Source organism: Vitis riparia, chromosome 4, assembly GCF_004353265.1.
Source record: "Vitis riparia cultivar Riparia Gloire de Montpellier isolate 1030 chromosome 4, EGFV_Vit.rip_1.0, whole genome shotgun sequence".
NCBI lineage: Eukaryota > Viridiplantae > Streptophyta > Magnoliopsida > Vitales > Vitaceae > Vitis > Vitis riparia.
The window spans coordinates 20377239-20430712 of record NC_048434.1 but is presented as its reverse complement, the minus strand read 5'-3'; the positions used below and the strand labels follow the sequence as shown (position 1 = coordinate 20430712).

The following is a 53474-nucleotide window of genomic DNA, read 5'->3' as shown; positions in this document are numbered from 1 at the left end:
GAAATAAAAAAAAATATTGGTAAACTTCTTTTACCATTTTATTTAATTTAAAATCATAAAATGCCAATATATATAGAGATATATTAAACTATTAGATTACATCAGTTAATGGACTACAAATAAATTCAAGATCATAACTAAAAATTTTATCTCATATTCTTAATTAAAAACTCTTTTCAAACTCTTAAACCCTCGAGAATTTTTTTTTAATTTAAAAAATATTTTAAAATACATATTTTTATACAAATTTCTATAGTTTATAAAAGAATTTTATTTAAAAAATAGGAAAATAATATATAAAAAATACACAGGAGGGTATTTGTTTTTTTTTTTTTAACTTTTTGCTTAAAGTAATTTGTTTTCAATTTTTAAGATGTCGATTTTTCTACTTTTTTATAACTTATTATAAACTTTTTACTGAATAAAAAAAATTAAAATATTTGAATTTTTTTATATGAAAAAAATAACATATTAATTTTTCTTTACTTTTTAATATTTAATAAAAATAAAATACTATAAAAACAAACAACTCAATACTTAACATTATTAAACATTAAAGTTCTATTTAAAATTAAGTAAAAAAACAAACACTACTTAATCTTATATTTGGTTACGAAAATATTAAAAAAGAGAAAAAATATTAAAAAAATAATTTTTTGTATTATGAAAAATATTAAAGAAAATAAGATATAATTAAAATTAATTAAAAATTTATATATTTTAAATTTATTTAATCTTTATATCAATGTGTTGGAATAAGTAAAATAAATTCAAAATAATAAATAAAAATAATTTATTAATTTTAAATTTATTTTTTATTTTTCTTTAACTTTTTTTCTCGTTCATTTTCCTTCCCATACATTTTCTCTCAATTTTTTTTTTTGAACCGAACATGGCCTAAAATAATCTAAAATATACTTAAACCCTGGGGTTTGGGAAAAAGGAATAGATGGAATGGAAGACGTTAATACAATTCGGAAGTTAGCAAGGCTTTGCCGCCTTTATGCAAAGCTGTAGAATTCGAAGGCTTCACAACGACAAATCAAATGGCTGGTATGTGGATGGATTTCCATTTCTTTTCTCCAATCTGCACCCGCAGATTTGTTCTATAAATTTTTAAAATTTTTGAAATTTACATTTCGTGTATAATTTACAGGAGGGCAGGGCCAATCAGAAAGAGAAGACAAGGTTGCTCTAGAGCTCACTGAAGAAATCTTTCAGAGCATGGAAGTTGGCATGGCTTTTCGTGATTATGTAATTTTACTACTCTAATTTGTTCTTTGTTCTCTCTTTCTCTCGTATTTGGGTTTTTATTCCATGTTTGGCTGCTCAGAATTGGAAACGCCTTCCATTCCCTCAGCCACCGAATATTCTAGGGCTTTTGTAATACATTCTTGTGGGGGAAATCACAAGTAATTGTTTCTTTGAGGATTTGTATTTTGCTTTAGGGCTCGTATTGACTGTGTAATCGGTTGCTTGGGGAGATTATGCTACAGAGCACGCTTTACTAAGGCTATATTTTGTTTCTGGGAAAATTTGGGGGAGAATGGGATGGGAAGAAAATATAAAAGAAACGAAAAAGCAAAGCAAAGAAAATAATTTGGTTATAATTGGAAATGGATCAGTTTCTAATTAATTTCAGTAATATTTGATTTTTTTTTTCCTCATATTTTTCTTGACAAAACTGAACATGAGACGAAAATATTTCTTTTGACATTTCTTTTTTCATTCCTTAGTAACCTTGGAACCAAATATAGCTTTAAGTGTACTTTTAAATGCCTCTTTTACTCTCTCATTGCCATTTGCAGAGTGGTAGGATCAGTTCAATGGATTTTCATAGGACATCAAGTTATCTAGTGACTGCTAGTGACGATGAATCCATTCGCCTGTATGATGTCGCCACTGGAACGTATGCCTCTCAATTTTAGCTTATTATTTATGTATAATTTTCATTTTTCTTTATCAATTTAAGTCTCTTTGACCACACATTTTAGTATCAATTAAATCATAAGTTTCTATCATGGACAATGAGCTCACAGTGTGCTTGCATTGTATGCTGACTTGTCAAGAAGATGCAACGTTGATCATACCATGCATCTCCTTGGCACTGGGGCTTGGTTCCCTGTAAATGTGAAACTGGAAATTTTTGCCGGTGTTTCACAATTTTCTAGAGCAATGACAAGCACAGGACAGTATTTCAGTTTCTGGAAATTTAAGTTGAAACAAATGTGTTTACCGGCATTAGTGGAGGTATTGGCTCACATGTTTGTTATAGAAAGGTGAAAAGGATTGGAAAGGTTATGGGTTGTATTTTTGTATCTTTCTTTAGGATTTCTTTGCCTCACTTGATATTCTATTTGTGCTCCATTTAACTTATTTTAGACTCAAATTTCAAGTTGGCTAGCTATTTCTTTCTATACCAGCATGAATTGTAAAGACACCTTCCTTTCATTGCCAGATGTTTGAAGACAATTAATAGCAAAAAGTATGGGGTTGATCTGGTCTGTTTCACTTCTGATCCTACAACAGTTATATACTCCTCAAAAAATGGTTGGGATGGTATGCTTATCAATTATTTATGTATTTATAGTTTAGTTAAAAGTCATTTTTTACATGCCTAAGTATTAATTGGTTCAGAATCTTTGCGGCTTCTTTCATTGCATGACAACAAGTATTTGCGTTACTTTAAAGGTCACCATGACAGGTATGGTCACTGATGCAATTGACACATTTCTCTCAATTGGTTCAATTTGCTTATGCTGAACTTATCTTTGTGACGACAGTATCATTTCTCTGGTTGTTTTTAAGGGTTGTCTCTCTTAGCTTGTGCTCTCGAAAAGAATGTTTTATCTCTGGTTCACTTGATCGAACTGTTTTACTTTGGGATCAACGAGCTGAGAAGTGTCAGGTGGAGTCCATGGCATTTTGTTGGTGCTCAAATGCTGAAATTAATTTCATCATAAAGTGAATTTGTATTGTGTTTTCTGTACTCTAGGGTCTTTTACGTGTGCAAGGAAGGCCTGCTACAGCTTATGATGATCAAGGGTTAGTCTTTGCAATTGCATTTGGAGGATACGTAAGACTGTTTGATGCTCGCAAGTATGATAAGGTAGGTGATCAAATGATTGTGAGGGTTTAACATGGTTTAATCAATAAATGATGGTTTAAGTGCACACTAATTTGGGTGAAATTTGAATCCTTAAAGGGTCCTTTTGAAATCTTCTCTGTTGGGGGAGATATATCTGATGCAAATGTTGTCAAGTTCAGTAATGATGGGAGGCTTATGCTTTTAACTACTATGGATGGACATATTCATGTACTTGATTCATTCCGTGGCACGCTTGTAAGCTATTTTCCTCCAACACTCAAGAAATAGCTTTTGTATTTAGTTTCCTTGAATTTAGCTGATGAAAATATTGAATTGGTAGCCTTTCGTCCTGTGAATTGTTCTTTCTAATGTGTCTTTCACTGCTTGTTTAGCTATCCACATACAATGTCAAGCCAGTTTCAAGCACTTCCACTTTAGAAGCATCTTTCAGTCCTGAGGGAATGTTCGTTATATCAGGTAATGCAATTGGCTTAACCAGTTCTAGGAGGAAAGCATCCAGAACTATTTCATTGGTCCCTTTTCCACTTTGTGTTGGTTGTTTTTTATTAATTTGTGTAGTGCATTTATGTTGTCTTGAGATCTCAAATAAGTTTTTTTTATATCAATCAGTATGAGTCTTTCAGTTTTAAGATGAGGCTTTGGAAACTACCTTCTTGGGGCAGTAAATGACATGTGACCTGTGGTTCTCCTTAACCTCCACTAAAGGACTTAGGGGCTGATGGATTAAAAATCTGTCATATAGCATATTTTGAGAAACCTTTGAGGTTGTTTTGCCTGGCATAAAAATTTATGCTTCATTGTCTAATATAAAGAAGTTCGTCTTGAGTTCAAGTGATTGTCAGAAACAAATTATTTCATTTGCAATCTTGTTCAAGCTATGTCCAGTTTCTTGCCATTCTAGCATTTTTTTAAAAATCTTCTTCTTCTTCTTCTTCTTCTATTTCTTTATCTATATATAGATATGTATCACCATAGTCTGTTTCTGTTCACAGCAAAAACCGATGATGTCTTTTTGCTTAGATATGTTGTCTAGCATTTGGATCCAATTAAATAGAGACTTGGGGCTCCCTAAATTGTATTGCACTACACTGAAGAAAAAAAAATCAGCTTCATCGGGAAAATTCTTGCCAGTGTAACTTTCTTTGTTTCTGCTTGTTGGCAGGCTCAGGTGATGGGAGTGTCTATGCATGGAGTGTACGGAGTGGCAAAGAAGTATGTTAAATAAATCACATTCCTTTATGCTCTTGTATCTTCGAACTTAACCCCATTCCCTATTTCCCTTTGATTCTTTGTATTAAAGACTCATGATTAGCCTTTGGTTGAGCTGTGGAGCTCGTCCATAGGTCCAGTTAAGCTATGGTTTTGACATTTCCTTGTGATATCCTGTTTTTTTTTCCTCCTCATAGGATATACAGATATCCTATGTAAATAGAATATATGGCTGTAGTATGTTTCATATCCAAGAAAGAGGAGCATGATATTGTTTTTGGAATACACATCTATTCCACATTTCATCTCACCTTCCATTTCTTTTCCTGTCAACCAAGTATTGCAGAATGCATAATACTTAATCTAGGGAGAGATGTGTGAAATTATAACTAGAAATGCTTTATATATGTGTGTGTGTGTCGATTTATACATGCATCTGTACATGTGTACATTCATATTTATGTCCCTGTCAGTGTTTATATATATGTTATATCTGCCATGTTATTTTGCTCCCATTGGAAGTTGACACTTAAACGCTTGCTTTTACTTTCTGTCCAGGTTGCAAGCTGGATGAGCACTGAAACTGAACCTCCTGTCATAAAATGGGCTCCTGGAAGTCTGATGTTTGTGACTGGCTCTTCTGAATTATCATTTTGGATTCCAGACTTATCTAAATTGGGAGCTTATGCTGGAAGAAAGTAGAGTTTCCATGTACAACCACCTTGTAATCCTAAGCGTGAGATAGTCAAAAGGTTCACCATTTTTGCTCATCCATTATTGATGAAAGTTTTGGTGGGAATTTCCATGTGCACCATTTGTTATCATAATACCAGTTGGCTTTGCAGGGGCAACATAAAGAACTGACTACAGAGGACTGTGCCCAGTACCATAAATTTATATGTTATTACACTAATGAGGGAGCCACTTCTTGAAATATTAGATGCTCCAGTGGCTTACCATCCTTGATAATAGCATACATTTATCAGAAACCCTGTTCTGGAGGCAACATCATGTACTTGAGGTACTAAAATGTGAATCCCGGCTTTAGATCTTCTACCTGAATCTGAGGTACTAATATCAACATTTAGCCTTTTGCTTGTATGGTTTTACCTAAATCTGAAGGTTTGCATCATCAAGATCTCACTTCTTACATAAACAACACTCTATTGTATTTCTTTTATTAAATTACAATACAACTGTAAATCATCTATTAAATGCTCTTTTGATTCTATTAGCTAATTCCGGTGTAGGCATGTTGATCTTGAATCTCCCATCTATTAAGCATATTAAACCTTATATCCTGCATCAATAAGCAGTTTACCTTAATTGAAAAGTAAATGAATGTGTGTCTATATATATATATACATATATAACTTGAAACACAGCAGAGAGGTCGCCAAAATGGCAAGCAAACGAAGCAACTGGTTATGGGCCTTGAAGAACTTACACCAGGGACATAAAAGAGTGATGATGCATATGATGCCTCACCTTACTAGTAAGGGAATTACGTACTTGGAGCCTCAAAAAGCTTTAAAGATCTCCTTGGATCTACCACTAAATCTCAATATATTTGTCTTCTAAGAAATGAAGCATAGTCCATATAATTTCCTCGCTGAGGCCTCTCTTTAGAGCTCCAATACCCTGAACGACATGAGGGTCTTCTCTTGCTATAGAGTGTGAAAATTTGTCAAACCAAATAAAGGAAGCCATCCATCCAAAATCTTCTTGATGGGGACCTTTTCAATTACTACTCTGTTCATGCGGTGGCCGCGCACAGGGGAAAAAAAGTAGCTGCCAAGTAAATACAGAAACGGCTGATTTTTGTAAGAGAAATATGCTGGTCATTGAACATCCATGTGCGTAACTCCAAACAGTCCGGTGACAAAAGCTGCATTACTGCAGGACCCTCAAGATTGAAAAATGATCTCTTCTTCTGAAAGAGTAATGCTAAGTTATTTTCATTGATTCACCAGAGCGAACCTGTTAAATTCTCATTATTTCGGGTAAATTTTTTTTTCTTTTTTCTTTTTATAATTTAATTTAATTTTTTTTTTTAACCATAAAAATTAATACAGTAAAATGAGTGAAGAAGAAGAAGAATGGAGCGGGCAGAATGGCAAAAAACCCATTGGCGGGGGGAGGGAATTGGGGCATGAGCTGATGAGGGGACAGGCAAATAATTTGCGACATTCACGATGTGGGGGGTTCAAACTCCAAAATATGTACGCTCCTTTTATCTGTAACGGCTGGAGTTGGGGTTTGGGTATTATTCAATTCACATACTTTTTCATCTCATCATCATTTTTTCAACACAGCCTTGTTATATTATATTCATGATTTATTTTTGGGGTTGGATATCATTGTAGTATCTTTTTCCCAAGTACTGTGCTGTATGATTACGATACCGATGAAAGCCCCTCACTGTAGCGTAGGACGCACTTACCTCACACCTCGGGGGGACCCATTTCAGTCTCTTATATTTAGGAATTCGCCCATATGTTTTTTCTTTTCGAAATTTGTATCCTTAATTATAATAGGCAATTGGCAGGCCTTTTTTTTTTTTTTTTTTTTTTCTTGTGAATATTTTTATAGTTTAAATTAGTCTGTTTTATGTCATTTTTTTAAAAAAAAAGAAAAAAGAAAAAAGAAAAAAGAAAAAAGAAAAAATTAAAATCATGGAATATATGTTTAAAAGAAGGTGATGAGACGTGTCAAATGCCCAGCAGGTTTAGAGTGAAGAAGTGTAGACTGTCGAGAGACATTCCAACGCCACCAACCCATGAGCATATACAAGCCACAATTACTGTCTCTAAGTACAATTACTAAATAAAGTAATGAGCCCCAAAATATATGGCTAAAATCTGCTGAGCATGGAGGAATATTCAGGGGGAATCCGGGGACCTGCCGGCGTAGGAGTTGAGGCTAAGCTCAAGAGATGTGCGGGAACTGGTCTTGGCGTCGGCGGGCCTGTACCAGCCGGAGTAGTAGGCGTTGGATTCGGGCTTAATGTTGCAAAAGCCAGTGATATCCTCAGCGTGCATGGGAAAGAGTGGGAGCGTTTCAATCTCCGGAGTTGCTTCTTCTTCTTGCTCTTCTTCGAAGCTTTCACCCATTGTTTTTCTCTTGTCAAAGAGAGCATAAGATGAAGAATATGGGTCCATGCCAACCCATTCGAAGCTCTGGTTTATAGATCCACCAACCCCACCACGACCACCACCTGCTGATATTGAACAGTCCTGGTCCCAAAGGAAGAATCATTAGAGAGTACAATAATGAAAGCTAGCTTCAAATCTCTCTCTCTGCGTTTCGGCTTAAAGAGAAAATGGGTTTTTTTTTTTCATGAGCTTTTCCCTATATGTCTGGCTTGTTTACAAGAACACCAAAAGGATTCTTCCTTTGTATGGATGTTTTAAAAGGTGGAAAGTAAAAGTGTGTATGTTGTCTCTCCTTTTTATTGTTAGAGAAGAAGAGATCATTTGAGTTGGTGTGTTATTATATTTAGAACATAAACCCTACACTATTCCACACATGGGGATTAAACTTGGTGTCTCTTTCTTGCCATATATTCCAATTTAAGAGTGCAATCAAAGATATATATAATTAGAAATACAGTGACACTTATTATTGTGGTTACCAACTTCACCATAGTTTATTACTTACTGTAAAACTCCTCTCCACAGATCCATATCCAAAGCTTCCCATCTGCCCAACAGCAAGCACACTGGGTGAAGAAGAAGAAGATGGGGAAGATATCCCTGCACATCACACACACACTGTCACTAAGAAAACAAGTAATAGGGAATACCCAGAAAAGAAAATGAAACTTTTAACAAGAAGAGAGGAAATTGAAGAAGAGGAGAAGGGAAAGGATAGAGAAAAGTAAGGAGTAAAATGGAGGATTTTTGGAGAGACTAGGTTCACCAGGAGTGGGGATGGTATGAAATTTGTTGTGAATGGGATCATCAGGTCTCCAACCGGCATTTCCAAGGGATCTTTGCATGGGCATATCAGTAGTGAATCGCTTCTTCTGCCTTTCACGAGCTTTATGGTTCTGAAACCAATAAAATACGTTCTTGCCTTCGATCTTGCCGTACTGCCTCAGCCTAGCTGAGATCCTCTGAATCTGTTCAGCACTTGGGGACCTAACTCCATTGTTGTAGTAAAGGTCCTTCAATATTCTTATCTGGTCAGTTGTAGGAGTCCAGCGTGTACTGCTTTGCCTGCACAGAAAACTGCCTTTGCTGCTGCCGCTATCTTCGTTTGGCTGTTGTTGGTTTTGTTGCTGCTGCTGCTGGAGCTGTTGTTGAGGTTCCATGATAGAATGAAACAAGAAGAAAACAAAGGGAAGAAAACAAAATTCCAAGAGAGAGAGAGAGAGAGGTAGGTGAGGGTGCACAAAATGCTGAGAAGGGATGGTTATAATAGGGGGAGATGAGGGCACATGGAAGGATGTAGAGAGGATATCAGAGAAATATCTGGTAGAGAAGGACTGAAGTTGACAGAGTGAGGATTATAAAAGGGAAGGGACAAAAGAGGGCATAGAAAGGGAGGGTAGCAGAGGAATTACTTGGATGAAAAGGCATGACGAGGTATGATTAATGAGAGAGAGAGAGAGTGAAGCTGCAGTGAAATGTAGGTGATGAGAAGGCATGAAATGAAATGATATGTTGGATAGAAAGAAAGAAAGGAAGGAAGGAAGTGGGTTCTGAATGAATGAATGAATGCAATAAAATGATGTGTTGTGATTTAGAGTTCATGAGGGTTCTCCTTTTAATGGAGATATGGTCCTCTCTTTTCCAGTCCCAAAAGCCAGACCACAAGATATTCTTGTACTTACCAGTTACCTCTTCCTCTCATGCTCTCAACCTTAAGTTTCTTCCTTTCTATGGGTCCCCTCCACACCATGCTACATAGGTCTACATACTGCGCTTTGAAACAACTTTTTTGAAGCTATTAACTCAGTTTACTTAACAAGCCCATCATTGCAGATGAAGAACTAAATTTGTGGAATATGTAAACAGAAAAGACTTGTTGAAACTTTGACTGCATATATACTCCAAAATTGCATTCAAATTAACAAATTAATCCCTTCCTAATTACTTCTGTGGACAGCATTCATAATATTGCTTATAGAAGGGAATCTTGTATCATGTCCTCTTTCCCTACAGTATGTATGGTTCTTATGGCAAAAGAATCAAATCTTGAAAGTCCTGGATTAGAGGGGTGAAATGCCTTGGCTTCCCATTAACAAGACAGCATATGGTAGGGAGAAACATATTCGAAAAAAAAAAAAAAAAGAAAAAAAAAAAGGGGCAGAATGTTTAAAGAATTCAATGTAATCATGTCTATAGTCCTTTGTACTAGGGAGCACGCGCCCCAAAAATAAATGCAAAAGCAATTAATGGGGAAATGGTTTCTGGAGCATTTTGGAACCTGAAAAGCTCCATCATTCTTCCACTTTCCCACTGCCGCTTTCCATATCTCTCTCTCTCTCACAAACCCCAACCAGTCTCTGATCCAGCACTCCATCCTCCAATGAGCCCCTGTCTCATCTTTTGAAGAGCAATCCAATTTTCATAATTTTATATACGAGGATATCTCCACCTAAAACTTCATTACTTGCATGCTTTGTTTGAGGAACCATCTTCCCTAAAGTTGAATATTCCACTTTTCAAGAATATTACCAATTGTCTCATTCCATGCACGATCATTTCCTGTGCCCCAGTCAGCCAATTTGGCTTGTCATCTATGTCCTTGAATCTTTTTATGGACTTCGAAATCGTGCACCCACAACCAAACGTTTATTATCGGACTTCGTACAACATTATGAGAGGCTACATATAAAAGATCAGTAAGAAATAGAAGAAAATTTTATTCAAAATATGTTTATAATGGGAAACTTGGAGGGCATGCCAATATGCCATTGCAGCAATCAATGATACAAATTCAGTATCAATTCATCTCTGGGGTGAAAGAGTTAGGTTTTAACTTTCAAGTATACATGGTTTCTCATATTTGAAACTTAAGGTGACAGAAGACTGAGGAAAAAATAAAAAGGGTTAGGATTCTTTTTGTTCTTCAATGGAAGATTTGTAGAAAATTTATGGTGTTGAGTTCATTATTCCATCATAAATTAATAGAACTAGATGTTTATTAGGAAATTTTTATTTCCCATTTCCTTTTGATGCTATTTCCAGGCTTCCACAACATCTGCATGGTTGTTGTCTCATGTGGAAGTACAGAATTTTTGTTTTTACTATGAACAAAAAATTAATTTAATCGTTATTGTGACCCCATGCCAGAAAATTCTAGCCTTGTTTATTTATTTATGCATTGAATTGTCTATAAGAGAATGGGTAAATGGAAATATTCAATCCCTCCTTGAATTCAAGCTGTATGAGTCTCATTCCCTTTTTCTACAAATCTGACAGTTGCAGACTCTCTCTCTCTCTGAGAGTTCCAAGTTCAACTTTTGAGATTGCGTTATTTGTGTGATTTTGACACAACCATCATGAGATTTTGCTTTCCTTATCATGCATTTACATTGGTTTTGGGTCTCTCTTTCTCTCTCCCTCTCTCAGAGTTGGGTGTGGTTCTTGGAGTAATAGTCACAGTCTTGTGCTGATGAACAACTTAGACTTTGATTTGCCAGTGAAGCTATATCTGACCTCTTATCCAAAATCCTGAGCTGCTTACCTCATTGGAGGTGCCCTAGAGTGCATGCAGCCGCAGTGGTACACTCCCTTTTCTTTCGGGTAATCATCCTTTTGATGTTATTTTCTCCCCATATCTATAAAGATACATCACCATATCATTCCAAATCTCTCCCTCTCTCTCTCTCTCTCTCTCTCTTGCTTTCTTTCTTATTGATTATTAGAAAGAGACTAGTAACCCATATAGAGCAAACCCTAGCCAGAAGCTTTTCCTTTTTGTTTTTCATTTTTGAAACATTTCTTTACTGTGGTTTTGAAACTGAAAACCCAAACGCGGTGCTAAGGTGGCAAGGTTATCATGAGTGGAGGAAAGGAAGCACACTTTACTTAGAATGGGTACTCCCAAGTACGTATAGACTCTCCAATTCTCAAGGTTCTGATGGCAGATGTTACTTTCATGTGGTTCATTGCGTTTAATTTTGTCTTCAGTTATAGGGTTTTAGGGTGGACCCCAAGAATTTTGATCCCATTAGGATTTAAGCTTATAACTCGACTCTGATGTTGGACCACAACAACACCCAACAGGTAGTATTAACCTCAGATTTCTCTCTTCTGATCATGTTAAATGCTACCGCCCCCTCCAGTTGACTGAATCTCTCTTCAGGACCACAGGACGTGTGCTTATTTTTAGTTTCAACAATACTGTTCCTTGTAAAATCTGCTCACTACCATACTCATAAATATTGACTTCAATCCCTCCATTGAATGCACCAAATGCATATTAAAAATCAGCTTACTGAAATGAAGTTTAAATTAATAATTAATAATTAATTTTTCCCATTTTGGACATACACTTTGTCCTGATAAATGACACCATATGATAATCAAGTCACGGGAAGGAGCCAGGAATCATAAATACAGATTACGGTTAAAGAACAACAGGATGGAAAGTGGGTTGTTGGAGTAGATATTTAAGAAGTTTGAAAGACAAGCTGCTACCTCTCTCTCTCTCTCTCTCAACCCCAAAGAAGTTGGCCTTTGTAATTATCATTAATACAATCTATTGGTTCCCAGGCTTTTGCAATAATCCCAAGTTCAAGCCTGAACCCAAAAAGCACATAAACGAGACTATTCAGACTCTGTAACCCTATGCAGTTAGAACTTAGGACAGAGAACAAAACAAGTAAGTTCTGAATGGAGATATTTCCGGAGGGGCCTTAGTGAGGTAGACGTGCCTAGAGACCAAGCTCCTTTGGAGGCTTTTCCTCCAGTCCAGTCTAGTCCATATTGCAACCTCCCAGAAGTCCATTGAACTTGTATGAAATGCAATCCAGTTTTGAATGACAAGTCATAATGGAGTAATTTATTTATTAAAAAAAAAAAAGGTGCAGTAACAAGGTGAAAGATAATTCAAACGTGAACAGTTTAAATGAGTAATGGTCTCAAAGCATGCAGCTTCGCAGGAGTTGATCAAACCATACACATTCCCAGATCTGAGCCCAAACTACAGTACAGGCCAGCTATATGATATCATCCTTTGTTTTCAAATCAAATCCAAACCTACCAGAGTTATAGGCACACAAGCTGAAGTTTACAACCATTGCCACTGGTCAGAGGCTCCAACTACTAGAACCAAATAAGCAATTCGTTTCCATATTGCTACTGCCCACTTCCAAGTTCCAAATACTCAGCTAATTTCAGTTTTCACCTATTGAATAGGCAGCACACCGATACATTTCAAACATCTAAATAGATACACAAGATATAAATGAAATCGTGCCCTTCTCATTTATGCTCTTTCAGACTGAGAAAATGAAGGAAACTCAATTAACAAACTCCTCAGCAGTAGATTTTGCGTCAACAAACAACAATGTACTCCACCATTATGACATATGCTTCAAGGTTAAATGCTAATGTTGATGCAACCATCAATCAGCCAAATTCATCCTGATCCTCCGCCTATTTGCAGGCCCTCTTGGAGCCCGACTTGAGTAGTGAGACCCTGAATGGTCACCTCTCTCCATAAAACCCCTCGCTTCTACACTACCCTCTCTTCTAACTGCCTGTCTGTTCATGCGGCGCTCTGGTTTTTGAGGATTTGATATCTTTGATCTGTCCATTTCATAGGATACTGGCTGAAGTCCTTGTAAATCAGGTTCAGGAAGATACCCAATAGGGCGTTTAGATTCATCCATTTTCCGGAAAGTAATTGATATCCTACAACAACAACAACAACAATAATAATGAGACAGGAAAACAGAGAATAAGAGTTACTAACCTAATTAAGCAACAATTGTGAAACAATCAGAATATCACATAGATGTTGAATTCATACCTTTTACTAGGAACAGCAGGCACACAATGCTTAGATACATCAGCGCCATTTCCATTTAAGACAAGAACAGAACTGGAAAAAAAAAAGGTTTCTTACTTTAAGATTTAATGTGATAAAATTTCCAAGCATACATGGGAAGTAAAAACTGCAGTAAGATGAAACCAGAAAGAAAGAGGAATGTGGAAGAAAAGAGTAATCACATCATACTTACCCCACAGGCAAGGGAATTGCGAAGGGACCAACAAACTCACCAGCACCCAAAATCTTCAGGTTCGTTCCAAAAACAATATTACACTCACTGAGAAATGATACAGTACAAAAAGGCCGAACAAAATCATGGTTGTCGATGTGAGGAGGTATGCAATCCCCTTCTTCATAGATATTGACAATGCAACTGTCAGGCACACAGGATGGAGGAAGAACATGCCATCTAACCAGCCTCCTAATGATCACCTTGAAAAGAGGAGGTATAGGATCTACAACCTCATTCTGAAGGATGCCTGGTGGATTACCATTTTTATCCTGCCACCATAGCATAGAAATTTATAAGGCCTTTTTTTTTTTTCCCTGTTTTTTCGTTCTTTCTTTCTTTTTTTTTTTTTCTTTTTTTTAATTTTTTAGAAAAAGAAAAAATTATTATTATCTTTCAAAAGGAAAAAGATTTACTTCATGATTCTAAAGTTGTCACCAAACTGTCAAAATTAAAAGCCAATGGTTTGAGGAAGAGACATTATTTTGGAGAGGTCAGAAAAGAGCATGCCATTACACCAATCAAGGCTGCTACCAGCCAGCAAAGGAAGTGAAGGAATTAAGGGTCATTCTATCATTTGGCAAGAAGCAAACCATTATAACTACCAGACCTCCAATGTAAAGTGCGATTAGAAATATGTAGGTTCAGCAACACAGATGGAACATGTTAATAGAAACTTACTGTTGCATAATTGTAGCAGCAACCAAATTGGATAGTCACACGTCCCTTGCCTCTCATCCACTTTTGGGGAGCGGAATATGTGCGCTCTACAAGAAAAATTCAAATAGGCATGTGATAGTACATCAGTATAAGCATTCCAAAATCATTATTACAGTATGAAATAGAAGAATAAATAAAAAGGACCCTTTTCAAGAAAAAAAAATCCAACCTACTTCAATGAAATATAAATTTGATCTTTAGACCAATAGAGCTTTATTTTTCCCCAAAACCACATGTATATGCAGAAAAACCAAATTCCAGGGTTATGTTAAATCATCGGTCATCTACTCTGAAAATTGAGAATTAAAGTGTATACCTTTTTTTCTTGATAGGTAAATAAGAGATTTATATCTTAAGTACTTCTTTATGAGAAAATAAGAGATTTAATTATTCTTTGCTTTGAAAATTAAGGTATCCATAAAATGTATATCTTAATAGTCTAGTTAAGTTCATTTTTTTTGGGGGGTAGCAAGGAATTAAGCAATAAGTCACATAAAGAATCTTAGCCCTTGAACAGAAGAGATATAAGAGAGAAAAGGGCACAGCAAGGAGTTGTTCCAGGAAAAAGCAAGGTGACAATCATCAACATGATAGAAATATAATAATTGGGCTTAACAACAGCCTGCAGAGTAGATTAGAGAAAAACATTTCACATGATCAGATTGATCCTATCAGGGCTTCCATTATTGACATAATACATGGTAAGTTCAATATGATATGATATATTCTCAAGCATATAGATAAGATGATACATGCACATTTGACTATATGGTTATCAACAATTGTATAATATCAAATGTGAACTTTTTTTTTTTTTATTAAAAATATTATCGTATTATTATCTAGAAGGCACCTCTAAAACTTTAGAAACCGTCTTTTGTTTTGTTTTGCTTTAATAAATAAAAAAGAAAAGAAAAATTCTATGGACCTTAAAATCTAATGTTATTTCATGGTTCTTTCTATCTTTAGTAAAATAAGATAAAGAGAGAATGATCCTACTTATGCTGTTGAAAGCATGCATGGAAAATTAAAGCTAAAGTATTATTACCATTCCATCACATATAGAGAATGTTTACCAAAAGAAATACATGTTATTCATGTGACTTAAAAGCTAACTACGAGCTGACAATGACTGTAGTTAGAATGAAGGCTTTTACTCAATTTATTAGCCTTCCCTTTTTGAGTTTTTTTCCCTTTTCTTTAATTAGGGTTTGGGTGGCACAATGATGAACTTTGAAAAATGAGAGCTTTGAACATTGAATATGGTCACATATGCATAATTATACTTTCACATGCTCGTAATTTCTTTTTTGGTATATTGGTGGGGGACTTGTCGAGACATGGAAATTTCAGAATTATGATAATTGATATTAACTGACAGACAGTTTCACATTAGAGCTTAAAATTAGAGTTAAAAATTTATCTTTTAGTTCCTTATGTATTCAAATGTAATATTCTGTTTGATTTTTATTATAGCTCTAGCATTTAATTTATATATATATACATATTCCATCATATGTAAGTAAGAATTTAGGTTACATTATAAATGCACTGTTTGGACAAATAGAAAAAATAGGTGTACAGTACACATTTATGAGTTGACGATTATGTAATTCTATCACTCTAATGTATCTTGTAGCCATAACAAGCAGGATGTTCCTTGATTGATCTGTTCTTGCAGACCATGAATGGGATAAATGATCCTTAATAATAGTTTATGACATGTTTCTTATAATCTCAACACAAAGTGTCAATTACTGAACATTTTTCACGAGGTATCAACAGAAGTAATAGATCTCTAGGATGAAATGACTAACCTTTCAATTGGCCATTCCTTCCCATCTCCTGAAGTTCATATATAAAGTCAACTATCCTTTTCTGCTCTGCTGCACTAAAAATACCCACATGGAGCTCAAGCCCATCAAGAATATTAACAAATTTCCCTTTAACTCTCTCCAGACAAATAAAATCTTTCTTCCTTTGGACATTCCTAAACCGAATGTACTCTCTCTGTTCCCTTGGCAGTTCAGCCTTTCGTGGAACCTTTGAGACACCAACCTCCCCTGTTGATGAATTCTCATCAATGGACCGCTTGTTAGCTTCATGTTCCTCTTCCTCCTCGAGCTCGTCTTCCTGTGCCATATCAGCCCAAGATATGCGGGGACTAGGAGTTTCAATTGAGGGGGATTCAGACGCTAATTCACTTGTAGAAGCTTCAGGGACAGGTTCAGACCACTCGTTCACCTCATCTTTAAAACTCCCAACCGAATTCGTGTCAGCACCGTCATCTTTCCAACTGCCCAGCGAATTGGAGTCACAATTATCACAATGACTGTCAATGTGCTTCTTCAATCGCATAATATCTGGGGTCGAAACAGTTACATTCTCATCCTTTGGCAAATTTTCCGCGTCACCATGAACCTCTGCAACCCCACGAAAACATCACCGCAGATTCAAGTAAGAGAACAGGTACAATCATCAGAAACCCTAAATTCATCTAAGAAACATAAATAACAACACAAACTTTAATCCCCATGTGCAATTTGCAAACCAAGAAAAGAGAAAAAAGAAAAAAAAGAAACCCTAATCTCTGTTTGGTTTCTGAAACAACATATCAATGAAAAATAAATATAAATATAAATTCTGAATTAAGTTTCTCGCCCGCTGAAATTGGAGAAAGCAAAAAACCACCACCTAACAGAATGCAAATTACAAGATTTTACAAAAAGTTAAAAACTGCCCAATTATCTGGGCATCCAGACACTGGGAAAGAGCGTAGTACCAGGGCCAATAGAACGGATTCGATCGGAGAGAGTTTCAGCGCAGTGGTGACAGAGATCTCTAGAGAGGAAAGGAAGCCACGTGGTGAGGAACTCGGATGCGATTCTGAGTTCGGATCGCTGGTAACCCCGCAGGAAAGGGTCAAGGGTTTCAACCGGGGGATCGCTCATAGCTTTCTGAGGTAAGTCAACTGGGAGAATTGAATCTGCAGGGAATGAAGTAAAGACGATTTGCAAATTGTAAATTTGGAAGGATGACAGAGAGAGCGTGAGAAAGAAGAGGCCTAAGTCCCAACGCAACTGACTTGAAGAGAGAGTAATAATAAAACTTTGTAGTAAATAATGGATGTCGTTTAGTGGTTTACAAGAGGTCGTTTTGATGAAACACATGCGATTCTTATGAATGTTTCCAATTGGTATGGAATTAGGAAAGCTTTCCTAATCTTCACTTCAAGCCCATCCAACCCCCACAACTTCCTTTATTTCTCCTTTTAACCAAACCTGCCCATATCATCATCCCTCCCCTCCACTCTTCTCTACTATCAAATCATTTCAGGAAAAAGAAATAAAATTTAGTTAATTATTCCAAAAAATAAAAATAAATCATCACATCTACATAGATTTTAATATTTTATGACCAAAAAATTTACGAGGGTCTTCATCTCAAGACAGGATATGCAAAGAAAAAAAAAAGTACAAGGAAAATAAAATAGGCAAGAAGTTTAAATTTTATTTTAAAATTTATTTATTTGGCAATTTCGCAGTAATTCTTGAAGGAGACCGAGGGTTAAAAGAGTGGAAGCATTTGGGTGTCGGACCCAGTAGAATAGACAGCAATACGCAGGAGGAGATAAGACGCAGGGTGTCCCATTCTCCATCTCAACCATCACCACCAAAAGGATAAAAGGGATCTCCTCCATTGGCTTCTGCTTTTCCTCCTCCTCCTCCTCCTCCTCCTCCTCCTCATGGCGATGGAAACCAACCTCCTCCAAATCCCATTCCTCTATTCGAAATCATCTTCATCCTCCTCACCTATCCTTTCTCTCACAAAACCCCACCTCCAGATTTTCATCCGCTCTCAGCCTCATCGTCTCCGATCACTCACAGTTACTCCCATCAACAGCAGCAGTAGCAGCGACGTGCCGCCTCCGGTTCCGCCCCCAGTGACGCCGCCTGAGACCGTGGAAATCCGGTTTCGAAGAGGATCGAAAAAACGGAGACAGATGCAACAGCAGGATGGTGGAGTAGCTAACAAGGCAGCAGAAGCTTCTTCTACTACACCTCCTCCTAAAGATTGGAAGGACATGAGCATTACAGAGAAGGCGATAGAGCTGTACGTGGGAGAGAAGGGTGCGCTCTTCTGGCTCAACAAGTTTGCCTACGCTTCCATTTTCATTGTGATCGGTGCTTGGATACTCTTCCGCTTTGTGGGTCCTGCCCTCAACCTTTACCAGCTGGATTCTGCTCCTCTCTCTCCTTCCTCCTTGTTCAAGGGCTCCTGATTCATCTCCACCGTCCTTAGGTCTGTGTTTTTGTATAAATAGAAGTTTTTCTTTATAGGTCAGAGACGCCATCAATGAAATATGATTAGGGTTACCAGGATTATCAGATTAGCTCCATCAACATGCAATCCAACTACAAGGGCAAACCCTCTTATACAGATTTTGAGGCATTTTGACAAGGGTGTTATCAATATCATGCAGTGATTCCTAAAGAATGGAATGCCTATTAAGGCAAAAAAAAGAAAAGAGTGGCGACATTATGATTTATGAACTTATTTCAGAAATATAAACACAAAAAAGAAGCAATTTTACAAATTTGTGGCCGAAACAAGCTTAAAGAAGCAATTTTACAAGTTCGTACCCAAAACAAGCTTTTTTAACATGGAAGTACTAAGCTGACTCTCACTCTCTCACACTCACTTGAAAACCATTATGCTGTTAATTACATACATGAAGTCCAAAGTATGCTACTGTGTAACGGAACTGACAACCCAATAGAATAAGATGAGCATGTAGCCGCCAATAAGATACATAATGAAAATCGAAAACAAAGCCTCCACAAATGCCAACAGAAGTTTCGGATGGTTTAAAGCCTCCAAGTACACTGGCTATGCAACGCTGACAGGCTGCGCGAGGGCGTCTCTTTGAGTTTTACACCTAGAAAAGAAAAGGCTTCCAACATTGAGGGCAACTTAAAATGAAATGATATACATATAAAATGCCAATAATACTCTTCAAAGTCCATGCTATAAACTCGGCCAATTCTTTGTATAATGGAGCGCTGTTTGGCCGATAAACATTGAACTAATCATTGCAATTCAAGTAGCAGTTAACGGACAACAACATGCTATTGATATATATGAGTGTCAGGACGGTGTGCAGATGGGATCATTTGTGGAAATTTTTGAAAATATCCATACACCAAGAGTTTAAATGACATAAATAGACTCTCTTTTAAATAAAGTCATAAATACAACTGAATCTGCATTAAATCAAGTACTAACCTATTGCACTGGGATCGAGATGCAAAATTATGATTGTTGCAATTTGTGCACATCCAGTCCCCATCACGCCATTGCTTTGCTCTGCAGAGTTCATGGGCACAAAAACATTTTGGAATCTCATACCACAATATGGCGTGCACTTAATGTACAGATTTCATTATTCCTGATTTCAGGTGTGCCTGACCATTTTTCATGTCAAGTGTTTATCCACAAATAAAGAAAAGGATTGTGAATATAAACACAGTTGCCGAACTTGATGGTAGCATTAGATATTCTCATGGATAACCTTTCCAATTATTCTAAACAAATAGAATGCATAATCTTACCCTTTCCCAAGGAGTGTAGGTGTTGTTGTTTGATGTGGGAACTGCATTGGCACTTGCAAATTTGGAGGTGCCACTGGGGTTACACTAGGATAGGGGGCATAAGCCAGACCTTTTGGATCAACACTGGAACCTGCCAGTTGCTCAAATCCTGGGTATGATGGCTGCTGTCCATTTGCCTATACATTTAGCGGATGGAAGAGTTAAGAAACCGCGTTACAATAACAATTGCATTATTTTTACATGTGATACCAGAAAATGATCCTTTACATGTCCAGCATTCAATCTCTTGCTATCCCAGTCACGAACAAACTCTTCTGATGCTAATCTCTTCATTCCAAGTGCTTTATAACCCAAAACAAAGATACACAATCAGTTGGAGCCTATGGGGCTCATTCTAGATGTTAACCAAATTTTTTAGAAGAAAAGAAAATACTCATGATAAGTTTGATTAACAGGAAATAAAAAGAACAGCATTTAAAACTTTTAAAAAAATGCCAGTAGTAACCATTTCAGGTGCTATGTATATGAGTTGGTACTTGCCATTACCAGAAAACAGTAAGGTTGGGTGGGGAAAGTTTTGTGACCATTGAACTTTGTAAAATTATCACTGTCCTCTGTGTGAGCAAGTAATATTTGTATGCCTGCTCAATTCTTGTTTTTTATGATTATGTGGACCTACGAATAATTGTATGCTCAATACATGCACTTGGTGTGGAAGAGAATTCCACCCTGAACTGAAAGATGAAGCAGTCTAGGATGTCACTTTTCCTTCTTCAATGAAAGGAAAGATGAAGTGGTTGAAAGTATTTGCCCTAGCTTAAGTAAAAGAAAACAGATGTTTAGTTGTGAAACCATAGATAGAACTTGAAGAAGAGGAGTTGCTATTGAACTAGGAAGCACAGGCACAAGTTTGAAGTTGGAACAACAGTTCTTGTCACTCTTCTGCCTCTTAACACATTTTTCAAGACATAAACACTCTTTTAGAACCAAATCTTTGGCAAAAAAAATTAAATTAATAGGTAGGAAAATAAGGGAATTGGATCTTATTCCTTTCTTTTGTCTAGCAATTGAAATAATTTAAATAATAATGAATTTGAACTTTTCTTGTCTCTATTCTTGTAAATAAAAGGGTAAAATAGGAAAATGGAGTGAAGTTTGAAGTGTTAAAACAAATTCATCAAACCATACTCACATTTCGGAGGAATTCAAACATGCATTCAAAGCCCTCCAACATTCCCTCCCAAGTCCTTTCGATCATGAATTTCAGTGGTTCCAAACAACACAATTCAAAATTTTTAAGCAAATCCTTCCTCTCCCCCCACCAAATTTCCCCATTCCAAACATAGTTTAGCAAAGAAAAATAAAGAAGAATTTATTACACATTCCCCAGTCAACACCTCCGGACTTCAGATAAAACCAAAAGAAGACTTCTAACAATAAATAATTATATATGGACAAATGACAAGAAACAAGCAACATTATGCACTATCTCTGCTGACTGGTAAGCAATGTTATCATATCTCTAAAAATGGCAAGGTAACATGGTAAAGCAAAGTGAAACAAATAAATAAATAATCAAGGACAAAATTGAACATTTTGGACCTTCATATGGATCATGGAAAGATTGAGAGAAAGGAAAGGAACAAAAGAAGCGTAGGAAAATAAAAGATGAGTTAGAATTCAATATATCTTTCTTGGATTCTCTTCTACACTTCTATTCCCCCTTTAAAAAGTAAAGAATTTAGAAATGTTCAAGTTTTAAAATGATTTTAATCCTGTTTTGATTTCCTTTATATTCTCAATGGTAAACCAAACAAGAAAAGTTACGGTTCCTGCATTTTTTTTTCCTTTCCCTACTCTTTTGGAGGATCCAAAAAGAGCATTAACCATTAATTTTTTTGATAGGTACATAGAGCATTAACCATTAATAACATTGTTTCTTAGCTTATACATACAAATAATCCATAGCCATAATACAACAGTTATGCAAAGGAGTGATTTCCATGCCCAGAGAAGAGGGTGTACCTGGTGGCATTGAAGCATTGCATTTTTTGCACTGCAAATAAACAAAAGCAAGATCAGATATGTAAATAATGTGAAGAAACAGCCCACTGGAGCCTTACAGAATTTGTTCTCAGTTTTTAAGAATTTCAACTCATTAGATGTCCGGATAGCTTGGGTGTACCTGTGCACGAGAAGAATAATTATGGAAGCCACAGTTGCATATCCAGTCACCATTGCGCCATCCTTTAGGAACCATAAGGAGCTGATTTGCATGGTTTGGAAATGGAAGTGCAGGACTAGGGTTTCCACCTAGGGGCCATGTTGGAGCTGGTTGGCCTCCATATTTATCAGGACCTCCTACAGACCAGGTTGAGCTCAAAGGAAGTGGCTGCTGAAGAGCACCGTTGCCCATTAATCCAATGTTCATCTTTTGTTCGGGTCCTCCTTGCGCCCTGGCAAAATAATGCGCATAAGTTGGGAGAGAAGCTCCAGGCATTGCAATCGCTGGCATTGCTGCTATCTCCTTTGGTTGTCCGCACTTTTTGCACTTTTCTCGTGACGCATAATTGTTGTTAGTGCAACCTATTGATCCATTGCCATACACACCCAACCCAGAATCCAGCCAGGGAGAGGAAAAGGAAGCCAAGTATACGCACACCAACCAGCCCATCCCAGACCAAAATACACATACAAAAAACACAAACCACTCAACCTAATTGATAGCAAGTTCCTAATCTCAATTTGACAAAAAAATGTGCATATCATATAGGTAGCTCCATTGATAAGAAGAAAAGACAAGAATAGATCATGCTTTTGTTCACTAAAGCACTGCACATGTATCAAATTATTGATATGGAAAACAGTTAAAAAGCATGGGTGGCAAATCGAAAGTATGACTAACCAATGGCACTCTTGTTCAGATTCATTAAGTTCCCAATAAAAATAAATTCTAAAGATTTAACAAAAAATAAGGAACTTTTAAAGCCAGTAAATGTGTGAATAACTAAAGCAACATTTTTCTTCTACTATAGTACCCAATTTTGTGGTAAGATAACAATTCATGATTGCATTAGGCTTTCAAATGCCTGTGTTTATATACCTAATTTATGAATTAGCAACAATAAGAATATTTGAAGGGCCGGGCCCTTTTTCGGAAGCTTATTAAGATTTCCACATAAAGCAATATTCCAATAAATGATCTAATAATAATTAATAATGGAGCCATTAAAGCTTTATAGCTTTAAAAGATCTCATGCACCTAAACACAATCAACCAAGGACTTGTCTTTTTTACGAGGATGCTAGAGGGCTTCTAAACAACTAAATTTTTTGATAAATTAACAACTATAAAATTCAAGAATCAAAAAAATGTTTAGCTCATTCTCACAACAGTGTTATTAAAGTTAGTTTGTAGTTGTTCCATTCAAGACAGCCACAAAATATTTCGTGTGGGTAAAAGTTATAAGTACTTATCAAGCAATAGAAGAATTGGGATCAGTTTTTGGACACATACAATGTCATAAAAGGTTAAGAGAGGGCTACTCTCACAGCCATTTATCCACTCCCAGTGTTCATAGCGTTTTGAAGAACTTCTTTAATAATTTTTTTTTTTTGAAATGGGGTTATTTTTAGGAAATGTAAAAATATAGAAAACAGAATAACTTTAACAATCGGAAACCATAAAGGATCTAATGACCAAAAAGTTGTGAACAGTTTTTGAATATGATGATTTTGTTTTCCCTATTTCATTTCCGACAGTGGGAACAATTTTCAAGAATCATTTAATTTTTACTGTTACAATCATTTTGAAGACAAAAAAGATTCACCTAGAATTGGAAACAGAAGATTAAGCACGATCAAATCCTTCATTTGGGTTTGCGGCAAAACAAGTCTCGAAACACTCAAAACCCTAAAACTCTAATTCCACAAAAACAACACCATCCAAATCAACAGATCCCGTGGATGCAACCTTGTCCAATAAATCCCACAAAACTCAAAATTCCAAAACAAACACATAGAGGGAGAGTAAAAAAGAAAAAAGAAAAGAAAGAAAAGAGAGCTAACCGGTGCAGATCCAATCTCCGATGCGAGGAAGCCATTTAGAATCGGCGGGGGGTTTTGGTGTCGACGAGGAGGCGAGGCTGCTTGCATCGGTTGCAGAAGGATCTGAAGGCGTAGTTTCTGTTTCTGCATCCGCTGCACTCCCAATCTCCCTCTCTGCCTTCGCCCATGTCGTTGCTGCTGGTCTACCTGCGCGTGATATTTGATGTGGATTTCGAACTCGCAACACCTTGTTTGAAGACAAGGCAATCGAAAGAGTGGGGTTTTGTGGGAGGAGACGGACACATATTGGTTACAAGTTAAAATACCCAATGAAACATTGCTGGATTATTGGGCTCAACCTGGCTCCAGTCCATGAAGCCCAACTCAGTGATTGACGGTCCGTTCACTCTACTTGCTAGAGGCAACAAAAAGTGTGATGTTGATTTGATTTTTAATTTAATTTCATAAAATCAATACATATAAATTAAAAATATCTTCCAATTCATTTTCTCATGAACCAAGCACAACAGAGAAAAAGTAAAAGATAAAAAAAATGAAAGAATTTTTTTTTTAAGTTAATAAATAATTTTTACATTTTATTTTTAATTATTTTTAATAATTTTATATATTATTTTATAGTTATTTCATTTATTTTATTTTTTCTATTGTTTTTATTTAATATTTTCTTGGAATCAAACATAGTGTTAGTGTTCAAATATAAATTTAAAAAATATGTTAATAATATTTCTGATGATGTAGAATCGTTTATAATTGACTTTGAATGAAGTTAGAAACGCATTATAATACTTAAAAACACTTTCTTATAAAAACAAGGGACATGTTTAAAAAGTATTTCTAAAAACCGATTTTTGTACTCGAGAACATATAAAACACTAAAAAAACACGACTGTACAATTATTTTTTATGATGATTTAAGCATTTGTTTTCAATTGTTATATGATGGAGCTTGAGTGAAGTTTTCCCCATTTAGTTTTGCATTTTGCTTTCTCTCTCGCTCCTCCCATCCCCAACATTTTTTTTGTATCTTATTTTGTGGGTATGGAGTATGGGATTGAAAACATTTTGGTATAATAAGAGAAAAAAAAAAACAAATTTAAAAGCAAGAAAAAAACGATTACCAGAGGAAGGGACGGAGACCTCATGCTACTAATCCAAGTAGCATTCAATCAACCAACAAAACATGTTTTTATTGTATTTGAAAATAAAAACGGTTTTTTAAAATTCAGTTTTCAAACTCAATTTTATTTCTAAAAATACCAAAGACTAATTTTTAAAATTGTTTTAAAAAACTATTTTTTAAAACTATTTTAAAAATATTTTTCAAACAAGTATTAAGTATTTAACTATTTTTGAAAATAAATTTTAAAAGTCCAAGTGATTCAAAGTGATTTTTGGACAATCACTTGAGTATTTTTTTTACTATATATAACATATCATCAACAATACCAAATAATGCATTGTCACCAAAAATATTGGATGCTCAGTGCCTCCATTGTTTTGTCACCAAAAAAACGAAGGAAACTTGTGTTTTCATCATGTGATTTGAAAATTATATATATTATTGGAACCCCAGTGTATGAATTATGAGATTTTCTTGTTAATGGGGAAAATAATATTTTTCTCATGTATTATGTCCTGTTTACATTTTCCCTTCCCAGATTGCCCCTCAATGTCTCCAAGTCAACAACAAGTCAGCTTCCATGTCAACAAGACCTTTTAAAATTAAACAAGACATAAAAATTAGAATTTGAAAGTTCTCATAAAACACCCGACTTGACAACACCTCTTATCTCCCAAATAAATTTTTTTCCTCTTTCTTATTTGGGACATTTTATCTCATCTTTCTGCACTTCCTCACAACCAGAGAGACTACTTCTCAAATCCAAAATTTCTCTCATTTCAAAAAAGAAACCCTTAAAACTTCAATATGCATATTTATATCTTCTCTAAGAATATGAAACTTCTCAAATCTGAAACATAAAAAACACTCGACTCGGGAACCATCTCAAATTTCCCAAATTTGAAACTTCTTCATCTCAAAGGTTGGGAACATTTCTCTCTCTCTCTCTCTCTCTCTTAGCTTCATCACCTAGATGATCCCAAAACCTATCTAAAATTTCTCAAATTTTCTATGATTTGAGAAAAGAAACCCTTAATCCAAAACTCTAACCTGTATTTTTTTTTTTTTATGTCTACTTTCTCAGCAACCAAATGAAGCATTCCATCTTAAGAATGTCTAGTTAAAAGCAGGCTTCAATAGGCCCAACTGTGATTTAGATTTTGTTATAACAGAGTGTACTCGAAAGGAAAGCTGAAACCCAAAATATTGGTTTCCACAAAAAAAATATCTTATCTTTCTGTCATTTTGTCATTCTGTTTTATTTTTTCCTAACCCTCACCCGAAATTTGAAAATAATTAATTTTTATTTATTGTTTTTTAGTATTTATTGTGCATTAGGTACTATCTTAATCTACTTTAGATATTACCTTAACCGATCTTAGGCACTACCTTAGTTAAACTTGGGAACTACCTATGTGAAGCCTCAAAACTTCATTTATGGACATTACTTACTTCATTTGTGTACATTAGAGCATGACATTATGTGCAACTTTGATATAGTGGTGACTGTACCTTAGGTACTGCCTTAGTAACCCTTAGATACTTGCTTAATCTATCTTAGGTACTACCTTAACCACCCTTAGTTACTATCTTAGTTAGACTTGAGTACTACCTATGTGAAGTCTTGAAACTTCATTTGTGTATATTACTTACTTCATTTGTGAACATTAGAGCACGACATTATGTGCACCTTTGATATAGTGGTCATTGTACTTTAGGTACTATCTTAGTAAACCTTAGGTACTACTTTAATCTAACTTAGGTACTACCTTAACCAATCTTAGGTACTGCCTTAAGGTACTACTCTTGTCTAACTTGGGTATTACCTGTGTGAAGCCTCGAAACTTCATTTGTGGACCAAGACAGTGACATCTTAAGTTAGAAAAATAAGTTTGGACAAAAGAAGTCATCAGTTATGAGTGTATCAGTACTAGTTTATTCTAAGTGTACAAATCTAAATGATCAGTTGCTCAATGTCTAATGTTTGGTTTTCTTTCTTCCTTAGGACAATATACTTCTTACTTACCTTGTTTAATAATCCCAACAACTTCTTCTGCATGGAAGGCAACCCATGTTGTAGAAACACCTAAAAGTTAGTAAAAACCATGTACTTAGATTGCCATATGTTATATTGTCCTATTTTTTTGGTGTGGCTTTAGATATCTTACAGTACATGCATTATGCTGGCATTGTAAATGTTAATCTAGAATGCTAGCTTATCATGTATGGCAGGCACATCAAATGGACTTGTTTGTGCATGGTAGGCATACTAGGAATCAAGTGTTATTACCATTAGATCTTGTGGAAGACATTTTTTGAGTTTTTGAGGCATGACCAATTGACGTTTTTCTTTCTCTTATCATTTTGTATTTTTTGAATTCTTCACTGTTTCTGGATTTTGAGTTTCTGAGGCATGACCAATTGACGTTTTTCTTTCTCTTATCATTTTGTATTTTTTGAATTCTTCATTGTTTCTAAGGTCTAAGTTCTTTGATTTTGAACAACTTAATCTACAGACTTCTATATCCCATTTCATTGCACTACCTAAATTAGATTCATAGTATGCACCTAAATTCTTCATAATTGGAAAGTTGAAAAATTTTACAAACAAACAACACTGTTGGATTGGCAGACCTTAATATCACAATAGTCACTTTTTTTCATTGTTTTTTATAGTAAGATTTTGTATTGCACCTAAATTCCTTTCATTGATTTTGAATGTTTAGTTGGAATATTGAAGCCTATGCAACAGTGAAGAAATCTTTATGATTCAAATGCATGATCTTTCAATTTCCAGGTTTTACAAGGTCTTGTGTACTTGCACCATGAAAGACAAGTAATTAATAGGGACATAAAACCGTCCAACCTACTGGTAAACCACAAAGATAAAGTAAACATTATAGATTTTGGTGTGAGTACTATGCTTCAATTAATCAATGGGTTTGAGGGACACATTTGTTAGGGCTGATAATTACAAATCAGTATGTGGTTAGATTAATTATGGTTCAAACTCTTGTAGTCTAATGCATGCTATACGTTCCAGAATTTGAAGTATGATGATAAACATTTTGCTTATATGCAGTATGAAGACTAGCAAAGTGGGCCAAGATTTTTTGAGCTCTTAGAGGCAATCGTAGAAAGCCCTTCAACTTCTGCTCCCCCAAATCAATTATTTCCATTAATTTGTTCTTTTATATCCGTTTATTTCATTCCTACTCTTACCAGTGTTTCTCATCAATGAATTTGAGAGTTGTTTTGTCGATTCGACTAGAACAATCTATGTTGTGTAAACAATGATTTTGAACATGTACCATTATGAATATCAACCCCCATAAAAAATTAGGTGTAATACAATTATGATGTAGACAAAATAAGAACTATGCCAGGCCAAGGACTTGTTAATGGTCATAATTTTCTTTATATAGTTTCTTATGCATCTAATGTCAATTTGTGAACTACAAAGTTGATAATAATAATCACATAGTGCCTATGAACACTATGAAAACCACATTACTATACATTAATATTCATAACACATGTGCACAACCTATGTTAAAGTAGATATTACAATAAGAAAAACACATGCTATAAAGAAGCCAACAAAGAAATTGATTACATATGTATATGAAACATTTTGCAAGGAATGATGATCGTCAACTGTATGTTCAGACTTTGGTTTGGCAGTTGATGAACATTCATCACTTTTTTTCCATTTTGGTTCTTAGAACATTCAAACTTGGATAACTTCTTCTCTAGAAGTATATGCTTTGTAAACACCCCCCTTATAAATGAGCATATTCTTTTGACATTCAACTCAAGAATTGTACACTCCATGTTTACGCCCAACATACACTACATAGTATGATTACATGTTCGTCATCTGATGACATAATTGTTCTTGGTTAATTTCTAATAATCAATTAAGTAATGACTATTGCAAAAGATAGTACAAAACATGTATAATTCACACATGTATATCACATTTTAGGATAATAACAGTGATGCTTAACTAACAAATTCAAAATATAACATGTCAAAGTTGCAAATTAAGTTTTGAGGCTTCACACAAGTAGTACCCTAGTCTAACTAAGGTAGTACCTAAGGTCGGTTAAGATAGTACCTAAAGTGGATTAAGGTAGTACTTAAGGTAGATTAAGATAGTACCCAAGGTTTGAAATATCAAGAAAGACGAATATATCGGTACTTAGATTTTACGGATATATCAGAAATATTGGTAAAATATCGGTGAATATTTTGATACGAATATCGGTGAGACGAAAATTATTCAAAATTCATAAAAATGTTTTAAAAAACTCTAAAAATAAACAAGAATATACATGTTAAAGTTATTTTATAAGTGTAATTGATAAAAGTATGATGGAGAAAAATATCAGTAAATAAGAATATATCTGTCTTAATAATTTACTATTTATGTTATCAAATTAATTTTAATAAATAAAATATTAGATTTTCATTATTTTTGAATAAATTTATATTGTTAATTTTTTTTAAAATAAAAACATTCAAAATTAAATAAAATTAAAAGGATAAATATACAAATTTAAAAGTAAAGTGATAATAAGTTTTTAAAATAATATTAATGAAATAAATGATGATATATTTAATATTAAAACTATAATTTATTTAATTTAAATGCATTCAATAATATAAAATAAATGATGATGCATATATGATTTTTTTTTAATATTTATATTTTTATATTTTATTATCATATAAATGATATAAAAAAAACTTGTTAATAAAATTATAATAATAGTTTTTATACTTTTATTAATTAAATAAATAAAATTTAAAATAAAATATTTAGAATTAATTGATTTATTATTTTAATAATGAATTTTAACAAATTGATTGTGAATATACATTAACAAACACAAATGTGGCTTAATGGTAATTGGGCTTAACTCCAAGCCTTTTGACTTGGAAAGGTTTTGGGTTTGAATCCCTTGGCATTATGGGTGGCAGAAATAAAAATCCCCTCCTGTTGTAGGCGCGTCCCACTTCATCAGTGACGTTAGTGCAGGTGGCCACGTTGATTGCGTTGACTTCTTGAAAAATCGGAAAATTTTGAGAAATATTAGGGAAAACATCGAAATGTCGACAATATTTTTGAAAAATCGAGGAAAAATCAGTCGATCGACTTTCGGTGTGAAATATCATGTCGACCCTTCGCAATATCCGAAATTTCGGCGATGTTTCGTCGAAATATCCCAACATTTCACACATTGGTAGTACCTAAGGTACATTCACCACTATATCAAAGGTGCATATAATCCCATTTTCTAATGTTCACAAATGAAGTAAGTAATGTCCACAAATGAAGTTTCGAGGCTTCACACATGTAGTATCAAAGTTTAACCAAGGTAGTACCTAAGATCGGTTAAGGTAGTACCTAAGGTAGATTAAGGTAATGCATAAGGTACAATTACCACTGTATCAAAGGTGCACAAAATGTCATGCTCAATCTAATGTTCACAAAGGAAGTAAGTAATATCCACAAATGAAGTTTTGAGGCTTCACACAAGTATTACCCAAGTCTAACTAAGGTAGTACCTAAGGTCGGTTATTGTAGTACCTAAGGTATAATCACCACTATATCAAAGGTGCACATAATGTCATGCTCTAATGTTCATAAATGAAGTAAGTAATGTCCACAAATGAAGTTTTGAGGCTTCACACAAGTAGTACCCGAGTTTAACTAAGGTAGTACTTAAAGTCGGTTAATGTAATACCTAAGGTAGATTAAGGTAGTACCTAAAGGTTACTAAGGTAGTACCTAAGCCATAATAAATACTAAAGAACAATAAATAAAAATTAATTACCTTTAGATTTTAGGTAAAGATTAGGGAAAAATGCGACAAAATGACAGGAAGGAGAGATATTTTTTTGTGGAAGCCAATATTTTGGATTTCAGTTTTCCTTTCGGGTATGCTCTGGTGTAGAAAAATCTGAATCACAATTGCGCCTATTGAAGTCGGTTTTTAATTGGACGTTCTTATGATAGAGTGTTTCATTTGTTTGCTAAGAATGTAGACAAGAAAGAAAAATGCAGGTTAGAGTTTTGGATTAAGGGTTTCTTTTCTCAAATCATAGAAATTTTGGGAAATTTTATATGGGTTTCAGGATCTTCTAAGTGATGAAGCCAAGAGAGAGAAAAATGTTCCCAACCTTTGAGATGAAGAAGTTTCAGATTAGAAATTTGAGATGGCTTTCAGGTCGGGTGCTTTTTGCATAGTTTTAAAAATCGGACTGGATCGGTTAATCATGTCGGTCGAACCACTGGTCAAACCGTCAGTGGAGAACCAATCCAACTCATTTTTTCCAATTTTTTAATTTTTTTTTAAAATTAGACTACTTATAATTGGGCTTATTTGCTTCTAACCCTTAAGCACAAGTCAAGCCTCATTAGGCCTATTATTTGTGGCTCATAAGTTGTTGTTTAATGCATTGGTGTTCCAAGGAGGGTATTTATAGCTATGATTTACGTTGCATAGCTTGTCACTTTCCGATGTGGGATTTCTGTAGAAAGTGAAAAAAAAATTGTTTGCCCAAAGACTCGACCCCTAGACCTCAGGTTATAAAAAGATGGTTAATACCATTGGGGTTTGGAAAGACTATGTTAAGTAGTATTATAAAACAACATAGACTAAAGTAATGAAAAATTTTAATATTTAAATCCCTTAAATAATCATATTCATGAAAATAATATAATATTTTAAAATTTATAAAATAATAAAATATGCAATTTTGGACATATAATTTTTCTTTAAGATAATATATGTGTTTTATTTAATAAAATTAAAAATATTAATATATTTATATTTATCCTTACCATTTAATTTGATAACATTAAACATAAAGAATGAATTATTATTATTATTATTATTTTTAATCTTAATTCGTCATTAATAATTTTAATTTTATATAATATATAAATTATATATTTATTACATCATTGGTTCAACCACTGGTCCGACTAATGAACTATGAATCAATAACTTTTCTAGTTCAATGACCAGTCCGATTCTGAAAACATTGATTTTTTGTGTTTTAGATTTGAGAAGTTTTAGATTCTTAGAAAAGATATAAATATGCAGATTGGAGTTTTAAGGGTTTCTTTTTTGAAATGAGAGAAATTTTGGATTTGAGAAGTAGTCTTTCCGCTTCGGCTGGGTGAGGAAGCACATAGAGATGAGATAAAATGCTCCCAAATGAGAGAGATGGAAAGTTTTTTATTTGGGAAATAAGAGGTGTTGTCGGGTTGGGTGTTTTTTTGAGAACTTTCAAATTCTAATTTTTGTGTTTTGTTTAATTTTAAAAGGTTTTGTTGGCATGGAAGCTAACTTGTTGTTGACTTAGAGACATTGAAGGGCAATATGGGAAGGGAAAAATGTAAACAGGACCTAATGCATGAGAAAAATAATATTTTCCCTATTAATAGGGGAATCTCATAATTCAAATACTCGGGGTTCCAATAATAGTATATAATTTTCAAATCATAGGATGAAAACACAAGTTTCCCTAAAAACAAGAGTTTGTAGCCAAAGTAATCGTTATTTAAAAAACAAAGAACTTTCAAAGTAATTGCCAAAGTAATTTTTTGAGTCCACATCATTAGTTTTTCTTTTACTTTTCTTTCCTATTCAGTAGGACTTTTATCTCGAAGCCCCTGTTTTTTTTTATCTAAAACCCTAACTATCATTTTCTCTCCTCACTGCCTACGACTCTCACCATCTGTGTCTCCCACCACCAGTTCCCACTAGTAGCGTTTTGCAATGACAGGTAAGTTTTTGAAGCAATTTATTTTTGGGTAAAATAATAGCCAAATGTTTAGGTAAGTGGGTATGAGGACATAAGTGGTTCATGAGTTTGTTTGCCCTTATTTTCCTCGGCTTTGTCACTAACCAAATGGAGGAAAATGAAACATTAAAAACACTGAAAATAAACAAAGAATCAAATCGTAAACAATAATTTACGTTTTATGCCCACTTTCCTTGCAATTAGTAACCCCTTGTTTTATGCCCACTTTTATTTTATTTTTTTAAAAAATTCAATTTAATTTATTTTTAATCTATAAATGTTATTGGTAAGTGTGTGAAATAAATTTTCTTTCTTTTAGCACACCCAATATTTAATATTTATATTCCATTAATATTTATTTTAGATTTCTCACTGTGGCCAACTTATTAATTAAAAAAATAAATTAATTAAATTACTAATTATGAATGATAATATATTCGTACATAAATCCTACAAATCTTATAATATTTAATAGAAAGAAGAAAGAAATTAATATTTTTAGACTTATTAAATTGTATAAAAGTTGGGAGAGTTCAGGATCTAAATGATAAAAATGGCCTTATCGGGTATATTTTAATTTTTTTTTTCAAGTATTTTAAACTTATTAAATTGGTAATAAGTCTTAAGTCGAATGCACTTTGGAATGTTATTGTATGAAAATTTAAAATATATGCAAAAAATTCTAAAAAAAAACACTTAGTTCTCCCTTTTAAACAAATCAAAATTATATTTTAAAAATGTTATTATTAATGTTACATTTTATAAAACTTTCATTAATTACGTGAAAAACCATTACCAAAATGTTATATTATTAACAAAAAAATAAAAAAATAAGAAATGACACTAAAATAAATTTAATATATAGAAAATATTAGTTTTTTAATTAAAATCTAACTTATTCAATTATAAAATATAAAAATTAGAAAAATTTAAAATTTAACAAGATATAAGCAAAAGTCTATTAATATGTCTATTATGTTTCCTCTTTTTAATTATTTTAATGAAAAAATATTAAAATATTTTTAGTCATACATCCATTTTTAAAACTTATATAAAATCAATTTTTGAAAAAATTTTAAAAAATTTCCACTTGATATGAGTAGCTTAAACAACGACATTTTAATTGTTAATGAAAAAATAACAACATTTTGTTCAATTTTAATGATAATAAATAATAAGAAAATATTATTAATAAAAACCATTGAATTATTTGGATATTATGTGTTATTTGTTATTTGATTATTGTTAATAGTATACCCTATTATTGTTATTTTTTATTTCATTACAAATTGATGTTATAAATAACGTTTTCTATTGTGTAAATTTGTGGTAAAAAATGAAATTGATTAATTTTATTAGCTTCTTCTATAGGTAAATTATATCTAATTCATTAGTGACTTATTTTTGTAATGGGAAAATGGTGAGAACACAAACCGATGTTGATAATGTTGGGGGTGGAGTTGTGGTGTTCCTATTGATGTGCCTTTTAGGACAACATATGAACAATTGCTGGAAATGATATACTCGGTCACTGACATCAATAGATCACATTTTCAATTAATTATTAGTTGTAAGTATCCTATGAAAAGAGGGAATAAATTCCAACCTTGCTCACTAAAGAATGATAGTGGTGTAGCTCGAATGTTAGAAATGCATAACAGATTTAGGATGGATGAAATTGAGTTATTTGTTGAACAAGTATCGATTGACTTATAAATGAATTCACTAATTGGTAATTGCACACCTTAGTTACTTGGTAAAAATGATAGTACTAGTAATGTTTAAAATCAATTTACTTTTGAGCATAGAGTGGAAGAAGATGAGGAAAACGAAGAAAGAAGACAATGTGATGATGACAGTGTAGGAGCTGAGAATGTTCATAATGATGATAATCAGGATAGAGAATATAACTCGTCTTTTTTAGCTGTTCGTGAGGTAATTGAAAGAGAACAAATGAGATATGTGGTTGTGGATGAAAAGGGATGTAACTTGTTAAACAATCCAAATCCAGAGGATCTAGATGACCTAATTGAATTATCTCCAATGCAATATCATTTGAGACCATCACTACAATTTTAAAATATCGAAAACATTGGTCATGTTGTATAAAGTGATTAGACCCCATGGGGAATCACTTTTACGAGATATCCAATTGGAGAGTTCATAGTTGGTCAAATATTTACTTCTAAAGGAGATTTGCAACATGTTGTAAAGATGTACTCTATTAATTCGCACTAAAAATATATTGTTTTGTCATCCACAAAAAAATTGTTGGTCCTAAGATGTAAAAAAAACTAAACAATCTCAATGTCCTTGGAGACTTCGTGCTACAGTTGTTAAAATGATATCTTTATTTGAAATCAACAAATATGACCATCTACCGTAAATGTTCACAACGAAAGAGAAAGATTTCATCATGTGGGACACATTGAGAGTTTTTTTTCATGTTTATAGAACTATAATAGTTTGGTTGATTTATTTAAATTTATATAAAATGTCAATTCAAATTCGTGATGTTATGTTATTCACTTGTTTCCTTGATAATTCAAACAAATAAGACTCAAATGCATTTTAAAGTCTGAATGAAAGAAATTTTAACTAAACAAATTGATACAACCATAACCTATTTTTCTTTTATATAATTAAAAAATTATACATTTTAACTAAGACATAAGTTCAAATCATACTTAATAAGGAAAAACCTAAAATCATAATCATTGGCATTAATTTTCATATGAAAATATAAATTTTAAAATAATATGAAAAAAATAACTTTCTTTAATTCATATGTGATAAAATTCATAAAATAAATAAATGTTTTATTTACCATAAATATTTAAAATTTTATAGGAATGCAGATAGGTGAGATAATTTTCTCAAAATTTCAAGGAAAATATGAAAATAATAATAATTTTAAAACAGTTGTAAAGAAAAAATTTGTTAAAGATAATTTTAAAATCACAGTTAGTAATTGTGGGTCTAAAGAAATTTAAAAAAAAAAAAAATTGTAAAACCACAATCATTGACTATGGTTGTGGTTTTAATGATATTTTTTAAACCACAAAAAATTTTAAAAATAATTTTAAACTGACAATGAAAAATTGTAATAGTTTAAATGATATTTTTAAAACCACAGTTACTAACTATTGTTCTAAAAAAAATTATAAAACCACAGTCTATGATTGTGGTTTTAAGGATATTTTTTAATTTTTAAAACCACAATTATTATTATTGTAAAGAAGATTTTTTAAAAATAATTTTAAAATCATAATACTAACTATTGAAAATTGTAAAGGAATGTGGTTTAAAGATATTTGTGAAATCATAGTTAGTAGCTGTGATTCTAAAGAAAATTCTAAAACCACAATCCATGATGGTGGTTTTTAGGATATTTTTCAAATCATAGTTATTAATTGTGATTTTATGATTATTATGATAAAGAAGATTTTAAAAATAATTTTAAAGTCACATTACTAACCATTAAAAATTAAAATAGGGGTGATTTAAAAATCTTTTTAAAATCATAATTACTAATTATGGTGTATTAAAAAAAATTGTAAAATCATAATTCGTAATTGTAATTTTCATGATATTTTTGAAACTTTTAAAACTAAAGTAAAAAAAAAAAAACACGGATAGAAAAGACTTAATAAATATTTTGGAGGGCGCTATTCTCAATATTTTTTTCTTCAAAAATATTATTTTGGACTCAAACTCTAAAAACAAAGGCCCAATCAAATGAAACGTGGCACGTGTACAGTCCTCTCGACAACGAGGCAAATAATGATTGGTTATAGTACCCGGAAAACGCACCTGCAGCCCTCGATTGTGAGGTGAAATACATCGACAAGCATTAAAAATCTTCCACTTTTTCTGTTTTGAGCTAAAACGACGAATCGGCCTGTCGTTTTACGTGGTCAGTGCATGTATGACTTGAACGGTATCTCTGGCGGTTTGATCCTGCTGTTAGACGACAAGTTGGGGGGCAATCCAACCGGAAAACTCGGATTGAAATCTCAAAAGAGTCTTTTAGGCTATTTGTGCCCTCCAAATTGAGACCTGAAAATAGAGATTTTCTTAGGCCCGTTTGAACTCCGAGAAAAATTTTGGAAAAGATTTTAAGAGGAAAATATTGGCTTCCAAATATCTTCTCTCCTATTGATCTTCCCTGGTTTTTCTCAGCAAACAAATAGAGTTTCGGGTTACAGCATCAATCTCAAAACCCTAAATCTCAATCCTTTTTTCATATACACTTGGTGTTTTCAGAGTGATCTGAACTTCATGAATTGTTTCTTAGAAAATTGAAATATAAAATATTATTAGAAGCGAAGCTTTTTTTTTTTTTTTTGAGTATTAGATGGAAACTGAGCCAAAAAAGTCGAAAGGCTGGTGCTGGTGGATTTTAGTGTTAGCCATTGCGGCTATGGTGGTGGCATCGGCTACACTAACTATTTGGAGTAACGGTCGCCACTCCAAGGTGTCCTCAGTTCCAGGTCGTCCGGGCAAAATTGCAGAGAACTATGCGGATGCTCTTAAGATTGCTATACAGTTCTTCGACATCCAAAAATGTGTGCTATTATCTCTGTGTTTGTTGTTTTTTCTTCCTGCTCTGTTTGGTTTCTGAGAAAGTGAATTGGAAGAAATTTAATTATGGGAGTTTAGGCAATTCAAAGTTATGGCATGTCTGAATTATCTTTGCTACTTTGCCACTTCGTTTTTGCAGCTGGTAAATTGGTGAATAACAAGATTGATTGGAGAGGTGACTCGGGATTAGAAGATGGACGTGAAGAAATGTTGGATCTATCAAAAGGAATGTATGATGCAGGGGATCATATGAAGTTTGGATTCCCCATGGCTTTTACTGCAACAGTGCTGTCCTGGGCCATTCTTGAATATGGAGATCATATGAAGGCAGTGAAGCAGCTGGGTAATGCCCAAGCTTCACTTAAATGGATCACAGATTACCTTATCAATGCCCATCCTTCCCCAAACCTGCTCTATATTCAGGTTGTTGCAAACTTTTTACTCTCAATTTTGCGAGCCAAACAGTGGAAACGCTCTCTGAATTGCTGTGTTTTGTGTATAATTAAAGGTAGGTGATCCAGAATTGGACCACGAATGTTGGGAAAGGCCTGAAGCCATGACGGAGAAAAGGCCGGTCACACAGGTGAACACATCATTTCCAGGAACAGAGGTTGCAGCAGAGACAGCAGCAGCTATGGCATCGGCATCTCTAGTTTTCAAGAAAATCAACTCCAGTTATTCAAATTTGCTCCTTAAGCATGCCCAGCAACTGTTTACCTTTGCTGACACTAACAGAGGTTCTTACAGTGTCAGCATTCCCCAAGTGCAGCCATACTACAACTCTACGGGATATGGAGATGAACTCTTGTGGGCAGCTTCCTGGCTCTTTCATGCAACCAGAGATGAGTCATATCTCAGATACGTGACTCTACAAAATGGGGATGCATTCGCTAGATGGGGAACTCCCACTTGGTTCTGCTGGGATGACAAGCTTGCTGGGACTCAGGTATTTGTTTAGAATGCAAAATTTCGATCGTCTCATTCTTGAATATTTTTACATTTCCAGTCAGGAGGTGTGCAAGAAAAGATACAACAGTCCATTGTTTGACAAAAAATTCAATGATGTTTAATAGAGTGGATTGGTAATAGCCTATTATGATATCCTGGATAAAGAAAAAAAGTTTCAAACACTGGATATGTTTGAACTCCTTTTATAACCTTACCTACCTGTTTTAAAGTTTGAAGATTTATTGGATCTAAAACAGATAATATTTACATGGTTAGGAGCATGTCATTACAAATGCTATTGGTCTGCAGGAGAGTGATTGTAATTTCCCATATAGCCATGAGTACCAATTGGGATACTATATACATCCCACTGGAAACAGGCCGTTACAGTGACCCCTAATGGTTGGGGGCTTCTTACATGTTAACAATTTTGCAATTCCTCTCCAGGTTCTGCTGTCCAGGGTAAACTTCTTTGATACAACAGAGATCTCAAATGAAGAAAATATTGGCCTGCAGATGTATAGAAAAACTGCAGAAGCTGTTATATGTGGGCTTTTACCAGATTCGCCAACAGCCACATCCAGCAGAACAGACGGTAATATTCTTTTCTGACATTCCTTTCCAGGTTCTACATTCTACTGATATTTTGCCGCAAGAGGCTTTAATTTGATGGATCTTTCAAAACAAGTCCTACAATTCGAAAGTGTTTGTCTGGATCCAAAAGAGAAACAGTCAATCATAAAACACATAGAGCATCATATTTCTGTTTACTTCTGAAGGCAGTTTCCCCAGATTCCTGAGCCAGTGGATAATAACTTTCTGATGCAGGTGGCCTGATATGGGTAACTGAGTGGAACCCTCTGCAGCATTCCGTGGCTTCTGCCTTCCTAGCTGTTATTTATAGTGATTACATGCTTACATCCAAGACAGAAACCCTATACTGCAGTGGGAAACACTACAAGCCGGCAGACCTTCGCAAATTTGCCATTTCGCAGGTATGCTCTTCATTGGCAACAAGGTATATACAGTTCTCATGCATAACAAGCAGGCGCTGGAATTATCATTCAGCGTATTCTAAAACTAATTCCAACTTCTGTAAATCTATCTGTTACATTCTGAGTTTTTCTTGCTTCTCTTTGTATCTCCTCATCTGATGGAAAAAATACCTACAGACTGAGTATGTGTTGGGGAACAATCCCATGAATATGTGCTATCTTGTTGGGTATGGGAGCAACTACCCACAGTATGTTCACCACAGGGGAGCTTCAATTCCTGTTGATGCGGAGACTGGCTGCCACGATGGGTTCAAGTGGCTTGAGTCACTTGACCCCAATCCAAATCTAGCGGTGGGAGCACTAGTGGGCGGGCCATTCCTGAATGAGACCTACATTGATTCCCGGAACAACACAATGCAAGGTGAGCCAAGCACTTACAACAGTGCCCTCCTTGTAGGCCTTCTCTCAGGCTTGCTCACCAGTTCTTCAGTAGTATCTTCTTTCTCTTGATATGAGCCCCTGCCAGTGTTTGAGGTTACTCTAACGGTCTAACCTTTCTTTATAATGTGTAAATATGACCTGAAATTACTAAATTAGTGATGATTATTCTTCCTTTACCTGGACCCAATTGTCGATCATCTTTTTAGTTTATGCTTTGGATTCATGTTTGGAGAGAGTAGTGTGTCAGCTGGAAAAATATTGATTCATAACTATTATCAAGGTATTTCTTAACAAAAAATAGGAAGATTTGAAATGATTTCGTGAAAGAATATAACAAAGGCAAGATGTTTAGAAAGTAGTTTTTTTTAAAACAAAAACAAAAAAGGCTCGTTTGGATGGAAGAATTTATTTTGTTTTTAAAAACAATTTCTTACTTTTATTTTATGAATTCAATTTATAATAATATGAAATACAAATTCAAGTTAAGTCTTATTAAAAAATAAAAATTAAATCTACAAGTATGGGTTAATGCTAAATATATATTTTTTAATTATGAAATAATTTTTTTATTTTAGTGAAATAAAAATTAATATAAAATAAAAATAATTTTAATATTTATTTTTAATACAAGTCAAATAAGTACTTTAATTAATTTTTAATTTTTTTTATTTGACTATGATTTTTATGCTTGTTTTTAGAAATTGTTTTTAAGTTAAAGAACCCAAAAAAGTTTTTTAATGTTTTATAAAAATAAGGATATTTGAGAAGTTATTTTTTGTAAAAGGATATAACAAAGAAAGAAAAAAAACCAAAACAAAAAGACTTGCTTGGGTAAGTTGTTTTAATTTTTTTTTTTTATTTTGTAAAAACATTTTAAATTCAATTCATATAAAATTAATTAATTAAATTTAATTGAAGTCTTAGTGAAAATGAAAATAATTTTGTAATTACAAATGAATTTAAAAATAAATAGTAATATATAATAAAAATATAAATTATATTTTTAGGAGAAAATATACTATTTTATTATATGTTAGAAATATAAGAAAATTAATATTTTTCCATTTTTTTTGTCAAAAATGAATAATACTAATTATAAATAGTATGTTATTTAAAATGAATAGTTAATAAAGTTTTACATTTTTAATGTATAGATGAACACACATTTAGTATTCAACATAATAATTTTATATAGGAGAGAAATATTAAAGTTATTTTAAACTGATTTTTATTCCTAAATTTATGTTATTAATGAGTTTATTATTTAAGTTTAAAATTATTTTAAAAAATTAATAAACTTGTTAACAAAGGCAACATATTAAGGTTTTTTCTTTTTTAATTTGAAGTTAATTTGCTTAGCAAAAAAAAAATAAAAATAATAATGATTTTATGCAAAGGAGAAATAATTAAATTGTCTATATTTTTCTATTATATAAAAATTGTTCGTTATTTTATTTTGTTTTTAAAAACTAGAAATAGAGAATAACAATAGAATAATGGTATAAAATTTAAAAAAAAATGCTTTTTTTTTTTTAAAAAAAAATAGAAAATCGTTTTTAAAAACATAAAAACTTTTTTTTAAAATCTCCGCAAAAACAAGCTCATTTTTTTTTCCTAAAAAAACAGAATATCTTCTATTTTGTCCAAAAATCTTTGTGTTTATGATGTTTCTTTGAAGGAGTTTCTATCACATTAAAAAGGAATTATTTAAAATATCTTATTTTCTAAGCTTCCTATTTTAATTAAAATAATTTTTGAAATATAAGAAGCTTTATATCAAGGAAAATATCATAAACCTTTTCTAAAATCTCGAAAGGGTATTTACGTAAATTGGGAGAAAGCACAGTGAACAAAAGCGACCCACCACCATCGCCATTTGCTCGTGTGACGCTTTTTAGTTCTACAGAAACGCGTGTTTGGACGAAGACGAACACCCGCACCTTCGCAAACACCCATTCTCCACAGGGAGTCAAACCCCATCGAACCTGCTTCGTTTCACTCACGATCACCAGGTGTCGTCTCTCCATCCCACATTATATTGCTGCGTTAAACCAACAAAATTTTTGATCAAAAAGTCCTCAATTGTCCATACTCGCACTTTGTTTTGTTCTGTTTTGTTTTTTTTTTTTGCTGTTTTATTAACACTTCCGAAGTTGCCAATTTTGTGAAGAGTTAGGGTTTTGATCGGGATCAGGTGTGATTTCTTGGATTTGATTAGTGTGCAGTGAGCATATTCTTCTTAATTTGTGAATCTAGGGTTTAGTGAGTTCTCCTAGGGCCTTTTTTTTTTTTTTTGTGACCTTTGAGTTTTCAAATCTTGTTTCTCGTTTTCTTTGTGGCCTTTATTGTTGTTGGTGGTGATGTAGGAGATGATTGTAGAAGTTTTAAACCTAAAACAACTTAGATTTATGATTTTATTTTTATTGAGTCGTTGTTTGGGATAAAAAAAGTTTTGTGTGGATGGTGTAAGTGATCTTGTTCTCTGAGCTTGTAGGAATGCATTTTGTTTTTATGAAGTAACAAAGTGGTGAAATTAAGTTTATGGGCTGATCAGAATTCCCCCCCCCCCCCATCTTTTTAATGGGAATTTGATGTTGTTATTACTAGTATTATGTGGAGGGTGCATAATTTTAACAACTGAGGTCTTGAATTTGGATATTCAAGACGATTCCCTAGTTAATATTGTTGGGGTTGTATGTTCCTGGATATGTGTTAATATCAGAGGCAAAATCTACAAAACTCAGAGATTTTTCCTTAATTTGCCACTGATTCATTGTAAATGTTCAAGGTTTAAAGTTTTTGACAGATTTTGTGTTTGGTCTGATGTTAATTCTCCATTTTGTATTTTTTGTTTGTGAATTTTTGAATAAGTGTGGATTCCGTTTGTATTTTGATCTTCGTTAATAATGGTGCTTAAACCAATTTGTATGATCTTTGATGACTAGAATGCAGACAGCTTGTACTGTTTTTCTTTCTTTCTAATGATATATTTGGAAGTTTGTATAGTTGTAACTTATACACGTAATAGCATAATGTAAGAGTTGTGACTGGATGTAGGAGTGATTGAATGTGCTTAATATGGCCGAACCTTGAACGAAAACTTTAGATTAGCATATCTCAAAAGCTTTGAATAGATAATACTTGTCTTCTTGCAGGATTGACACTTGTTTCTTTGTTTTCATGGACAGATATTTGAGGGTTGGTTTGCATTATCCTGCAACTCAGTCCTTATATTTGTGCCTTGATTGTTTTTGATTTTATGATTCAAAGTTCTGACATTGAGTTCTAACATTGTTTAGGGAATGACAGCAGAGGAAGATATTGACCTGTCAACTTTGACGTCTCAGCTAAGCCAAACACATCTAGTGTGGAAGAAGGAGATGGAACAGCGCCAAACCCAGGTGGATGTATTGCAAACAAAACTTATGGAGGTAAGGGCTTGTATACAAGGGTCTGAGGAGGATTCAAAGAAGGAGTTAGATGTTCTTTGGCGAAGAGTCAAAACTATGGCTACATTATTGACATACTTGAAATCAAAAGCAAGAATCATGGCTGTTCCTCATTTAGCCCATACATCTTGTGGTATCAAACAATTAGAAGGGGTGGGGCTTGTTGACAAAAATGGCACACCATTGTCCAGTTGGTCTAAGAATGCTGATCTTTCTTCCTTTGATAGTTTAGATGATGAATCATGGCTTGAAATTCGTAAGCGGCATGGCTCCTTTGATGAACAAGATGGAGCTTATATTGGTGAAATACTCAAGTCTGTGCAGATGGTTGCTGATGTAATGGAAACTCTAGTAAAGAGGGTTATTATGGCAGAAGCTGAAACTGCAGTTGAGAAGGAGAAGGTAACTTTTAGTCAGGAAGAAATTAAAAAGAAGGCACACCAAATTGAAAACATGTCTTCAAAGTTAGAGGAGATGGAAAGGTTTGCCCTGGGTACAAATTGTATTCTAAATGAGATGAGGCAGAGGGTTGAAGATTTGGTGGATGAAACATCAAGGCAGAGGCAACGAGCTGCAGAAAATGAGCAGGAGCTTTCCCGTGTAAAGCAGGACTTTGAGTCTCTGAAATCCTACGTTAGTAGTCTCATCAGTGTAAGAGAGACACTGCTGTCATCAGAGAAGCAATTTCAAACTATTGAGAGGCTTTTTGAACGGTCAGTATAAATAGTTTTGCTTTCTATAGTTGAAATGCAGCTATGCTATTTTTTTTATTATCAGGTGTTTTTTTGTGTATTGTTTGCAACCGTGTTACATCTTTGGTTCATATGCTAATAAATCTTGCTGAATTTGTATGCTTCACTAGCATATCTGTTGTTTACTCATGCTCTGTGTTCTGTCATATGTTACATATTGCGTTCTTTATTGTGTGAAATCATATTATGGTGTGAATTAACTTGGTGAGGCATCCATTGGGGACTGTAGATTTAGCAATGAGAGTAAACTCATTGCATGGTCATTTGACTTTTCTCCTTGCTTGTTTATCATGAATCATATTTTTATTTTTCATTCTGATAAAAAAATGTTTTTATTTTTTATTCTGATAATTTATTTCTTTTGTATTTTTCGTTTTTATTATATTTCTTTCTGGAAATAGCACATCTGCAGCTAGTCTCCCAGTCTAAGAGACAAAATTTTCAGATTGGTTTCTTTCGATCTTTCAGATAACTCACAATGAGAATTCCTTAGGAAACCAATTGATTATTTCCTCTTTTCGATGATTTCTTTCATATGACCTGATAAATGTTTTAATAGAACTAGTACACTTCTCTCCAAGCTCAAATTTCATCTATTTGTAAAAATGAAATTACTGTTGAACTACTAATTTTCCTAAAAGCTTAAACTTATAGGATTTGGGCCTACAATGTATATCATGTCTTTTAACTCCCTCCTTCACCTGATAAATGTTTCAACAGAACTAGTACACTTCTCCAAGCTCAAATTTCATCCCTTTGTAAAAATGATATTACCGTTGAACTACTAATTTTCCTAAAATCTTAAACTTGTAGGATTTGGGCCCACAATGTATATTATGCCCTCTAACACCTTGCTTTACTTGTAGCCTATTTTTTTTTTTTGGGCTTACATGGGAGCTTAATAAATTGGGAAATAAACATACGGTGGTGAGCTTGAACACATGACCTCTTACCAAGCTAAGCTTTGATATTGTGTTGAACTATCAATTTTTCTAATAGTTTAAGCTTGTAGAATTTGGGCTCACAATATATATCATGCCCTCTAGCAATTACTCCTCTCACCGTTTGCTTGTATTTGCATCACTTTGTTGCCTCTAAAAAAAATTGTGGCTTATAAGTGAATGTTCTTTTTGTGTTGCTTTCCTGTGTAAACAAGCTCATGATTGAGAGCACATGCTTGTTCTACTTTTCTCATGTTGCCACTGTGGAGCTGTCTGCTTGATTCCATATTGATACAGTCTTGCAGTTAGGACCCTTTTTGCTTGTTTGTGGGGTGTTTTGGGATTTTGAGTCTCACATGGAGGATTCATTACCCTTCTTCGTACTTGGTCTTCTGTTGTTATAAAGTTTCTCTGTTTCCTGTGGGGAAAAAAATGTTGCTATTGTATATGAACACAGTTCTATTCATAACCAGCTAGCCCTGTTCTCCATATGCCTTCTAGTAGTAGTTATTTCATGGCAGGTAATCAAATTTGTAATTATCTTTCTTTACTTAAATGTTTTTGTTAATATGTGGCAGAATATCTGAGTATGCATTGAGTCTTCCAACCCTTTTAAATCATAATGCCTTAGTTTGAAACTTTGCAGGAATCTCTGATCCACAATTTCTATGTTTTTTATTGAAATTTAATCATTTCATTTCATTGATCTTGTTATATTGAAGATAAATTAATTATGTTGCTGAGTTATGTTATCAAATAACTGATTATTGTATCGAGGCTGTTTTGAGTAGCGTATCTGATGTTGCTTTGTTGAAGGTAGTAAAATGAATAATTCTTTTAAGACACGAGTGTAATAAAATGAATAATTATTATCTCTCTATGGCAAAGCCTTTTTGTACCCATTGCATACATCCTGTGTACCTTGGTATATAGTCTTTTTGCTGATTATCTATAAATTTCTTGCTTATCAAAAGAAAAACAAAGAAGGAATAATTCAGGTAATGTTCCAATCAAAAAAATAAAAATAAAAATTCAGGTAATGTCAAATATTTGCTCTTTAGTATTTTTAGATTTAATTTTGCTTGGATAAATAAAGCAATTTTGCTGACTTATAGTTGCTGTTCAAATTGGTGTTACAATGCTGACCCAGGTCACATCTCAATAACCATTGATATGTACCTTTTGAAGTGACTTCCTATTTTCAAACTGCTCCACTCCCCCCTATGCAGCCCCAAGCTGCAGAAGCTCCTTGTGAATTTGTCTCGCTATTTTAGGCCTTGGTATAACCATACCCAGCCTAAAATTGGGATTAGAGTTGATTCATAGATTTGTCGTGGTGGACTGGGATCTTTTCCAAATGGCATCCTGTGTTTCTGAGATTGGCTGAGGCTTGAACATTTAGGGTGGATTTATTCTTGGCCCAGCTGTGTATTTTGGCATCCTTTCTTTATGATATCCCTTACATCTTTTTTTCACCTGCCAGATTGTGGCTTGGTGATAAGCCACACAATTAAGAGGCTCAAAGTTTCAAAGATCATCTCAATTACAGATCATATCACACTTTAGAGCCTGAACTTTATTCTTGGTCTTGTCTGGCACCATGAAAACCATGTTCTGGTTAGGTTTCGGCTCTGCCAGATTTGACCTGGCTTTTTGTATTGCTAGTTTGCTGGTGTTATGTTCCAGCAGTAACCACACCTTGCTCCAAGATTGTTATATTGAGGCCAGCATTACCTCAGGCAGAGTGTCATTCCAAGGCCACCTGGGGTGGTTGACTGGATATCTTGCAAGAATGGAAAAAATAGACCTCTCCATGATTGTAGTGATTTGTAAACCTCTCTCTGTGGTGGTTTCTATTTTTCGCCTTCCCCTTTGCAAGCTACTTTCTGACTGATTTTATTATTTAATTTTGTTTGGAAGCAGGCTAGTTGCAAAGACAACACAGCTGGAGGGTGAAAAAAAGCAGAAAGAGACTGAAGTCCAGAAACTTATGGAAGAAAATGTGAGGTTGAGTGCTCTTCTTGACAAGAAGGAGGCCCAACTCTTGGCCATGAATGAACAGTACAAGTTAATGGCCCTGAGCTCTTCCAACATTTAATTTGGTAAAAATTATCCTTTGCGGTGCCTGTTGGCTCCCAATGCAAGGTTGTTTGGCTAAAAGCCACCTGCTTGCTTTCTGGAGAAGAGTTGTGTGAGGAAATGAATGAAAGTGGATTGTGAAGACTCCCTCGGATCTTTCCTTCAAAATGTAACATTGGGAAGAGCCTGCTGAGCTTTTATTATCTAGTGCTGTTACTCTCCTGTTGTTAAAACTTTGATTGGCATGTTAATCAATTAGTTCAGATGCCGTGTGCATCTTTGCTGAAGGTGCTTGGGATCTCAGTTAGGCCTGCAATGGTGTAGCTCTACCTTTTACCGAAGTGTTTACCCAAAAAAAAATGACTTGAAGAAAAAAAAAGAGGGAAATCTGTGTAAAAAAGTTTTTATTAACACCCTCTAATCTCTATAGAAAATAGTGATGAGAAGGTGGCAGCTTTTTGGGCTTGCGTTTTTCTCCACGCTACTTTGCCAAATGTCCACTGAGTTTTTCTAGAGTCCCTTGGTTGTGGCTTTGACTCTTTGTAGATTGAGGGGCGTCTATTTTATATTGGCTTCACCAACCTTGGTTTAATCCACTTGGTGGGGAAATTGGACAGTTGGAGGATGTTTTATGCCTCATCCTCCCCTTATGTTAATTATAAAATTTAGAAAAAAAAATCATTATTTATTTATATAAAAATATAATTAAGAAATGCGTGAAATGATTTTACTTAGAAATAAAATAATAGTAATTTGGGAAAAAGGGGAAAAACATTCAAAGAATCTTATAAGTCATTGAAAAATGGTTTGAATTCATTGTTAAGATGATTCATTCCATGTATTATGGAAACACATGCTTTCGTACACTAATTTTAAAAAATTGGGGTTTGTTTAATAATTATCTTCAAAAATGGTTTTGAAAAATAATTTTTAAAAATAGTTTTTAAGAATTATTTTGTGATATTTTATAAGATAAAAATTCGTTTAAAAATCTAAAATATTTTTAATATTTTAAAATAAGTTTTTGTAGACCCCCATTCTTGGCTTGCTTTTATGTAGCCATTTTGACAGGTGTGGCCATCTAGGGTGGCCACGTGTCAATCTCTGGTGGCTGCTGGGGCACCAGAGTAGTGTTTTGATGGCCAACCAGAGGTCGACACGTGTCCAAAGAATTTGCAAAAAGGCTGCAGACGGTTAGAGGAGCGAGAGGAGGGTGGTGCTTGAGGGAGGCTTTTTCAACTGTGAGGAGGGGATTTTTTTTGGGGAGGATTCATTGTGAGGAGAGGCGGAGCAGCTGCCTGGTCTCTTCCCGGATACCGAGCAGAGCTGGAGGAACCGGTAGGGTTTTTCAGAGGGTGCTTTTTCAGCAGGGGGGAGAGATTTTTCAAAGGAGTTTAAAAAGAGAAAACCGGGGGAGAGCTAGCTGCAGGTAGGAGGTGAGCAGAAGGGATTTTTGCCTGAGGAAAGGGGATTCTAGGAGAGATTTAGAGAGGAGATTCTCTGTTTTGGTAGGCATTTTTTGTAGCTTGAAGGACTCAGGTATAAACTCTGCAATCTTTTCATTTCTCCTCATTCACTGTTTTTCCTCAGATTGCTGTCATTTTCTTTGATATTATGCTGTTTGGGGTGGATATTGGAGGCCACCAGTTTGTTTGTTGAGAGATAATCCTGCCTTTATGTTTGTCATTAATGATTTTAACTTGCTTTGCCTCCATTTGTGATGATGAGATGTTCAAGATTCATGCCTGTGTCTACATTTGATGTGGCTTACTCACCTGCTCGGAAAATCCATGGATGATTCATGAAGTGGATTTTCTGAGATTTTCTTTATTTACTTGTTTTCTTTATGCTCTGTTTCTCCATCTTCCTCTGTTTTCTGGTACTCATCCTTGGCATGCACCTGGTTTCTCATCCCGGCCTGGACAAGCTATGTGAGGGCTCTCGGAGAACCTGATTTTGGATACCCTTACCATGGTTGCTGAGGCCGGGATAAATGCGATTCGTGAAGGTTATACAATGGAGCCAAGCAGTTTGTACTTCAAGCTGTGCTTGCAGTTTGTTCACCAGAGGTTCTTAAGTCTACAATCAGTGAGAAGTCAAAGGTGCTGGTTCTTTGTTCACTATCAAATCCAACAGGATCTGTATATCCCAAGAAACTCCTAGAGGAGATTGCTGATATTGTAGCAAAACATCCTAGACTTCTGGCATGTAGGAGAGAACACTTACTGTCAATGGATTTTTAAAGATTTTCGCAACGACTGGTTGGCGACTTGGACACCTAGCTGGTCCAAACGCTTTGCGGCAGCATGTGGAAGAATACAGAGCCAGGCCATCTCAAGCGCTGGCAATCAGCAAAAGTTTTCAGTACTTCAAAAAGGTCTTTAGTACCTGCAATTATACCAGAAACTCCATCATTGACTGCCTTAAAACCAAATTTGGATGCTGAGTCCCGATATAAGACTCCAATTATATGGACACGTGAGTTTGGAAATGTGGATGGAGGAATTCATGGAAACAGGAGGGATCGTCAATTCATTTACAGCAGATGCCCTGTAGCATTTGCCGCGATGATGGTATGGTTTGCTTTGACATCTTTTGCTTTTCTAGAAGATTCTACACGGATTGTAGCTGGAATCCATATGAAGGGATCAAATGACAGCATAGTGAACATGCTAGGTATTGGGAATATTTCGAGGGGGACATCATCTACCCAGTACAGTTTATTATCGAGCTGAAGTGTGATTTCAGTGAGTCTATGGACTCTATTGCTGCCCCTATGCTGAACCAGAATGCACAGTCATTAGTGACACCCCTTGTCCAGCGACTCACTTATAAAATGATTGGAACTGGGTCAAAGTTAAACACTGATAGCTAGGCATGAACGTTGAGTTTCTTGATTTTTGGTGCCTTTGGCTCTCGTCCGTTCCGGTTGGCTGGTCTATTCTCAGACAATTTGCATGTCAATACAGTGCTTGATTCGATGAGAGTTTTTCTTGTTTAGGTATTGTGCTCGAGATCAGAGAAGTCACGGCTTGGGTTTCTCTATCTGAAGCCAAATGGACCTAAGATCAATGTTCTCAAAGTCGGTGCTGCAGTCCTTCGCTCACGTGCCTACTCCTATTCATAAGTGGAATCTTCATAATTTGCCCCAAAAACACTCAACTCTGGATTAAGCGTGATGACCTTTCTGGAATGCAAATGAGTGGTAACGAAGTCAGAAATTGGAATTCTTGTGGCAGCGCTTGTGGAAGGAATTCAGACATAGCTGGGGAGCTCAGAGTGCACCTTTGATATATAAGATACATGTAGCATGCTTGATGGGTGAGGAAGTTTTGACGCCTGCTGCTGCAGCTTCAGTGCTGAGATTCAGGGGGATGCTCATATAGTGAAGATGACTAAAGAACCTTCTTTAAAAATAGACGAGAGGGATTCAAACGATCATGATGATACCTGTAGTTTCCAGAATGTATTCTTTTGCTAGCATAATGAGCGGCCAGCATGTGACTAACATGAATCATAAGAGCTTAAACAGCAATTTGAGGGAAAGATTGAGCCAGCTGAATTTATAAGTTGAACTAAAGTGCAGGCATTTCTATCATTAGTCCCATACCAGTTTCCACAGTTTCAGCTGCATATTCTGTTCCTCTTTCATCTACTATGGATGCGGTTTCTCGCACTGAGCCTACTGCTAAAGCCTCTGTTGCTGTAACACAATCCACCTCAGTGGAGTGCAGCATATGTGTCCAATCCGGGTGCATTGGTAAAGTGAGGCCAACGTACAAGGAGTATTGGCGTGTGAAGATTGTCATTGCCAATTTCGTCTACAAAATGAATTACACTCAGTGACACTCCTTCTGCACCTCCGACCCATAGCTTTGTGGTCCTTGACATGGAATCCTCGCCAACTCACTAGAATTCGCCCGGGCAGCTACAAAGCAAGCAAAGCTGTCCTCGAATGACGCCGGCGGCTTGCCGCGGCGGCGAAACGCCTCAGCCATCACCACCACCGCAGCGACCAGGTCCAGCAGTAGCCAGCAGTACCAGGCTGTTTTCAATGAGGAGCTCTATGTCCCACGGCTGAAGCAGCTTGGTGACTGGTTGCTGCAACAAATGTGATTTTCGGGTTGCTCTGGGGTACAGGTCTGCCATCATTCCGATATTTGCCATGGCCTTTGCTATTTATGTGAGTTTCAGCATGGCTGTCATGTATGGAATTGCAAGTGGCAGCTTTGGGGAATGCTCAGCACTATCGTCGCCAGGTTTGCCATTGATGTGTACAGCCCCATAAGTGGCCAATGCTGATGGTATCGCTGAAATGGCTGGAATGAGTCACAAAATACGTCGAAGAACTGATTCTCGGGCTAGACGGGAGGATATATCTCATCACAATCTGTGAAGAAAATTATTGAAATTAATTCCCACATGCTTGGCACAATGGCTGGAAGAGCTGCTGAAGACCGCATTAGATTGTTGCATCAGCCAACTTATCGGAATCAAAGGTTAAGTTGTGGTTAAGCTATTTTGAGATATATGGCGGAAAACTCCTTGATTTCTCGGTGACAGAAAGAAACTTTGTATGAGAGAAGATGGAAGGCAGCAAGTTTGCATTGTCGAACTGCAAGAATTTGAGTTTTGGATGTACAGATTGTGAAAGGATCCTTGAGAGAGGTTTCTACACCATGTGGCAGGGTCCCACAATGCTATTTGCCAGACCAAATGACTATTCTAACACCTCATCCCATCACATGGGCTGCTTTGACTTTAGAATTTTTGTGGAAATGAACAACGTTCTAGGAAGTGTCTTGCGGAGAAGATGTAACTGAGATACCAATGAAGACTGATGGATGTTGCCGTGTAAAACCTGAGAATGAATATGGGATTCTAGCATAGTGATGCCAGGCTGATGACCGCAAGAAAGGTTCGAAGACCCTGATTATCAAGTTATCTCTATAAGGTTTGGCGGGTACCAAGTGAGTTGAGGGTCAAGTTACATGGCCGAGATGTTGATGCAAGGGAAGGTTCCAGAAATGTTAGCAGCAGATCGAGTAATTCATGTGTTCATGCTTGGGGGAAGGGTATTAGAGACATATAGGAAATTACAAGAGATCATCTTCAGTGCAGTCAGTGTTCAAGGTGCCCCAAGTTTGCATTTCTAGTCTGTATGGCTTGCTTAGTCGTCCCTATGCCACGTATCACCTCCCATTCCATCAATCTTTGGCTTAAAAAAAATAATTTCTGACATCTTTTCTTGCAAATAACTTTTTAAACATCGATTTTCAATAATTTAATATTTTCCATTTTTCATCCTTAGGTTTCCTTTAGGTTCCAAAATTCTGTTTTTAATAAAATTTGCTGCCATCTCTCTTCAGCATGCAATGTTCATAATTTTCGGAGTTTAAAACGTTTTAAAAATAATCACAAATTAAATTTCGTAATTCTCAAGTGATGAGATTTATGGAATTGATTCGTGCAAGTAAACGGGCTTTGGTGGGAGCCCCACATATGAGAATTCATGATTGATTGATTGTTGATTGATTTACTTATCTTGCGTGTTTGATCTACTCTATTCATTGATATGCGCTTAATTATATCTGTTCATTGTTCACTGATCCTGCTTCATGATAGTGCATTTGTCATTGGGGGTCCAGGTACGCACTCTTTCTCACTTCGGTTATCCTCTATTGCATATTTTGATACTCATATGTGCATGATTGATTCGAGTATTCATTGATTTACGCATCGATTGCCATGTCAGCTTCATTTTATTAGTAGAGACCCGACTTTAGGGACTTAGAGGGGTGCTACGGTCTTTACCGTACCTTCCCGATAAGTAATCTGACCCCCGAACCCGATCCGGTTTTTCGCAGACCACCTTTTCCGAAAATAAGGAGTCACACTTAGGGTTTTTCTTTCTTATTTTGTTTACCCTTTAAAAATAAAACAAAAATAAGTGGCGACTCCAAGTCATTTTCTTAAATCAATAAAAATCAATCATTCTTCAAAATAAAAATCGAGCTCGCCGTCGAGTGGGAAACGCATTGAGCCGAAATGCGGGGTCCACAAAATGGCGACTCCACTGGGGATTTTTAGAGGGTCAAGCTTGAACTTAAAGTGAAGCAAATGTGGCGTTTGGTGAGTCGATCAGTGGGTACTCATATCTTGATTGCACATTGAGGATATTTGATGCATGCTCGGATTTTATATCCACTCGAGACTTTGACATGTCGATTGTGTTGATTGATTTATCTTGATTGAGGATTCCGATGCCATGATTTCTTCTGTGTTTCATTGATATATTCGTTTGAGACATTGACATGTTGGATTATTGATGATTGATCTTATTGCATCGATTAGCACATTGATTCTGATTTTGCCATGCTTGTTCTGAT

General features: G+C 34.8%; 7 protein-coding genes across 12 annotated transcripts; 4 read left to right on the top strand and 3 right to left on the bottom strand.

Annotated features, from left to right (window-relative positions):
• The first annotated feature begins 944 nt into the window (after positions 1-944).
• On the top strand, positions 945-5557 carry LOC117912168 (protein ANTHESIS POMOTING FACTOR 1). Of its 4 annotated transcripts, none has more exons than XR_004650982.1 (12): positions 945-1053; positions 1157-1254; positions 1809-1909; positions 2459-2559; positions 2638-2704; positions 2809-2908; positions 2996-3109; positions 3206-3343; positions 3481-3565; positions 4272-4321; positions 4877-5070; positions 5164-5557. XR_004650982.1 is itself a non-coding variant. In XM_034826661.1 (11 exons), exons 1-11 carry the CDS (start codon positions 1047-1049, stop codon positions 5018-5020), a joined length of 996 nt encoding a protein of 331 aa, XP_034682552.1. In that variant the 5' UTR covers positions 945-1046; the 3' UTR covers positions 5021-5557. The 4 variants fall into 4 exon arrangements, 2 of the variants coding, with proteins under 2 accessions (XP_034682552.1, XP_034682551.1); XR_004650983.1 differs by having other exon boundaries at positions 5152-5557; XM_034826661.1 differs by having other exon boundaries at positions 2459-2550; positions 4877-5557.
• A 1409-nt stretch (positions 5558-6966) lies between these two features.
• On the bottom strand, positions 6967-8693 carry LOC117913194 (protein WUSCHEL). Its single transcript, XM_034828155.1, has 3 exons — positions 8240-8693; positions 7979-8073; positions 6967-7554 (listed from the first exon to the last, which is right to left on the bottom strand). Exons 1-3 carry the CDS (start codon positions 8631-8633, stop codon positions 7201-7203), a joined length of 843 nt encoding a protein of 280 aa, XP_034684046.1. The 5' UTR covers positions 8634-8693; the 3' UTR covers positions 6967-7200.
• A 3684-nt stretch (positions 8694-12377) lies between these two features.
• LOC117913662 (RNA demethylase ALKBH9B) lies at positions 12378-17498 on the bottom strand. Its single transcript, XM_034828700.1, has 6 exons — positions 17059-17498; positions 16094-16699; positions 14238-14323; positions 13518-13828; positions 13307-13378; positions 12378-13188 (listed from the first exon to the last, which is right to left on the bottom strand). Exons 1-6 carry the CDS (start codon positions 17444-17446, stop codon positions 12900-12902), a joined length of 1752 nt encoding a protein of 583 aa, XP_034684591.1. The 5' UTR covers positions 17447-17498; the 3' UTR covers positions 12378-12899.
• Positions 17499-17898: 400 nt separating this feature from the next.
• Positions 17899-18728, top strand: LOC117913665. The gene has a single exon (XM_034828702.1). It carries the CDS (start codon positions 18022-18024, stop codon positions 18556-18558), a length of 537 nt encoding a protein of 178 aa, XP_034684593.1. The 5' UTR covers positions 17899-18021; the 3' UTR covers positions 18559-18728.
• A 118-nt stretch (positions 18729-18846) lies between these two features.
• Positions 18847-24226, bottom strand: LOC117913664. The gene is given in 8 exon segments (XM_034828701.1): positions 18847-19215; positions 19563-19643; positions 19889-20064; positions 20156-20229; positions 21914-21944; positions 22074-22474; positions 23956-24004; positions 24006-24226. Coding segments are annotated over 8 exon segments (978 nt in total). The 5' UTR covers positions 24123-24226; the 3' UTR covers positions 18847-19166.
• Positions 24227-36978: 12752 nt separating this feature from the next.
• On the top strand, positions 36979-39991 carry LOC117913463 (endoglucanase 24-like). The gene is made up of 6 exons (XM_034828447.1): positions 36979-37464; positions 37620-37903; positions 37989-38426; positions 38876-39023; positions 39257-39423; positions 39601-39991. Exons 1-6 carry the CDS (start codon positions 37254-37256, stop codon positions 39931-39933), a joined length of 1581 nt encoding a protein of 526 aa, XP_034684338.1. The 5' UTR covers positions 36979-37253; the 3' UTR covers positions 39934-39991.
• A 1759-nt stretch (positions 39992-41750) lies between these two features.
• LOC117912966 lies at positions 41751-47444 on the top strand. Of its 3 annotated transcripts, none has more exons than XM_034827792.1 (3): positions 41751-41876; positions 43174-44026; positions 46930-47444. In XM_034827792.1, the coding sequence occupies exons 2-3, from the start codon at positions 43245-43247 to the stop codon at positions 47102-47104; spliced, it is 957 nt and encodes a 318-aa protein (XP_034683683.1). In that variant the 5' UTR covers positions 41751-41876; positions 43174-43244; the 3' UTR covers positions 47105-47444. The 3 variants fall into 3 exon arrangements, with proteins under 3 accessions (XP_034683683.1, XP_034683682.1, XP_034683684.1); XM_034827791.1 differs by having other exon boundaries at positions 43165-44026; XM_034827793.1 differs by lacking the exons at positions 41751-41876; positions 46930-47444 and adding an exon at positions 42467-43062 and having other exon boundaries at positions 43164-44036.
• Positions 47445-53474: the final 6030 nt, after the last annotated feature.

Excerpts from the sequence above, each read along its gene's own strand:
- LOC117912168 (XM_034826660.1), top strand. Across the intron at positions 3,110-3,205 it reads ATGCTCGCAAGTATGATAAG|GGTCCTTTTGAAATCTTCTC; the intron begins GTAGGTGATCAA and ends GAATCCTTAAAG. Across the intron at positions 3,344-3,480 it reads ATTCATTCCGTGGCACGCTT|CTATCCACATACAATGTCAA; the intron begins GTAAGCTATTTT and ends CTGCTTGTTTAG.
- LOC117913194 (XM_034828155.1), bottom strand. The coding sequence starts at position 8,633 with ATGGAACCTCAACAACAGCTCCAGCAGCAGCAGCAACAAAACCAACAA. Across the intron at positions 8,074-8,239 it reads TCATACCATCCCCACTCCTG|GGATATCTTCCCCATCTTCT; the intron begins GTGAACCTAGTC and ends TGTGATGTGCAG. Across the intron at positions 7,555-7,978 it reads CTGTGGAGAGGAGTTTTACA|GACTGTTCAATATCAGCAGG; the intron begins GTAAGTAATAAA and ends CTTTGGGACCAG.
- LOC117913662 (XM_034828700.1), bottom strand. The coding sequence starts at position 17,446 with ATGTGTTTCATCAAAACGACCTCTTGTAAACCACTAAACGACATCCAT. Across the intron at positions 16,700-17,058 it reads AATCCGTTCTATTGGCCCTG|AGGTTCATGGTGACGCGGAA; the intron begins GTACTACGCTCT and ends GTGGGGTTGCAG. Across the intron at positions 13,189-13,306 it reads CCTGCTGTTCCTAGTAAAAG|GATATCAATTACTTTCCGGA; the intron begins GTATGAATTCAA and ends TTGTTGTTGTAG.
- LOC117913665 (XM_034828702.1), top strand. The coding sequence starts at position 18,022 with ATGGCGATGGAAACCAACCTCCTCCAAATCCCATTCCTCTATTCGAAA.
- LOC117913463 (XM_034828447.1), top strand. The coding sequence starts at position 37,254 with ATGGAAACTGAGCCAAAAAAGTCGAAAGGCTGGTGCTGGTGGATTTTA. Across the intron at positions 37,904-37,988 it reads CAAACCTGCTCTATATTCAG|GTAGGTGATCCAGAATTGGA; the intron begins GTTGTTGCAAAC and ends GTATAATTAAAG. Across the intron at positions 39,424-39,600 it reads GCAAATTTGCCATTTCGCAG|ACTGAGTATGTGTTGGGGAA; the intron begins GTATGCTCTTCA and ends AAATACCTACAG.
- LOC117912966 (XM_034827791.1), top strand. The coding sequence starts at position 43,167 with ATGACAGCAGAGGAAGATATTGACCTGTCAACTTTGACGTCTCAGCTA. Across the intron at positions 44,027-46,929 it reads ATTGAGAGGCTTTTTGAACG|GCTAGTTGCAAAGACAACAC; the intron begins GTCAGTATAAAT and ends GTTTGGAAGCAG.